This window comes from Callospermophilus lateralis, chromosome 5 (assembly GCF_048772815.1).
Source record: "Callospermophilus lateralis isolate mCalLat2 chromosome 5, mCalLat2.hap1, whole genome shotgun sequence".
NCBI classification, from domain to species: domain Eukaryota; kingdom Metazoa; phylum Chordata; class Mammalia; order Rodentia; family Sciuridae; genus Callospermophilus; species Callospermophilus lateralis.
The window spans coordinates 33,397,121-33,469,209 of record NC_135309.1 but is presented as its reverse complement, the minus strand read 5'-3'; the positions used below and the strand labels follow the sequence as shown (position 1 = coordinate 33,469,209).

Below are 72,089 nucleotides of genomic sequence, written 5' to 3'. Positions count from 1 at the left end.
CTCCTCTCAATGACTGGCTCTTTCTGAACTTTTGCAAACACTCACGTCTAGTTTCAGACATGACCCTCCCATCCACTCACACAAAGAAGGTAGCAGTTTTTTTCAAAATCCTCCCACAATGAAGTTTACTGCTGGGAATTAGGCTGTGCCCATAGTTCTTCTTGGCCTGGGTTCTTTGTTATCAATGTCAAGAACATGCTTCCCGCTAGGGACAATTTTCTTCCTCAAATTTAACTTGACCCACTTTTTTACCTGTACCTGCCAATAATGCCTTGTTCAAAGATATAAATCAAGCCAGGTGTGGTGGTGCACGCCTGTAACCCCAGCAGTTCCGGAGGCTGAGGCAGGAGGATCGTGAGTTCAAAGCCAGCCTCAGCAAAAGCAAGGCGCTAAGCTACTCAGTGAGACCTTGTCTCTAAGTAAAATATAAAATAGAGCTGGGGATATGTCTCAGTGGTTGAGTGCCCCTGAGTTCAATCCCAGGTAACCCCCACCCCCCCAAAAAGATGCAAATCAATAAGGAGGGGGAAAAAATGACTAAACTGATAACATTCATCAGACAGCTGATAACATTCATCCAAGCAGGGAGCTCCCACCAGCACAGGACTATGCAGTTCCCCCAAGCAATTAGCTTATCCAGAATCCTGTTGATAATGGACCTGGAAGGAAGAAGAATGGGGATTACAGTCCCTATGTTACAGATGAGGGTCTTGAAGTTACAGAGGTGGGATGATGTGTTCAAATGTGGTGGGGACAGCTGGAGAAATCAATGTACTTGGTGCGGTTCCCACTGAATCAGGAAGCTGCTGTGACACTTGAATGATCCTCTGGTGCTCACACAGCACCTCCAACCAGTTCGGGCGCCCAGCATTGCAGACAGATGCCAATGTTCCTGCTCAGTTTTTTTGGGGGTGGGAGTTCAGGTAAGAAGCAGCTCTGGGGACTGAAGGCTGGAGCAAAGTCACAACTGGACCCACCAACCAGGAGGAAGTTGGCCTCTTGCTAAGAAGCATCTGAGATGGGAAAAACAGAGATAGTTTGTAAAGTGTCCTCAAAGGTCATCTAGCCAATGCCCTCCTGTTAAGGTCTGTAAACAAGTCAGATTGGCACCTGTTATTTTGCCAGAGAAATGTTAAAGTCTGTAAACAAGTCTGGATGCCGCCTGGCAAAATGCCAGAGGGAGGGGTTTGTAAAGTAATAAAAGCGAGCAATTAAGTGTGGAGATTCCTGATTGGTTGACTGCTGTATCTAGTTTATGCTAATTAAGATAAGCTGTGCAAAATGTATAAATACCTCTGTTATCCTACAATAAAGGGCTCTCACTCCTGCTGCATCAACGTACACAAGTCATTCGTCACCCCCCCGGCACCCTCCCTTTACAGGTAGGGAAACAAAGCCCAAGAGAGGAGAAGTCACTTGTCTAAAATCAGTTAGCTGAGTTTATTGGTCATGAACGTGGGCTTCAGTACCTAGTAGGTCAGCATGTGAATCTGGCTCTGCCATTTACACATGGCTTAATACTGGTTCCCTAGCCTCTTGGACCTTCAGTGTCCTCCCTTATAAATAAAGAAGGTACTCTCTGCCTTACTGAGTTCTGAGGATGAGTTAGTGGCGGTGTGGGAGATGCACTGTCTGCCCCCTACAGTGAGCCTCCCCCAGAGGTGTCTGATCCTGGTAGCATACATAACCAGGTCTCCTGGATCACAGAGCAGTGTTTCCTCAGGTCCTGAGCCATGGGGACGAGAGGTGGTTCAGCCTTGCTTGGAGAAAGGGAGGTTGCCTTCATGCTTCTTCTGGTCCTCTTAAGAGAAAATAATGAAACAATAAGCAATACTAGTCACTGTCCCTGGGCTGGGGATGTGCTCCATGGTGCAGCTCTTGCCTAGCATGTGGAGGCCCTGGGTTCCATCCCTAGCACTGAGGGAAAAAAAACAATGATGACATTATAGAACACCTTATCTTTTAAAAATGTGTTCACTCACCTACACGTACCTCACATCCCCAGGTGGTGTGAGGTTACACATCTTGACTGCACCCAAGGGAAAGTGGCTCTGCTCAGATCAGGTGGGACAGAATAACAAGCCTCCTGAGAAGTAGGTAGTGACCTCCAGGAGGGGTCAGGTGTTGAAACCAGGGTGCTGCTGCTCGCAGAGCTCACCAGAGAGATGACCAGGTCCACGTGGGGGATGAGGATGTAACCTGCAGGTAAGGACGCACCTGGTTTCTGGCTTCCAGTTTCCCTGGAATGGGTACACACCCACAATCACAGAATCCCAGCATAGCACAGCATTGAAATAATTTCACAGGACCACTGGGGGAATCTCCTTGTCCTGTTCGTCGCTCTCTACGGAGACTGAATATATTGGCAGGGTAACTTCAGTGTGGCTGTATGTACTGAAGCAGGGATTTGATAAAACTGGAAGCAACATTTCATTGAACTTTGTCTTATTTTTCAAAATTTCCAAGTAAATGGGAAGCAGATGCCTCTACCTATTCTTGAGCTTTATCTCCCTCCAACCATGGGGGACTATGTAGGAGTGAGGGATCCTCAGGAAGGAGGAGAGGGACATGAATGTCTCTTTAATTATCACATGCAAAGAAAAGCATGGTGTTCATGTCCTCTGAGTCAAAGTGACAGTAAAACATTGGCTATTCGTGACTGTGGAACAAGTCACTCTGCATGTCTAAGTCTGCACAGGGATGAAGATGAAGACGACGAAGTAGGGAAGTCTGGGCTGGATTGGAAAATTCTAGGGTTTATGTTCAGTGGCCTAATATAATCTTTATAATGCTTTATTTTTGTTTACTCTTAATTGTCACTAGGTCACCCAATTTTCATCTTAATCAGCTCCTAAGTTCTTTATGCACCCTGTAAGGTAGTTTGGGAGGAAAAGACTTTTTTTAAGTTTTCAAAAATAAGTTTTTTTTTTCTTTTTCCCCCAAACCTGGGGATTAAAGACAGCTCTGAAAAGTTCCTTTCTCCTTTTTTTTTTTTTTTTTTATGGCCTCTAATAAACCTCTACTCTGTCTCTTTGGCTGAATCTCCTTCTTTGAAAGAGAGATGAGAATCATGAATGCCCCTAAAATGATGTAAAGTGGTGCCCAGAGGGAAAGAGATAAGAAGAGTCCTCAAGCCTAAAGATGAAGCCATTGCAGAGGAGAGACCTCTTCTCCAGGGGCTGATCAGAACAGGGTGGAACAGAACAGGGTCAGACCAGAAATGGACAGGGGTTGAGGGACTGAGCCTGGAGGGGGGCTGTGAGGGGTGGCTCCTGTGGGTGGAGCTTCCAGCCACCTGCTTTTTGACTCTGCACTCTCTTGTTTCCCCCACTCCACTCAAGCTCTTCTCCTTTCCAGTAGTTTCATCAGCTTCTAGAACCGCAATACTAGAAGGTCCTCAGCCATCAGGCCATCCAAACTGCTCAAGAAGCAAATACGTAGGAAAACACAGAGCCTAGCCCTTCGTGAGCATTTGCTGTGTAAACGAAGGAAGCATTTATGAAAAATCTTCTCCCAGCAGGCTTTGCCTCCTTCCCTCAAATGTCAGACACTGTCACAAGAGTAAAATGATAAGTAGAAGTAAAAGTCAGGTAAAGAAAAGGCAATACAAATAGCCAATAAATGTGTAAGGAAATGCTCGACTTTATAGAAACAATGACATGATTTTTGAATTTTTTTTTATATTTCATTTTTTGATACCAAGAATTGAACCCAGATGTGCTTAACACCACTGAGCATATCCCCAGGCTTAAAATTTTTTTTAATTTATTTTGAGACAGGGTCTTGCCAAATTGCTCACTAAGTTGCTGAGGCTGGTTTTGAACTAGCAATCCTCCTGCCTTAGCCTCCCAAGCCACTGCGATTACAGGCGTGCACCATTGTGCCCAGCTCAAAATGATTTTTTAAAACCAATCAGATTGGTAAAATTTTTAAAAAGTCAAAGATAGAAGAGGTTTAATAATATGAGGTGGGGCTGGGAATATGGCTCAAGCGGTAACGCACTCGCCTGGCATGCGCAGGGCACTGGGTTCGATCCTCAGCACCACATAAAAAATAAAATAAAATAAAATAAAGATGTTGTGCCCACCAAAAAATAAAAAATAAACATTAAAAAATTCTCTCTCTTTCTCTCTCTCTCTCTCTCTTAAAAAAAAAATAATATGAGGTGTCAGAAGGGTATGGGACAGCAGCCCTTTCATATGCAATAGGGAATATAAATTTGTATGACCACTTTGGAGAAAAATGTAGCAGTAACATTTTTCAATCATTCTTTCAGAAACTCAAGTTCCAAAGGTTGAGTTGATCATATTCTTGGAGACCCATCGTCCTGGGTCCGTGTATGGCTCCTGCCTCCTTATTTATTCCTCCCTGTGCCCTGATTTATTTGCACCAGTGGATCAACTGGGGGAATGTTTTTTCTCCAGGGGACACTTGGCACCATCTGGGGACTTTTATGTTTGTCACAACTTCTATTGGCATATAGTGGGTACAGGGAACAGATGCTGCTAAATATTCCACAACGCACAGGACATAGTTCCACAGTAAAAAAAAAAAAAAAAAAAAAAAAAAAAAAAAATATATATATATATATATATATATATATATATATATATATATATAAAACACAGCCTGAAATGTCAGCAGTGCTGAGATCAACAAATGGTGATTGACATCACTCCTTTCCCTGCTTTGCTGTATAACTTAATTGATGAAAATGGCATCATGTTAGAATCTCTGCATTCACAAAGGTTCATCACTTTTTACAGATCTCTTTGACAAGTTGGTGGGGACTGGCAATTCTTGCAGCAAAATAAGACGAAAAGCAAATCAATCAGACAACAAATGCCTTTACATATCACATTTGCCTGCAATTCTGGGACGTTCAGAAGTCATGGCTCAGGTTCCCAGAACAAGTTTATAAGAACACAAGGCCGGGTGTTGAACAGAGTTTCCTTCCAATCTAGAAATTTCTCTATCTTTACTAATTTAAGGAACTAACTCTATTTCTCTAAGAGGGCTGATGGCATATCGGATTCCTTCCTGTTTCTCATAGTCTCCCTTTCCTGGTCACTTCTGTCATCTGGATGGTGATGTCCGCTGTGTGGACACCTGTTGCTTTGAACATCCTCCCCATCTGTTCCACCTTCTTCTGGTTAGAACCCCATTTTTGCTTTCAGGTGACATTATTTTATCTGCAGGGGGATCTTGGTGGTACTGCCAGTCAGAGCCCTGACTTTCCTTACCCAGTGGATGAGTGCATGTGATTGGATTTCCTCTCCATAAAATTTGCAGTTGTGCATTGAGCCCCCAAACAGATAAAAGATGGTAGAAATTTATTCCAGAGGCAGAGTCACTTAACTCCTGACCTCAATCTCAGGCTCTGCCTGATTCTAACTTTTTCAAGGTCTGCATTTTTAGGTTTTTTTCATTTGACTCTGTGGCCCACCTTTAGATCCCTTTATTTTAGTTGAGAGTTATATTCAACTGCTTGCCATCAAATAACCTATCTGATGAGCTTCTCTTAGGTTTGGCTTAATTCCAGAAACATTTACATTTGTTAGTTAGCTTTTTGTTGCTAGGACCCAAATACCTGACATAAATGGTTTAAAGGAGGAAAGATTTGTTTTCGCTCATAGTTACAGAGGTTTCAGTCCCTGGTCAGTAGGCTCCCTTGCTCTGAGACCGAGGTAGGCAGAATATCATGGTGGAGGGGGTCATACCTCAGACCAGGTAGAGGAAAAGGAGAAAAGCAAGACGGCCTGCGTCACACAGACACAGCAGCATGGAGACACATCAGTCCAGTGCTTCGGCACCTGGGGACGTGTGAAGGTTTTGATGATATGAAGACAGACCTGTAGGATTGGGTGAGAAAGATATCACCCAAGTAGGGAAGCTTGACAGACTGGTACAGCCTGCAGAAGGAGAAGAGGATCAGGAAATGTCCATCCAGATACAACAGCCTCTGAGGTACCCACAAGAGATGGTAGGAAGAGCTCTCCTGATATAGCCTGAGGCAGAAATTTAAAAATCATCAAAACTCCTTTAAATGACCGCCTAATCACATACAGCAAGCATTAAGAGACTAGAGTAGAAAAAAATCTATACATCTCTAGTCAATGGGGCCTCACTCAAAGAGTCACTCTGTGGGGGGTATGACGGTACCAAGACCCACCGGGAAAAAGATGGTCTTGTGGTTTCCATCTCCACTCCTCCAGGGACATCTATTCAATAAGAGGTAGTGGGTAAAACTACCTATACTTAAAAACAGTTCTCTCATTCTTGTAAGTGAATTTGCATGAGGTCAGAGAGTGTGTGATGTACATGTTGGAAAAATTACTGGATTGAGTTTCAGGAAAATCCGAACACAGCCTCTACATTTAAATATGTAGGTCACTTTGCTTCCCTGGATTTCATCGGTCTCATCTGTAAAGTGGGAGTATGCTCTGTACCTGCTGGAAGGTAGGGGCTACATCTGATGGTCTCTGAAAGTCTGTGTGTGTGAAATATTAACCACATAGGACCAGCTTTTCCTCAAGAATAAAAAAATAATAATAATCCTGCCTTTTAGTGGAGATAAGGCAGAAGAAATATTAGTGATTGTGTGGCCCTAAAGGGTTAAAAGGCCTTTAATGGCATCTCATCGCCTATAGGAAAGGGCTCCCAGCTGGAGCCTGGGGGTCTAAGCCCATCATATTTCAGGTCCTGTAGCTCTAATTGTCTGGTTGTCGGATCTCTAATTGTCTGGTCTCAATTTTGAGCATATACATTGTCCTTTCCTCTGTTTCCACCTCCATTTTTTTCAATGTTGTAACAAACCAGACAATCAGAACCATTTTCTGAGCACGTAATACATCTTCACCGACAGCACCTCTGCACATACTCTTCCCTCGGGCAGCAGTGCCCTTTCCCTCCACTTATTATCTGCCATATTCCCGATCATGGTTGGGTCTCAGAGCCTTCTGTGATGCCTCCCGGTTCCCTCGGCCAGCCCTAGTGCTCACCCATGTTAACAGAACCTCTCAGGTGCAGAAGGAGTTGGTTGGGTGTGCATCAGCCCTTCGGTGAGCCTAGGAATGCAGCCAAATCCTAATAGGATTCCTGCACCAGCTATTGTCCTTACCTGATAGATGGATAGTGATAAGGAAGAAATGAGGTCATGCCTGCAAACCACTCAGTGCATGGGAAACACTCAGTGACTACTTGCTATTCTTCTTTCTTCTTACTAATGATGGGTGTGAATCACTCAGAAAATGAAATGAAAGTACATTGTATCTTTCTAAAATCTGTTATTGCTTATCCATTATATCATGAACATGGGTTTATAGTCTTTAGTCACTAATTTATAGTAGTAGCTAAAAAATCAACTATGGGTCTCATGCACAAGAAAAGGTATATCGATTTGGATTTTTTTTTTTTTTTAAGAAAGAAGGATGATTTGTATGGAATTGCATTTTCAGGGCAAGATAATTCATCAAAATTTAGTGAGCTATTTCTAGGGCATTGTGCTAGGTTCCTTGATTGGATTTATATCAGTCATTGGACTTCAACCCTGTTCAGTCAATATTATTCTAATACTGAGCTTTTGATAGGTTAAGAAAGATTCCCAAGGTCAAGCCAGGTGTGGTGGTGCATACCTGTAATCTCAGCCACTCTGGGGAATGAGCCTTGACAATCACAAGTTTGAGGCCAGCATAGACAACTTAGGCCCTGTCTCAAAAAAAAAAAAAAAAAAAAAAAAAAAAGGAAAAGAAATATTCCCAAGGTCAAAGATCATGCGCATACACTCTTACACATTTCATGAAGGATCAGCTAGACCGCCCCTCCATTCAGTGGAGCTCTCTGTTACCCACACCATCCCTGTCAATGACATGAATGATGTGAAAGAAGCGGGAGTATTTCTTGGACCCTAAGCACCTTGTAGAGCAGTGTGAGTCCACATGGACTTTCTTGTGGGCCAGGTGAAATGAGTTACCAGCCAATCACATTAATAGAAAGCATCTTCCTAACAGTTATCTGATTTGAATATGAGGTGTCCCCCCGAAAGCTCCTGTGTTAATACAGGAATGTTCAGAAATCAAATAACTCAATGATAAGGGCCACAGCCTTATCTGTGGATTAATCCATTTTCTAGGTTTGAAAGAACTACTCTTCTTTCCGGGTGCTAACTGTAGTCAGGTGGGGTGTGGCCAGAGGAGGTGGGTCACTAGGGACATGCCCTGGAGGGGCTTATCTTCTCTGTGGCCCCTTCCCCTGTCACTCTTGATTGCTAGCTGCCAAGAGCTGAGCCTCTTTCCTCTGCCACTCCTTCCACCATGCTGCTCTGCCTCCTGTCGGGCTCAGAGAAATGGAGACCGCTGACCATGGACTGAACCTCTGCCAACACAATCTCAAAATGAACTTTTCCTTCTCTAAATTGTTCTGGTCATGTATTTTGCTCACAGCCACACTAATCGGACTAACACACCTGTTCTTAGAGAAGAGGCCAGGATGTCTCTTAAATGATGCTCTGTGGTTCCCAAATTTGACTGTAATTATCACATGCTCAAATGGTTATTGGCTGAATTAACTCACCCAGAGATCATGCTCCCTCAGCTAACAGGAGCCACGGGGAACTCGCCTCAGTATATCAGGCTCAGGGAACCCCCTCATCTCATATGTTAGATTGAGGAACGAACACATGACCCTAGTTGGGGGATTTTAGCATTCATCCCAAGGGCTTTAACAAACTTTTTGGAAAAGGGAATTTCTCTACACTTGGTCGAATGAGAGAAAGGCCCATGAATTAGGAGGTGCTAGCAGTCACTCTACCACTATGTGAACTGGAAGAGCCTACATAAATAAAAACAGAGAAGATAAGAGATGGAGAAGGACTGAGGCCTGATGATGGCAGGGTACAGCCATGCTCAAAGCTACATATATCTCCCTTTTCTTTTTATTTTAAAACTTAGGCCAGTTTTAATTGGTTGAGTGACTTGTCCATGAAAGATACCCGATCAATATATCAGTCAAAATTGGGAACACATTTCAAAATCATTTATTCTGCCAGGCATAGTGGCGCATACCTGTCATCCCAGAGGCTTTGGGGGCTGAGGCAGGAGGATGGCAAGTTTAAAGCTAGACTCAGCAACTAGAGCGAGTCCCTGAGCAACTTAGTGAGATCCCATCTCAAAATTTAAAAAAAAAAAAAATTGAAAGGCTGGGGATAGGGTTCAGTGGTTGAGTACACCTGGGCTCAATTCCCAGTACCAAAAAAAAAAAAAAAAAATTCAGTCTAATCTCTCTCTCTCTCTCTCTTTTTTTTTTTTTTGATAGACAGGGAAACTGAGATATAGAGAGAAGAAATATCTTGCCCAGAATACAAGACAAATAATGGCCACATTGGGTATTATTATTATTATTATTATTATTATTATCTAGGCCTCTTGATTTATCTAATTCACTTCCTTCCTTGGTGTGGTCCTGGCCTACCCCTCCATGCTGAGGACTTGATCCTCATGGGTGGCCTTGCTACTCTCCTCGGATAAGGGATAAACCAGCCTTACCTGAATATCATCCTAGAGCCCAGTGACTGAAGAACTTTAGGCTCTGAGGCCCAGGCTCACTCAGCAGCTGTTACAGAGGCTGAGGATAATGCTCACCTGGGTGGTGGCCTCAAACTAGAGATAGTCCAGGGCCCCCAGGCTTATGCATAGGGTGATGATATGAATACAACCTCTGCAGGATGAGTGGAAACTGAGCCCAGGGCCATGTCTTGTTTTCCAAAATCAAAACCTGCAAAAAAAAGGGGGGGGGGGGACAAAATTTCAGTGTCTTCTCTTTAGTAACGAATCCATTTACCCAATGTTTGCTACTCTAAATTCATACGTCTCAGATATCAAAAATCTAGAGAGAAAAAGACGACCCTCCTCCCTATTCCCATACCCGCCAAAAAACCTACAAGACATTATTCTAACTTTAAATTCAGTAAGCATAAGGAACTATTGGATTATAACATCGGTTACTAATAGCCTAATCATCCCCACCTGAAAATCTTCTGGCACACTTAGGAAAGGTTTTACCTCTGAGCAACCTTTTAGCCTATGGTTAATGATAATTGTCTTTATTATTGTTATACAGAAAATTGTAATTGGAAGGCTGCCTTTGCAGGAGTTGTACTTCTGCGCTCTTTCCACCAGGGGGAGCGCCATTCTGATTTTAGGTGGAAGGTGACCTTCAATGCTCATGCTGGTGCGTGGGCTGCAGTGTAATTTTGGATTCCTTTCGCTTGTGGGTGGAGAGGAGAGTATGTTATATGCCAGAATATGCCACAGCTCCTGACTGAAGGATACAAAAGCAGTAGACATTGTTTTGGCACCAGGACTGAAGAAATCCCAGTTTCTTTATTTGTGACGTGAGTTAGTTGTCTAGAAAAATCTCTATATTTTCGTCCTTAATTCCAGTCTCAGCTGCCTGTAATCTGTGATTCCATGTTCCCCAGAACTAATTTTGGAGTATCAGCTCCAAACCACACACTACTGCCAAAGGAAAACTAAAAGGAAACTGTTTAAAAAGAGGAAGACCAGCAGGAGAATCAGAGACAGCAAATGCACTATCTGCCAGCCAGAGGGTGAGAGTTTAAGCCCTGGCTTTGGAATTCAACATCCTTATGGGCTTAGACTGGCCTTACCACCTCTAGCCCTTGCTTCAGTTATCTGTGCACCAATGGCAGTGCCACTCCAATCTGGGGATAAAATTGTAATCTTTCTCTTTATTTAGCTTTTTATTTTGAAATGTCTCAGACTCAAGAAAAGTTGCAAAAATAGTATATTCTTAGAACATGTTCACCTTATACTAATACATTTCCACATACCCTTTACATTTATTTTTAATGAATGTGCATGTATGTGTTGTATGTATATTATATATATATCCATATGTGTGTGTTTTTAAGCCATGTGTGTGTGAGAATAATTCTGATTTGTTTTAAAGACTGAGTTATTTTTGTAATTTTATGCAAAGGATTAAATGAATAAAAAATTTTGAAAACCATATGTAAACTCCCTTTTGATGCTGAATTTTTAGTAATTTTATCATGCTAGAATTAAAATGTAGCACCAAAACAGGCAGGTTAAGGGCATTCCAATTTTTAGAATTGATTTTTCATATGAAAACCATAGTGCTGATGTACACTGAGATTTCAGCAGGGATTGTCATATGAGCTTTTGGGCTCTCCCATTTTACTGATGGAAAAACTGAGGCCCACCCCAAAGATTTGCTCAACATTCTACAGTTTTCTATCAGATATCTTTCTCTAGTACATTGGAATTTTCTTCAATACACTTGGCGAGGGCTGGGGATGCAAAATAATAATGATAATAACTTATTTTGTATCCAGCCTTGTGCTGACCATGCAACCTACCTTATTGGGTCTGTATAGCATCCTTGCCTTAAAGTATTAGAATCTCCATTTTACAGATGAGGAAACCAAGGCTCAGAGATTTTTAGATAGATTGTCCAAGGTCATACAACTTGAAAGGATGGAAAAAATAGTTAGCCAAGCCACATCTGTTGGGTTACAGGGCCCTAAGCAGCCCCCTCACTCTGCCTGGGTGGGGGCGGATTCACTCATTCCTTCTCATTTTAGTATGTTTGGGGCAAAGACGGGGGTCCTGAAGAACAGAAGATAGATCTAATTTGCCACCCTGAGCAGTCAGCTGGGGTCTGGGGAAAGTGGTAATGGTTTCCATGAAACTGGATTTGAGAAAACAGACAGCAAACAGAAACAACCAACAGCCATCCCTGACAGGCTCAGCTTTCTACTGTCCTCACTGTTTGACAAACTTTTTTTCTTTTCTTTTCTTTTTTTTTTTTTTTTTAAAGAGAGGTGGCAGGAAACCCCCAGAGAAGAACTGAAAGTGAGTAGGGCTGAGTTCTAAGCTGATATTATCATTGCAAACATCTGGACCTTACTTTCTCCATGTGTAAAATATGATGAGGAGGCTGAGCGCAGGCCACATACCTGTAATCCCAGAGGTTCAGGAGGCTGAGGCAGGAAGATGGCGAGTTCAAAGCCAGCCTCAGCAAAAGTGAGGCACTAAGCAACTCAGTGAGACCCTGTCTCTAAATAAAATGCAAAATAGGGCTGGGGATGTGGCTCAGTGGTCGAGTGCCCCTGAGTTCAATCCCTGTTACCCATCCATCCCAATATATGAAGAGGAATTGAAGTGAGACCTTTTGCCCTCTGCCACTCTCGGAGCTGACACTTGGGATCACTGAGAGGAGGAGACTGCTGGATGACCCTCAATGCTCAGAAAAGCCGAGGAAGGATCCACAGAAACCCCATGATCAGATGCCTTCATCTTACCCATGGAGGGCCTGCAGCCCAGAGGGACTAACAGTGATCACAGCATAGTTTCCTCCCTCATCCAACATATTTAAGCACCTCACAGGTCTCAGGCCTTGCGATGGGCCAGGCACTGTGCTAAGTGCTTCAAATGCACCACTTTATCTAAGTGCTTCAAATGCACCACTTTATCTAATTCTCACCATTTCGAGGATAAGGAAATTGGGGCTCAGGTTTGCTCCTGCTTGGGGTCCTCCTGAAGCTTGGAGGATGAACTCAGGCAGGCTGACTGCAGCTTTCCTCACTGAGCGTGTATCTGTGTTCGGCCTACACTATTTTTCTCATGGTGTCAGTGTTTTAAAATTGATTTGAAAAAGAAACATTAATTATAATGCAATTCTAAGTTGCCATGGATGCAAGACAGCATATTGATACAAGTTTCTAATTAAGAAAATAAACATTACCCACCTGCCCCTAAATTCATTACATGCACCACCAGGGGCATGGAAACACTGAGTCATGCGGCTTCCTGTCCTGTCCTATTTCTGATTCTGTAAGATCTGAGAATCCTGGTGAGTCCTGACAGCTGGGAGCTGTGCTCCTAAAGAGACAGCAGCCATGGCACACGTGATCTCCACAATATTTAGAGCAAGTGGGTCCCAGGAGCCTCTGTATTTTCTCTGTTCTGTTGGACATAGGGAGATTCTTGTAATCAGGGTAGTGGTGAGCGGATGACCCAGTCTTTGGGGTAGGAGGTTGGGAATAACTTGTTGCTTAGAGAGGAAGGTAATCAGGAAGTAGAGAACATGTGAGGAATTTTTATCCACTTTTTTTTTTTCTTACCTTTTTTTTTTTTGCTATTGAAAAGAAACAGTGGCAGATATTAGGCTGAGCTCTCTGGAACTCCAGAGGCATTCTGGTTCACTAGCGCTGTGGAGGGCTTGGAAACCCAGCATTTCACACATGAAGTGCTTGGGAGCTTTGCGACGCAAAGTGTGGGCTTTGGACCAGCAGCATGACATCACCCAAAGCATGTTAGCCATGTGCATTTTTCTGTCCAAGATACTGGTTTCTTCCCTAAACCCAAACTGATAGGAGGAGGAGTGTACAGGACAAGACGGCCCCCAAGGATCATCCTACTGTCAGTGTCCATGGCCGTGTGATATTGTTCCATAGAAGAAAAAGCAGTATGCCCCCAAAGCAGCATTCCTTTATCAAGGGAGGTAAGGCCATCCTGGGGAAGTAGCTCCCATGCTCCCTCGGCTATGCCTCCAGGCCTGGCTGACCAAGCAGATGGGCATCACAATGGCTCTCTCAGATCTATGCCTCTTTCTTGCTCTGGTGGCACCAGTACTGTGAGTCTGACTGCATCCAGGGTTCCAGGACAGATGGCCTAACCCTAACTTGTGGGCATTCTAGGGACAAGCAGTACAAGGCATTGCCTTCCTCTGTATCTTGCAAGCTCTTGAGGAGAAAGCACCTTGAGAAATGGACAAGGTTGTGACCCCACTGGCACAGGAACAAAATCCCTAGAATGCCAGTACCAGACTCGACCCTGCCCCACACAGGACCCCAGGAAGAAGTCCCAGGTCTTTGTGCTACCTGCACGATGCTTATACCCTTGGCCCCATTTAATCTCTTAACTCTAAGCAGTGGACGTTTGCTATGGTTTGAACCAACCTACTTAGATCTGTGTTGAAATTTAGTCCCGATTGTGAGATATTGGGAGTTCAAAGCCAGCCTCAGCAACATTGAGGCACTAAGCAACTCAGTGAGACCTTGTTTGTAAATAAAATACAAAATCGGGCTGGGGATGTGGCTCACTGGTCGAGTGCCCCTGAGTTCAACCCCTGGCACTGCCACCCCCACCCCCAAAAAAAGAAACAGCACCAGGTAGAACCTCACAGAGATGATTGGGTCCTGAGGGCTCCACTCTCCATGAATGGATTAATCCATTTGTAGATGAATGACTTAATGTGTAGTCTTCAGGGAGAGGTCAGTATAAAAGCTCCGTCTCTTGCAGGTCCCCCTCTTGCCACCTGATGCTCTCTGATATCTCAGGACCTTATTATCATTCTGGCCACAGTGTGATCTGTCTTCTTCAATGGAAGCAGATAATGCTTCATGGATGACATCACTGGGAGTGCCGTGCCTTCAAGGACTAACTTGGACCTTGCCACTTTGTAGTCCCTGTTTTCACCATTCGGAAATAACCCTTTCCTTTTCTGAATCCTGGTGGAACCCTGATTTCACTTGGGATTTTCAGTTATGTGTATACATACCTTCCTCCCTCGGCTGTGAGATTCTTTAGCTTCAGGGACACAAATGGTGTGTTGCATTCATTGCCAAAGACCCACCATTCCCAGGCGTTCAGTGACGTGTAATGAATGAGTGAAGCTGTAAAGAGTGATGCTTAGGATTCAAAGCCTGGTGTTCAAGGGACATTATCTTTGCCACTAATACAACTTATCTACATTTCTCTTTGCTTGTCAGGATTGGAAAAAAGTCAAATTTATCTCTTTGGGTTACTGGAAAGAAGGAAGAGAAATAAACATAAAAGTTTCCGGGTTCGAGCTCTCAGGCCCAGAAACTCCTGTTGGGGAGGGAAGGACACTATTATATCCCAATGGCCTCCTGGAAGCAGTGACTGGGGTGGAGGAGTTGCTGGACCTCCCTGGAGCCTGGTAGGGTATTCTTTGGGCCCTTCTATCCAGGGATTGACAGTTGGTAGAGGTGCCCCCAGTCCCAGGCAGGTGGACACTGCCTTTTTCAGCTCTAAGCGCTGGGTGAGTGAGGGGCTTGGAGTCCCCATGGCTCTATCAGAGACAGAGCAAGAAGGGTTTTGGCCTACAGAAGCTGCAAAACTCAGCTCTCGAGCCTTGGTAAATTCAGGAACTTAAATACAGATTCACCCTCTTGCCTGAAGTGACATAGACCCTGTCTCTTAGGAAAAGTAAAGGGCCAAAAGCATGAATGACTGGACAATGAGGCTTCTCCTTTACCCACACCGAGACCACTGCTCTAACAGTTTAATTTTTTTCCCTTCTACCAATTGGGTACCTATGTGTTAGGTACTTGGCTTGGTGCTGGGAACCCAGTGGTTTCAAGTGGTGTAGTCCCTGCCCTCAATGAGCTCAGCTGGAAATCATGAAAATGAATCATAATTGCCCATAAATTAGTAAAAAAAAAAATAAAAGAACAATTCAACTATGGTAAGTGCTCCGAAGGAAAATGCAGAGGCTTAGATGGCGATGAAAGCAGTTACTCTTGTATAGCAAATCAGCAAAGGTTTCCTTGAAGAAGAGAAAATATCCCTTGCATTGCCATGTCGCCCACCTTCTTGCTCCCACGAAAGTGTGGCTCCCCATGAGGTCACTGCTATCTCTGCAGGCTTCGAATAGAGGTTCATTCCCACATCTCCTCATTCCACAGGGTCAGGACCCTTGTTCTGATTATTGCTTTTAAATCATTCACTATTCCTCCCTCTCTAAAAGAATGCTGGCTCCTTTGAAACATGTTCCAGTAGACCATGCATCTCCTCTCTGTACTGCAGGTGTGCAAGCCTCGGGGCCAGGTCCCCTCTTCCACTGGTATTTTAACTTCTTCTCTCTCCTGCCCCCGCTCCCTCTCTATTTTACTGTGGCCATTCTTGATGACTTCAACAACCACAAACAAGTCATCTGTACACCAACCTTTTATGTTCTTGACCACCTTAGGTGGTTCTCCTCCACCCCCATCTGAGATACCCAGTCCCGCCATTACACCCCAGTCCTTGTTACCCAAAACAGCACCACCTTCCACATTTGTATTTCAAGCATCTCTTTCTCTGGGAGACTTTACCAACTCTATTGTTCTAGCTCAAATCCATAGTCTGACCCCTCCACAATCCTATGAGCTCATCAGGGCCTCGGTCTATTGAGGCTACGCTACTATCTATCTGTCCCTTCTTTCTCTCTCCTCTCTTTACCCCCTTATCTGTCAATCACTGCAGTCATTTCTGCCGCACATTCTCATCCTCACCTTGCATTGTCTTCACCTGCAAATCTACCTAAGTAATTAAACCACCTTTCCATGTACCTTGTGCCTGTGCTCAAACAGTTAAATATGGTTGCAGAAAACATGATTTGTCAGCTGGTTGTATTTTAAATTTATGAAAAGGAATCGCAGGTGGGTATTAGCACTGTTGGTCAAAATCTACTACTTCTCTCATTTATATCCCTCTTTCATCCTTCAGGAGGGCTATTTTTCTACTTGGTTCAAAACTCCAGAGCTTGCCTCTTCTTATTCTCAGCTGATGACCTTGTTCTTAATTCATTGAGAAAGCAGAATCAACAAGAAGAGAATTTTCTTTTACAACAGCCACTAAATCTATCCATGGACCTGTGTCTGAATGCTTGAACTTGGCCTTTTCCTCTTGTTACAGTAGCTGAGCTGTCCTTGACCTTAGGTCCCTTTATCTCCAGCATTGGATTTCATACCCTTTCATCCACATGCTCAAGAAACCACCTCTTCTATACTTATTCTTTCCACTCTCATGCATCATCAAAATGTCCCTTTCTGCTGTATCATTTCCATGAACATATGAATGTACCCGTATCTTTAATCTCTCATCTCCCTTTTATAGAAAAACTCATTTAAAAAGTTGTCTCCATTCACTCTATCCAATTTCTCACTTTCCATTCAAATCTCTTGAATCCACTCCAGTGGACTTTGTCTTATTGAAGCTGCTTTTGCAGAGATCAGCAACAGCTCCTGCTGCCAAATGCAGTGGCTAATCCTAGTCCTCTTTTTGCTGCTTGTCCCACCAAGAGTAGAAATTTAGAAACTTCTTACACCTATGATTTTTACCACGATGGTGCACAGATGTGGTATCCATGTTTGTTCATTCTTCCTTTCTTCTTCGTCTTCGTGTGTGTGTGTGTGTGTGTGTGTGTGTGTATGCCAGGGATTGAACCCAGGGGCTCTTAGCCACTGGGTCACATTCCCACCCTTATCCCTCTTCTTTTGAGACACGTTTGCTAAGTTGCTTAGAGCCTCACTAAGTTGCTGAGGCTGGTTTTGAACTTGCAATCCTCCTGTTTCGGCCTCCTGAGCTGCTGGGATTACAGGTGTGCACCACCATGCCTGGTAGTATCCACATTCTTGGGTATATATACCCTCTGGAGTGTGGATGAAGCCTCTGATTTGCTTTTAACCAATTGAAGATGCCAAAGGTGATATGATTTCACTTTTGTGACTACACCATGTTATATAAAATTTCATCTCAGTAGCAGACTCTGTGTAGGGCCTTTAAAACTTAGCTGGATTTTATAGAAATAAGAGGTCATGTTGTGAGGCCCACGTGGCAAAAAGCTGAGGATGGCCTCAAGCTGACAGCAACAAGTCCTCAGTTCTACAACCGGAAATGAATTCAACCAACAGTTGAGCAAGCTTGGGGGACTCTTTATCAGTTGTGCCTCCAGATAACAGCTCAGTCAACATCCTGATTTTAGCCTTGAAAGACCCTGAGTAGAGAACCCGTGTAAACCATGCCAGGCTCCAGAACTGTGAGACAGTAAAATGTGAGTTGTTAAGCCATTACTTTTGTGGTAACTTATTACACAACAATGGATAACCAATACAACCACTCATCTTTTTTATGTGGTCATTCGTTTTTATGTCTGTTGCATAAGTGCCTTCTTAAGTTGTATTTTTTAAAAAACTCAGACATAATTTATGTGTCTTTTAAATAGGTAGAAATAATTTTCACTTCCATAAAAAAACCTGCTTGTCTCGTTTTTACATCTTCACTGTTCTATTCCCAGGACCTAAAGCACCTTTAATATATATTCAGAATTATGAGTAAATTTAAAACTTTTCTTGAAAGATGCAGCTGTCTTGCTCTGAGATTTTGTTGGCCTATTTTCTTTCTTTTTTTTTTTTATTGGTTATTCAAAACATTACAAAGCTCATGACATATCATCTTTCATACATTTGATTCAAGTGGGTTATGAACTCCCATTTTTACCCCAAATACAAATTGCAGAATCACATCGGTTACACATTCACATTTTTACATAATGCCATATTAGTGACTGTTGTATTCTGCTACCTTTCCTATCCCCTCTCCCCTCCCCGGCCATCTTCCTTCTCTACGTCATCTGCTGTTGTTCAATTCTCTCCCTTGTTCCCCCCACTTTTCCCTCACAACCTCTTATATGTAATTTTGTGTAACATTGAGGGTTTCCTTCCATTTCCATACAATTTCCCTTCTCTCTCCCTTTCCCTCCCACCACTCGTCTCTGTTTAATGTTAATCTTTTCCTCATGCTCTTCCTCCCTGCTCTGTTCTTAGTTGCTCTCCTTATATCAAAGAAGACATTTGGCATTTGTTTTTCAAGGATTGGCTAGCTTCACTTAGCATAATCTGCTCTAATGCCATCCATTTCCCTGGAAATTCCATGATTTTGTCATTTTTTAGTGCTTCGTAATACTCCATTGTGTATAAATGCCACATTTTTTTAATCCATTCATCTATTGAAGGGCATCTAGGTTGGTTCCATAGTCTAGCTATTGTGAATTGTGCTGCTATGATCATTGATGTGGCAGTATCCCTGTAGTCGCTCTTTTAAGGTCCTCAGGGAATAGTCCGAGAAGGGCGATAGCTGGGTCAAATGGTGGTTCCATTCCCAGATTTCCCAGGAATCTCCATACTGCTTTCCAAATTGGCCGCACCAATTTGCAGTCCCACCAGCAATGTACAAGTGTACCCTTTTCCCCACATCTTCACCAGCACTTATAGTTGTTTGACTTCATAATGGCTTCCAATCTTACTGGAGTGAGATGGGATCTTAGGGTGGTTTTGATTTGCATTTCTCTGACTGCTAGAGATGGTGAGCATTTTTTCATGTACTTGTTGATTGATTGTATGTCCTCCTCTGAGAAGTGTCTGTTCAGGTCCTTGGCCCATTTGTTGATTGGGTTATTTGTTATCTTATTGTTTAATTTTTTGAGTTCTTTGTATATTCTGGATATTAGGGCTCTATCTGAAGTGTGAGGAGTAAAAATTTGTTCCCAGGATGTAGGCTCCCTATTTACCTCTCTTGTTGTTTCTCTTGCTGAGAAAAAACTTTTTAGTTTAAGTAAGTCCCATTTGTTTATTCTTGTTATCAACTCTTGGGCTATGGGCGTCCTATTAAGGAATTTGGAGCCCGACCCCATAATATGTAGATCGGAGCGTTGGCCTATTTTCTAGAGCTGTAGGCAATTGAGATATTTTCCTTTCCTTTCACTATAAAGAAAATAACATTGCAAGCCCAGTGATCAATAGGAAATAATTCTTTTCTGTCTTTGAAATGAGTGTATAATAGGGAACAGAGGCAATTGTGACAAACTGAGGATCAGCTTCTTAGCTCTAGCTGGTGTTTGCTGTGGGGTGACTCTATGGTCTGAATATGGTGTGTCCCCTCCCAGACCCATGCTGCAATTCCCATGAGGGATTAGGAGGTATTAGGATGCAGGAACTTGAAGAGGTGACTAGAGTTCTATCCTCTTGAAAAAGTCAATCCATTCACCAAATATGACTCTTTGAACTTGAATCAGAATTATAAGCAGGTCCTATGGGCTTAGTTTGGCCAAATTCTCTGTATTTAAAAATAAGAAATATGAAACCACCTGTTTGATTAAATTAAATTTTGTTAAAACTACACAGTGAAAAAGGAAAAATGTGTAGCACAACTTGGTACCCAGTTCTCCAATTCTGACTTATTTGTGGAAATCTGTGACACTGACCTTATGGGACACAAGTATGGTGAGACAGCAGGTGATTCCAACAAGATAGCTCCCCACCTTCCCAGATGGGTTGGAACCTCTTCACACAGTGAATTAGGAATAAAACTAGATCTGTCCTCTCCTGACCCTTCATGCCTGCCCAGACTCTATCCAGGGCCTTTAAAGGAAAGTACTGCCTTGAACCTCACCAGATGGAGTAAATTGTGTCTGCAATGTAGACTGAGAATCTAATCATCACTCAGCTCTGCAGCCAAAATTCATCTATTTGGGTAGTCCCAAACACCTGGAAAGTGCAGAATTTAATTCACATTCTTAGATTGGTAGTCACCAACTGTTGGCATAGGCAAATACATATTATTTCAAGAGGAACACACATTTCATCTCAGACCTCCAAGAATTCACACAAGTTCCAAGGAACAGCAAAGCAAGGGAAAATTTAAATAGAAAAGGGGTTGTGAATGAGGCCCTGGGTTCAATTCCCCAGCACCATAAAAAATAAATAAGCAAATAGAACATAAAATAAAATTGAAAAATAGGAATTATGATACAGACTACAAAGTATTTTATTTTAAATGTTTAGCAACCATAAAAATGAGCTTGAAAATATGTACAGTGTGCAAGGTATTGTAAAGAATGATTAGGACCAGATCCTTGGTAATCCCAGAAGCTGAGGAGTTGTAGGCAGGAGGTTTGCAAGTTCAAAGCCAGCCTCAGCAACTTAATGAGGCCCTAATCAACTTAGCAAGACTCTGTCTCTGAAATATAAAGAAAGGGCTGGGGATGTGTCTCATTGGTTAAGCACTCTTGAGTTCAATACCCAGTCCAAAAAAGAAAGACTTGTTGTACAAAGAACATATCAACAGTAAAATAAAAAGTTGCATTTAGGCTATTAACTGCTTTCTTAACAGCAACCACGGAAATGGCGACATAATGATTGGAAATGATAATCTCAGTGTGCTGAGAAAAGATAAAATATATTTCAAGAAAAAAACTACAAAATAAAAATACTTTCAAATAAAATTGAAAAGAACCTTATTAAAGTAAGTTTTAAGGCACAGATTCAGATAGAAGGACTGAGATGCAATAGAAAGTGAAGAATGAGAAGGGATAAATACGTGGGCAATCTCGAGGCTAATAAAAAAATATATTTCCTAAGGAAAGGAGACCTAAAATATGACACCAGTAGTGTATAATTGAGTGTGTAGTGAAAGTACTCATCTTTTCTGGAGTTAGGGAAAGATACTGCTTAACTTTTCATTACCACTTTATTAATTTAAGCATACTTAAGAGAGAATAAAGTGTTTAACTTTATTCTCTCTTAAGTATGAGGTTAAAGCAAAATAGAATAAGGGGGAAAAATTCAACTGGTCCAAAAGAAGGCCAAAAAAAGGAGAGAAAAAATTAATGTAATAGGTAGAATATATTGAACAAAATAAGAAGGTAGATATGACTGCAACCATGTATGTAATTGTAATATGTATAAATAAAATAATTTTTAAAATATCACCAAAATAATGTCTATAAAAGACATCTAAAACATAAGAATGCAGAAAGGTTGAAAGTGAAAAGGATAGAAAAATATTTACCAGAAATCTACTCACAGAAATGTAATATGACACGTTAATAAAAAAAATTATTGCCATGGCCCTCGTTATTGTTTATTGAGCACCCGCTCTGTGTGAGGCAATATATCAATCTTAACAGTCTCCTTCTAAGATAGGCATTTGAAAATCTTTACTTTGGGTGCATATTTTACACATGGACAGTTGCATTACAGTTTGACTAATGAGTACACTTGTGTGAGCCACCCAGAACATGCCCTTAATGCTTCTTTCCAGTCAAATACCTCCCAACACACACAGCCAACATCCACCACTTAGATTCCTATCGCCTTAGTTTTGCCTGTTCATGAACGTTGTATGCATGAGATAGCACAGGACATATTCTACTCTTTCCAGCTTCTATAATATGAAAGACAGGTTTGGAGAGAGGTTGGAACAGGGTTGAGGGCCTCCCCACCATGTCTACCACTCTGTACTTTCATGCGGCAAATTGAAACCAAGGACTTCTACGACTAAGTGAGGGGTCCCAGCCTCTCCCCCAACCATCTGACAAATTGTGACCAAGGAACCCTACAGTTTCAGGGAGGGGTCATAGATGGACCCATAGATTCTCCATAGATTCACTACCAAGCAGGGCCATGAGTAAATGTCTGGGTCTCTCTGAGGCTGTTTCACTTACGTAAAATGAACGAGAAGCTCTCGAGTGTGATACGGAGTGATTCTGGGGCTGACCTGGGGCCCAGCCTACCCTCTTAGGCAGGAGGAATGCTGCTGAAGTTGGAAAAGGAAGACCGACAGGGTTGGAGGTTGAGAGATGAATTCTGCTCATCTCATCAGTGAGGGGCTGAAGCCCAGTCAGGAAGGCTCTTGCTGGTGGGTGGCAGAGCTGGACTCAGCCTTGTCCTTTTGGCTCCTGTCAGTGATTTCGCACTGGCAGCCGGAGGCCTGCTCTCCCCTGAGCACACAGGCCTTTGTTACCATTGTGAGGTAAATGCCAGCCTGCCCTCCCTATACCTGGGGCTTGGGGCTTGGCCCTGATCTCTTAAACTGCCTGGCCCCCATCCTGAGCATATTCTTCCTCCACGGGTGCCTTCCTCTGCCTTCTCTCAGGAGGACCTCTCAGTTGGCTTGGGCCAAGACTGAGATTAAAGAAGCTGTTGGCTGAGTCAGAGGTGAGGGGAGGGTCCTGGGAGGGCAGAAGCTGGAATCAGGCTTGAGGATTAGTGGGGCTAGAACTTGAGAGACCCTGAGCTCATGAGCTCTTGGGAGTGTCTCCCAACACCATCTGACTTTAAAATTCATGTTCCCACTTAAACATGCATGCCCATGGTTAAAGTAGGAATTGGCTTTAACTAAAGGATTTATAATAAGAAGCACTTCTCTACCCAAAATTCCTCTTTCTGGGGCTATTCATCTTTTTTTTTTTTTTAACCAGTGGTTCATTTTAGCTATTCAGTTCTTCATCTCTCTGCACAATAACCTTATAGTTACGCCTTATTAATTTATCAACATTACGCAAGATGAAAACGTACACCTACTCCACCTCTCAATATAAATATTTCATTGCTTTAGTGCTTTGTTGATTGCTTCTGTAACTTTAAAAATTATATAAACATAAGGCCAAATTTCATAGAGATTATTAGTATTTGTGTTAGTTTCCTGTTCCCATTATAACAAATGACCCCAAATGTAGTGGAATAAAACAACATGAATTTATTTCCTTACAGTTCTGGAGGTCAGAGGTCCTAGAATCAAGGTGTTGGCCAGGCCTCGCTCTTTCCGGAGGCTCCAGGGGAGAATCTGTTTCCTTGCTCCCCTGGCCTCCAGAGGCATCCTGCTTTCTTTTGACTCATGGCTCCTTCCTCTGTGTTTAAAGCCATGGGATAGCATCTTCTCTCCTTTCTGAACTTCCTGCCCCGCTTATATAAAAAACCTGTGAACATAATAAGCTCACCCATGCAATCCAGGATGACCTCCTCACCTCAGGTTCCTTAATTGAATCACATCTGCTAAGTCCCTTTTCCCACTGGAGATAGAGTAGTCAAAGGTTCTGGGATTAGGCCATCAGGGGATTAGTGAACATCTTTGGGGGCCATTAGTCTTCTTTCTACACCTTACAACCCAGTTTACCTGGGACACTTCCATTATATTCTTGTGGTTCTGTAAAAATCATAATACGACCCCTTTCATTCTCAAAAGCGTCTCCAATTGAATAAAAAATTGTACAAGTACACTACCTATCCCCTGTTTCCCAACCTTTTCCACATCATAATGTGTAGAAAATGATAACAGTTTTAAGATCCTTGGGAAAAAAGGCCACTTAAGGCACTCATGACAAGCAATAAGAGTCTCAGGGGCCCCAGCCACCTTAGGATTCTCTTGGCTACCCCAAGGGGCCAGGGTATCCATATCAGTGACCTCCTGACCCATCCTGGCACCCCATTGGCTATCACGCATCACTGGAGAAATCATCTTTATGTTAACACAATAAGATGTGTTTAAATTCTGATCTTTATCATGGGTGAGCGGTACATGGTTCCAAGGAGAGGCTTGAACCTGGCTGTCACATTTGTACCTTGATGCTGTTGTCCTTGTGACCCTGCCTGCGGGTTGTCAAATGAGTGTTCTCTTTGGCATCATCTTTACATTATCCCTCCAGGTCTGTGTCCCCGGGGTATCTGCCATTCTTCTGCCCTCTCTCAGACATCAGTGCATTGGCATTAGTGGTAGAGAAGTCCCATTTAACCACTGGATGGACGGAATCTTAAGTAGCCTGCAACATTTTCTCCTGGGATCTCAAGAGTACCTATGTCTATGGCCTTTGTAACATTTTTTTTTCTTTATATCTTGTTTGCCACAAATATACTATTGGTAAAATATTTTTATCATCTTACCTCATTTAAAATCATCAAAAAAAGTCACCATAAGAGTCAAAATAATGTTTTGGAGGCAGAGGCACCACTCAGCCATGCTGAACCGGCTCCAGCTGTTTTGATGTTGGTTGCCTTGGTGGCTTCTTGCTTGCAGAGCTGCTTTTCAGTCTTCCTTTGCTCATTTGCTTTACAAGATACCCTCTCCTACGTCACTAGTATGTAATTTCCTGGTGGTGTCTCGTCTTCTCTATAACATAGCAATTTAATCTTTTCTTATTTCCACTAAGATTTTTTTTCAAATTCACTTTTCATCATGTGGACCACTTAATGATTTCTTAAATTATGTCTCTATAGCTTATCAACTCTTTTAAATTATAACAATGATGAATGTTTACACTATAGCAAATAATTACCCAAACCACCCACAGAAATTCCATGAGTATGAACAATAGCATTTGCTCTCCAGATACTGACAAAAGGGTATGGGTCTTTCTGTGTGTCCCAAAGTGGCTGCTTTATGTCACTAGCAGAGCAGCACAGTTTACAATACAGCAGGCAATATTCATTCGTGGCCTCCAGTCTGGGAGGACCCTGCTTTGGTAAAGGGAGTGCAGGAAGGGCCACCAACCATATCTGCTACATAGTAGCTCATAGGGGCTGGCATGACAGATCAGTTAATAACCAAGAAGACTTGGTGTGGTCCTAGAACCTTGTGAGACACAAAACCTTAGAACTTCAGAGCAGGAAGCAGCTTTAGAGGGCAGTGCTCCCGGCAGGGTGGGATGGAACAGGGGTGCCATCAGTCACAGAATGTACTGGAAGATGGGGTAAGGACCCAAGGGGTCTTTAAAAGAGAGGCAAAGAGGGAGAAGGGGCACTGAGCAGGGTTCATATGACATCTGAGGACCCACTACCCTTGAGGGTTGGATGGGTGGGGTGGTGAGAACAGAGACTAAATCCCTCACTGTCAGGGACAAAAGGGTTAATCATCTGTATATCTCTCTAGCATATCCTTGGGGATATGCATTTAACATTTAGGTGCCAAATGTTAAATTTGTCAACAAATCAGAGAGGGAAGCAGGATCAAGTAGGGTTTTCACCCTCACTTTCCAGGAGAGGAAACTGAAAAGAAATCAAAAGGCTTGTCCAGGCCACCCAGCCAGGAAGTAATGGAGAAAGGCCTTCTAGTTACCCTCTACCACACACCCTCAGGTACTGGACTAATACATAGCCTGTGGGTCCATGGCTGAAGCAGGAGCCCTTAGAGCAGGGGCTATCAGAATCCAGAGCAATCAGAATCTCCTGGTTATTGCAGATTGCAAGCTGCACTCCTGGGGGTTCTGATGTGGTAGGTATGGAATGTGGCTCTGGAATTTGTATTTCTAAAATGCCTAGGTGATGCTGATTCTGTTGATCTGGAGCCCAACTCTGAGATGACTCTTTACCACAGCAGGTGTACCGTAAGGCAGCTTCCAACAGTATAGCTATAGCAGGAGATTGTTTTTCACATGCATCAAGGCCTCTAAGAGTAGTTATTAAAGTCTCCAGATAGTCATCTTGTTGATGAAATGAAGGAGATACAGGTGAGAAGTAGCATTGGGTGAGACCAGATAACCGATTCTGCATTTTTTTCTTGTGTATTTTTCCAGAGTTTATGTCTATACAAACAATAAAATATATCCCCTCAGTTTTATACAAAAAGTTGTATCACTGTTCTTTTCACTTGGTCTGAAGCACTAGTCCAGTATTTTCTTATTAATTTTCTGTTTGATGGTTCTATTCATTGATAAAATTTGGGTATCGGAGTCCTCTACGATAATTATATTGCAGATAATTTATCCCTTTGTGTCCATGGATGTTTGCTGTATGTATTTAGGTGCTGCCATATTAGGTACAATTACATATGTGTGTGTGGGGGTCTCTCTCTCTCTCTCTCTCTCTCTATATATATATATATATAGACACACACATATAATTGTTATACATGTATTATGTATGTGTATAATATATAATTGTAATGACTTCTTGATGAATTGTTCACTTTATAATGAAATAATAATTTTGTGTCTTGTGAATTAAAAACTGTTGGTGACATAGTTTAAAAAAAAGGTTTTTTAGTTGTAGATGGACCAATACCTTTATTCTATTTCTTTATTTTTATGTGGTGCTGAGGATCCAACCCAGTGTCTCATACATACTAGGCAAGCGCTCTACCACTGAACCACAACTACAGCCTATTGTGACAAAAATTTTAAAGGAAAAATGTGCAAAGAGGAAAGAGGAGAAGCCTATATAATCCATATATCTTAAGCATACTGAAATGTTGCATTTTATTTATTTATTCATACATACATACATACATACATACATAAGAGGGATTGAATTCAGGGGCACTTGACGACCGAGCCACATTCCCAGTTCTAATGTGGGAATTTATTTAGAGAAAGGCTCTCACTAAGTTGCTTGGCACCTTGCTAAATTGCTGAGGCTGGCTTGGAACTCATGATCCTCTTGCCTCAGCCCCTAGAGCTGTGTGCCATCGCGCCAGGCCAACCGATTTTTAAATTAAACATTTTAAAATATATTGAAAGATAGTGTTGGCCTACCCCACAGTCTCATTTCAGTAGCAATCACAGATGAGGGTTTGTTTCTTGTAACAGGATGAGAAGGTTTTTTTTTTAAAGATGTGTATTCCTTACTATAAAAGCAATACATGCTCATTGAGATGTGTTACCGACAAGATAGAAAGTCTAAAATTGGAACTATTGCACAAGTCCACAACAGTGTTCTTCCGCTCCCCTCTAGATCAAGGTCCCTCTTAGGTCCACTCCTAGTCCCACCCCTCCAAGCTCAAGGAAGGCGGTCCTTCTTGCAGTTGCAGAAATAGGTCGTCAGGTGGTGCTGCTGAGCAGACTCTGGAGCACCGAACGGGGGCCTCGCCCGGTGTCACGTGACCTGAGCCCGGGGATCTGGCACCTACATCACGTGACAGGGCCCGGAAGCAGCTGCCGGGGCTGCCGAAAAGGATGGCTAGGGCTCCATGCTGAGGCAAAGAAGGGTGGACTGTGCCGAAGCTGGAGCCCGAGCTGGAGCTGGAGCTGGGGCCGGAGCCGGATTCCAAGCGGTGAGTGCCTGCGCTGACCTGCTCTTGCTGGCTGCTGTCACTGCTTTCCGCACGGCCCATCTTGCCTTCCTGCGGTCCGGCTTAGCAGATGCTCTAGGTCAGGGGCTGGAACCGCCCGGGCTGTGGGTCCGAGGCTCCTGGACCCCGCGGCGGTGTGATGCGGGTAGCCCTCCCGCATGAGGCGGAGTGGCCACCCCTTGTTCCTCGTGCTCTCTCCCTGGACCTCGCGGGGCTGGGGTCTCCGCCCTATATGACAGGTGGAACCGAAGTCCGGAGATGGGAAAGGTTACTCAGACGACCATCTCGGGTTTCGGGCTGCTGGCTTTGTCCACGCTTCCCAAAGCGGTGTGCTATCTGGGGCGAGTCTCCCTCGCTGTGTCCCGGACTTGCTGATAATGGGGCTTTGGGTCACACAGTACCAGAACTGCAAGACCCAGGGAAATCATCTAGTGCATCCCCCTCCTCGGACAGTAGGAAAACCGAGCCCCAGGAAGGAGTAGGGGCTTGCTTAAGGTCACCCAGTGAGTTAGTCCCAGACCGGCCACTAGACTCCAAGTGTCCCTGAGCTCCAGCAGCTGTGGACTTGGACTACACCGCCTCCTGCGGGAAACGGTGTGTGAAAAGACACCCTTTCCACTTTCTTTCTCCTTTAGTCCTCTGCTTGTCTAGCTCTGCATTCTCCATCGCTAGGGTTGGATTGGCTCTGGGCGTGGTTCCGTTTGTTCACGGTTTTTCTGCAAACTCATCACTGTGTAGGCTTGGTTTCCAACCGTCCTGCAAATTTCATGTAAGTCATATCACAATAAGAATCGGAGTATGCCTCCTGGGAGAATACGTGGCTCAGGTGAGGCAGAGGAGATTCCTGGGATTAATTTGAAGAATAGAATGACTTGTGCTTTATTTTTCTGTAACTTGTCAGATTTGGGGAAGACGCTATCTGAATGGATGTTTGCTGTTATTTGGGGCTTGTTGAAATATGATAGCAGAATCATGTAACTGAAAAGAACTGAGATAGCAGAATCAGGAAATTTTGTTTTAGCTCTGCTACTTAAACTCTGCCACCTTAGGTGACAATCATCTCTCCCGGGTTTAGGTTTCTCAGTCTGTGTGATGATCGGGTTTAATCCCTAAGGATCTCTTCTGCTCTAACATTCTTGCATCTAGGTTTGTTTGTTTTTTACTCAGAGATATTTTTTCCTCCCTCTATGCTTCAAGCATCACCTTTCAACAAGACTTAATCCAGTTGTCCAGGCAACAGTTTCCTGTACCTATTTCTACTTTACCATGAATTTCTTGTCTATTTTCCTGTCTCTGTATTGTCTAGACTAAATGATGATGGCTGAAAAATGATTTTAACTGTCTTGCTCCTGATCAGAGCCCTCTCTTTACTCTTGTCTAGAGCCTTATTTACAGTAATTAACTTGTATGTACAAGAACAGTTTTCTTTATGGGTTTTCTGGAGGTCAACAAGAGGCTCCTTCCTGCATTGGGGGTTTGAGGTTGTTTGTCTAGGGGTGGAGGCTGTAGGCAGCAGAGACTGCTCTGGTGACAGTAGTCAGTTGCTGCCCTCCCCACTCCCCTTTTTTGTTCTTTATAATTGGCTGCTCTTGAGTCCTTATTTTCTCTTTAAGCCAGGTAGCCTCATCTCCATGGCAGCTTCAGATACTCTGAGCTGACTGTGTCTGTTCCCAAGGTTGTGTAAGGAAGAGGCATTCGATTTGTTTTGTGATATTCCAGAATCTACAGTTAGGACCAGTTGATGGAAGTGCCCAAAGAAGTAGTTTTGGGGTAAGCATGAAAACTTTCAAAGAATTAGTTCCTTCATTGGAACACAGAGTATGGAGTTCCTTGTCATTGAAGGTAATTCCCACTGGCAATTACCCAGGGGTTTGTTGTATATGAAATTACTGTGTTGGGTGGAGGATTGACCTGAATGTACTTTGAAGTTTTCTCAAAACCAACTCCAATGAAGGTTCCAATTCTTTAAATGCTTCACATCTCCTTAAGGGTCAGAAGCTAAGGAATTATTGCTGGTTACTATACATTTCTTCTTTCCCCCAATCTTGCTGAATGAATGGTCTTCTGTTTTTGCTTTTGCTGGGTTGGTGCTAATAACCCATTCCAGAAGGTTATTACTGATTAATACCACTAATATCTGGAGCAGCTCTTCTTTTTCTCACAGAGGAGAACCATTGAGTCCATTTACCTCAACACAGGCCTGGAGTGGTCCTGCACCTCCCTCCTTTGGCCAGAGCTTGCTGGCTTAAGCACACACACACAAAAGTGATCCACTGTTCAATAGGTGTGGATGTCAGTAGATGGGGCATTCAGAGTTTGCCAGAATAGATACCACACAAGGCTGTGTTTAATGCTGTCCCCTCTTCTAGCCCCAATACATCTCTCTTGGAAGCCTGGACACCCAGGGCCAGTGCATCAAAGACTTCTCTGTGTTTCCCATTTCTTTGAAGTCAGAAATCTAAGGTCCACATGACACTTGGTTCTCTATTACCAAGAGAGGGACCTGGCTCAGCTCTCTAGGGCATTAAATGAAGAAAATACCAGAGAGTTTCTATAGTGAATTTTCTTATTTCACATCCATGACTCTATATTATGACTCTCAATATATGACTCTATATTTATCTAATGTCTCTATATTAATAATCACAAATGCCATCATTATAAGGGTCTCTTATGTGCCAGATAACTTACCTAACATCTATGTATCTTCATAACAAATTCATGATGTAGATGATATTAGCAATATCTTTCATATGAGGGAGTCAGGGCAATAGATGATTTGAGTAATTTGGCTTGGAGTCTCTCAGACTCCAAACAGTACTTTTTTTAAACATGTAGAATGGCTCTGGCAGACTTAACCCTGCCCCAGCTTCCAGGGGCAGTTTTGTTCTGGAGATTTTAGAAAGGGTAGATAATGTGTGCTATGATGGAAAGAACATTGGCCTGGGACTCTGGTTTGCTGGATTTTAATCCCATATTTTTGGCCAGCTGGGGCCTCAGTGGAATAACCTCTCTGAGCCTTGGTTTTCTCACCTCTTAACTGGAAAGCTGGACTAGAGTCTTTTTTGAAGTCACACATAGTTCTAATACTTAGTGATCTTTGTAATTATAGATAAAAAGTAGGCATGTTTGCCTGCTCAGCAGTGCATTGTGAGGTCAGCAACTGCCCTGTGGCTGCCCTAGCGTGAGACTTGTCCTCAATTCAAAATAATGGAAAGCACTTTTTAGTTTGCAGATATCATCAATGTGTGAACTCTAGTAGGAGGTGAGGTGTACCCATCATAAGAAGATCATAATTTTTCTTAGTGCTTTATTTAAATCTTCCTGTAACCAGGATCACCTGGAAAGTTGGTTAAAAATAAAATGCTCAGGTGGATTCAGGTGTGGCCCAGAAATCTATGGCTTTTTTTTTCTTTTGCATTTTTTTCCTTCTTTTTTTTTTAACATGTTTAACTCCTTCTATCCCAACGTATTAGTATGTCATATAATCAGTATAAAATTATGAATTCATGAAATATATGATAATTTTTGTACCAAATTTTTAAAATCCCTTGTCTGTGCATTTCAATTTTGACCAACTATATTTCAAGTGCTTGGTAGCCACTTGTGACTAGTGCCTACTAAACTGGATAGTACAGGACACTTTGCTGGTCAGGTTATAGTCTCCTGAACCCTGACACAGTTTTTGAATTAAAGAAAAAAAAAGAGACTTTTGTTTTTACATTAAAAATCACTACAAGCTGGGTATGGTGCTATATGCCTATAATCCCAGCAGCTTGGGAGGCCAAGTCAGGAGGATCACAAGTTCAAAGCCAGCTTCAGCATCTTAGTGAGGCCCTCAGCAACTTCCTTATTGAGGCAACTCAGAGAGACTCTGTCTCTAAGTAAAATATTTTCAAAAAGGCTTAAAGATGTGCTCAGTGGTTTAGTGTGACTGGGTTCAATTCCTGGTACCAAAATAAGGAAAAAAAATATCACTACAAAATTCTTCTTAAAAATCACCCTCTTCTAGAAATTCGGTGCTTTTTTTTTTTTTTAACAAAAAATCTATTTGCAAACACATTCTCCTTACTTCATCCATTGTACAAAGTGATTCCAACTTCTCATATTTATGTGTGGTATGACATTAAAGACAGCATATTTTGTAGACTAAAGGGTAAGTCTAATTTACCGAATCAATTTAAAAAGTATAGGGAAAAAGAAGGAAATCTATTAAGGTTATACAAATAGTTGCTATTTCAATGCAATTTGGGTTGAATGTGATTTTCTGAAAAGTTTTCTTCTTGGGGTCTAGATATCTTATGGAGATTTTGATTTCGTGTTGATGGACCACACATAATATATACACTGTTCATTTTACTCAAGAACCTGAAAGACAGGCTCTTCTTCAACTTTCACATATTATAAGCCTCATTTGGACAGGTAACAAGGTCCTATTAAAGTCTTCCAGAGGGCAGAAACTGGCAATTACTGCAATAGATTTGTATACCAGCCATCATCAAGGGGAGCCCAGAGGCAGGGTGACCATGGAGATGGTGCTCAGTGGGCACAGCAAAGAGGGGAGGAGGAGGAGGCCTTGGTTGCCAGAAGGAGCGGATACCACCACTCTCTCTGATGCTTGGCTCCTATGTAACAGCTCTGAGAAATGTCTTCTCTACTTATTCCAGAAATGGGAAATTGCTTTCCCTCCAGCTGTTCATTTGGACCACTATCTTTAACAGAAGGTTTTTCCTTACGTCTAGCCAAAGATCTGCCATCCTTAATTTTCCACCTGTTGAATCTAGCTCTGATCTTTGAGGCTTCAAAGAATCAATCAAGGGGCTGAGGATGTGGCTCAAGCGGTAGCGCGCTCGCCTGGCATGCGTGTGGCCCGGGTTCGATCCTCAGCACCACATACAAAACAAAGATGTTGTGTCCGCCGATAACTAAAAAATAAATATTAAAATTCTCTCTCTCTCTCTCTCTCTCTCTCTCTCTCTCTCTCTCTCTCTCTCTCTCTCTCTCTCCCCCCCTCTCCCTCTCCCTCTCCCTCTCCCTCTCTCCCTCTCTCCTTAAAAAAAAAAAAAAAAAAAAGAATCAAGCCAGGCATGGTAGCATAGGCCTATAATCCCAGCAGCTTGGGAGGCTGAGACAGGAAGATCATAAGTTCAAAGCCAGCTTCAGCAACTTAGTGAGGCCCTGAACAACTTAGCAAGACCCTGTCTCAAAATAATAAAAATAAAATAAAATAAAAAGGGCCAGGGATGTGGCTCAGTTAAACAACCATTGAGCATGAGCACCTCTGGGTTCAATACCTGGTACCAAAAAAAAAAAAAATATCAAATCTGTTTAACAGTCTTTAAAGACTAACTTGCCAGGCTGAATCTTCTTGGTGCTTCTAACTTTTCCTTTACCAGTTGGTTTCCAGCCCCCTCTTGACCTAGGCCCTGACCCTTGGATGAACCATAGTTTGTCATTATCCCCTTCATAGTCTGTAGCCTGCATCAGGATGTGGTGCATGCAAAGCTAACTGGTTCATCTACTTGGTTCTCTCCCTTCCTAATGTAACCTAGAATTGTATTTGCTTATTTGACATCTGTTATTATATTATTTGACCTCTTTTGAGCTTATCATTAACCAAAGTCTATAAATAGCATTTTTTCTTTTCTCAGTGTGTATGAAGAAACTAAGCCACATTTCCCACATCCTGCAATTGTTTATTGGACTTTAGTTCTTTAGGTTTCAGCTTCTTCTTGAGCTTTCTAAGCAACATTCTGATATAGGTAGCTTCAGAGTTTTGTTTTGTTTTCCTTTTTTGGTACCAGTGATTGAACTCAGGGGCACTTAACTATTGAGCCTTATCCCAACCCTTTTTAATTTTTTTTTTTTAGACAGGGTCTTGTTTTGCTTAGGGCCTTGCTAAGTTTTCTGAGGCTAGCTTAGAACCCGTCATCCTCCTGCCTTAGCCTCCCAAGCTGCTGGAATTATAGGCATGCACCATCATGCCCAGCTAGCTTCTGTTTTTGTATAAGACATAAAGAAGACTCTTTACAATGTTTGAAATAATTCAAGCATCTGTACTAAGTAAGTATGCAACAGAGTGGTTTCTTGGTTGGTTAGAAGGGATTGGGGAATTTAGCACTCCCTGAGGTCTGTCCCTTTGCCCTCAGTATTGTACAGGATTTACTTGAAAGGTTCTGTTCCTCAGATGCTTTTGGTGTGTTGGAAGAGACTAGAAATTAGCTGTTGTTTTCATAAATGCAATCATTGGTATCTGGAATATTAGAAATGGGGAGGAGCTAAGAGATATTTCAGCTTACATTTCCACCCTGCTTTTGCATTTGGAAACTAAGATTCTAGAGAAAGAAAATTGTTAAAAATTGCAGAGCAAACAGGTGAAGAGAGGCAGGCTTAGAACCCAGGTCTCTTGACATATGAGCTAACTTACTAGCTTTTGCCTGCATAACCAGAGGTTTTCAATTACTTGTGTTAAAGATTCTTTATAGATTCATCCCCTTCCTTAGTTGAGACTCTGACAATGGAACTGGACAGGGTCTTCCCTGAGATTAACAGGCCCTGCTGTGACTTAAGTATGGTTTTCCCCACCAAAACTCATGTTGGGGAATGGTTGAGAGATGGTGTCTTTAAAAGGTACTTAGGTCATGGGGCTTCACCTTCATGGAAGGAGTAATGTAGTTTTCACAGGAGTGGGTTAGTTACTGTGATGATGGGTTGTTAAGAAGTAAGCTTGGCACCTCTCCTTGGTCTTTCTCTTGTGACCTCTCTACCTCATGCACACACTGGTGGTTCATTTTTCACCATGCATAAAGCAACCAGAGGTCCTCACCTGAAGCTCAGCAGATGCTCTTGGACTTTAAGAACTGCAAACTCTTTTATCTATAAATTACCCAGACTCAGATATTTTCGTTATAGCAGTAGAAAATGTACTACAACAGCCCCTTTCCAGTTTTCTGTTAAGCATTTTCCTGGTAAGATTACATGGGGTCTTTTCCACATTAGGGTTTGTGGGAGAAAATGAGATCTCCCCTAGATCACTCTTATGCTCAGGGCCAGTTTTCAAGAGTCCTGTTGAGAGGGATAGAGTGTTGTGATAGCCACTGGAGATTCTGCCTCGTAACCAGGTTTCTGAGATAACATGTCAGGCTCAGCATGGTATGTAGCCATGGTATGTAGTCTGCCAACTGGTAAAGGATTTTTACTTGTAATTTTCATGATAGTGTACCTTTTTTCCATATTTGATTGCAGATTCTTTTATTTATTTATTTGGTACTGGGGATTGAACTCAGGGGCACTCGACCACTGAGCCACATCCCCAGCCCTATTTTGTATTTGATTTAGAGACAGGGTCTCACTGAGTTGCTTAGCGCTTCACTTTTGCTGAGGCTGGCTTTGAACTCGCAATACTCCTGCCTCAGCCTCTGGAACCATTGGGATTATAGGTGTGCACCACTTGCAGATTCTTGAAGGGCAGGAAGTTGGCTCTTTTTCTTTGTATACTCCCTCACAGCAGTGGGCACCGTATTCAGTAGACATTTCCAGATTCAGGCAGGGTATCAGGAGATGTTTTCTGCTTTGCTATTTCCTAGCTGTAGCCCCCCTCATCTTCAAGGTGCTGATTCTTTTCTGTCAGATGATGGTTTGGGCTGACCTGTCTAGACTTTTTTTTAGTGACAGTTGCTAGGATTCTGGGGACTTCCTCAACTCCCAGATGGCCTCCCTGTTGTGAATCACAGAGAAGCTCTTGCTCTTCTCCTTTCTGGAATCGCGTTGTGGAGAGTCCTCCCTGCCCCCAGCAGAGTCCACCCTCACTGTCCTTCATCAGCACACACAGGAAATATTTCTTCTTCACAGTCTTTTAAACATGAGCAATTCGAAAATGAAGAAGGTGTAGGAGTGGAGAAGGTGTGATACTTTCCCTCCCCATCATAAAAGTCATGGCCAACACTCCTGTAATAAGACAGTTTAACAAGAAAATCATAACATTTATTTAATCCAAGTTTTATGTAACACACAAGTCTTCAGAAAGGAAGGCTCGAGGACCTAGGGGAATCCGCCCATTTTGATGCTTAAGTTTGATGAGCACAGACAACTGTGGAGAAATGGGATTACCCACAAGGGGTGGAGGTCATGGAAACGGATGAGGGGAAACCCAGCAAGGCCAGTCTGCTCAGATTCTTCTTGACCTCTCTGCGTAGAATTCCTTCCATCCGCGGATGGATCCTCTGGATTGAAAATCTTCAAGGGAGAAGGGACAGAGTGGCCTTTCTGGATTTTGTCATCACTTTGCAGGAGAAGGGTTCAGGAATTTAGGACTCCCCTTGGGGAAGGGGAATTCTGCTTCTGTGCCTTGCTTCAGGGGAGCAGGCAGGGTGGGATACAGGAAGGTAGGAGTAAGTCAGAGACTTTCTGACTGGGGACTTCCAGTCTGCCTTCAGGTGCTCAGACGCAAAAGCACCAGGCTTTGGGGTATTATCTTCTGAGCCCCAGTAAAGGATTGCAGAGGGGAGATGTTGAAACCAAGATCAAGGTCTCCTGCTCCCTCACACTCTTGGTCTTCCTCTGAGCTGCCTTCAGCTGCCATTGCTCAGTCCTCACACTGAAGGGATGAGACTTACTGAGTAGCCTCCAGTGTACAGAATAGGCCTGAGGTCATGATGGAAAGAAGGAGATGAACTTTGGTGGCTCTTGACCTGTTGGGGAGTTTGAGCAGAACTGGATGATCCTGAGGGGATTTCTTGAATGCACCAGGATTCTCTAATGCAGGAGAAGGAAAAAGAGGATACAATGAGAGCTCTTCATATGCCCGTCCTCTGAGGGCTTGCTCTTGGGAAAGACGCATAAATCTAAGCATGTTTGAAGTCCTCAGAGGAAGGAGCAGTTAATCCAGAGCAAAGGAACAGGGCAGGCTTCCCGGAGGGGCTTGCCAGCGTCGTCATCTCCCACTCCTCCCAAGCATTGCCTCACCTCTGCTGGGTGCAAGTGCACCGGGATGAATTTAGAAGTTCACGAGCACAGCACCTGCTGGGGAGGTGCACAGCGGTAGCCGAGTGACCTCAGCCTGGCCCCATGCACTTTGTACCTTTGCATTTTCCTTGGTACTGGGCACTCTCCTTGTACTTGATCTATAGTGCAGCTGGCCCTGTGAGCAGCTGTGACCATGACTACTTCTGCCCCAGAGCCTGCCCCAGACCTGCAGCTTTCGTCCCCAACTGCTGGAGGTCCTAATGCTGACCCTGTCCCTGCAGCTACCATGTCCACCCAGAGGCTTCGGAACGAAGACTACCACGACTACAGCTCCACGGACGTGAGCCCTGAGGAGAGCCCATCAGAAGGCCTGAGCAACTTCTCCCCTGGCTCCTACCAGCGTTTTGGGGAAAGCAGCAGCACAACGTAAGTCCCTGTTACCCTCTTCCCTCCTGGGTGGGAGTCATATTCCTAAGTCTCCTTGGGAGTCATTTCTTCTCGCCCTTTTAGCCAATTCCCCACTGAAACTCAGGGCTCATCTGGGCTGAGTTTGGCCGTCTTTGGGCCTTAGTTTCCCTAGATGTAAGAAAACATGGAGGAAGTCACTCTGAAGCTAAACTGGCTGGGTGGCACCACCACCTCAGTTGGAAAATTCAGAGGAGACTTTTAGGCTCCTGAAGGTTTCCCAGCTACCCCCAGCCTCAGTGGACCTGTGACCTTTCTCAGGGTCCCTGCACCTCATGCTCTGCACCTTCCATTTATCTTCAGGCTGAGCTGTCAGCTTTCTGTTGTTCCCCTGTGGGTTGAGTGAGACTGTGCGGGATCCTCTGTGTCCTGCAGTTGGTCATGATGTCCCCCATGACTGCCCAAGGGGACTGTGGAAGCATGTCTTGGAGCCCCTCACTAGGGTGGCTCCCTCTGCCTGCACCCTGTCCTGGGCAGGGCATATTCTCTTGTGAACTGGCCAGGATCTAGGGGATATGGTCTGTCCACGTGACCTGCCCCTCACCACCACTGGCTGGTTTCTGCTCACAAGGATTTGTGCTCGGTTCGGTAGCTTATTTCTCAGCCAACATGCTTGTGTACATTCTCATGTGCTTGTGGTTTTAGCTGATTGAAAGATTGCTTAAAGCACAGGCGGCAGCAGCAAGGACCACCCTTCCTCTTTTCCTTTAACCTTGTCCCCCACTGGTGTTGCCCGGCAGAAGGAACTCCACATGCAGCCAGTGGGTCACGCTCGCTATTGTGAAATACCTCTTCCAAGCTTCTCTTCTGTACCTTCCCTCCCAGTTTTTGCTCCTCCTTGTTCTCAAGCTTCAACTTGTCTATGCAGTACTTGCCCTGTAGGGTCTTGTTTTTCACTTTTATAGAGAAGGCTCTGAAACTCAAAACTAACCAGCCAGCAACCTTAGAATTGGAGCTCATATGTCTTAGATACACAGAGGTTGATGCATGCCTGCTAGAGATGCTGAATCTCTCTTTTATTTCACATTGGGTTATAATTAGTAGTGAAAGCAAAATTACTTTCCCTTGTTTTTTGGAAATTGAAAAAATCAGAAGATACCTTCCTTGGGCTTGTATCCAGACATTTTCCAGGATATACTTTATTCTGCAGTTCCCATCCTGCCCTGATATTGTGATACGAGGTAGGTGATCAGGAAGGCCCATCTGTAGGTAATGGCAGGTTTCACTGTCCCATTGCAGTCGGTCCAGGGAAAGGTGTACCCCTGGGACTTGAAAGATTGATTTATCTCCAGTCTGGGGCATAGGATCCACACAAACATTTATGTAGGAAACATGGCAGATATATTTTCTAGGTTGATTTGGGGAATCTTGTTAACGCAACCGAATGTCCAGTACTTAGGAAGTGTTAGGGACAAGTTTTTGAGCTAGATTCCACTTCTGTTTGTGCCTTGCCCTACCTTGTTATCTGATTTGCTAAGGAACAAAGTACATGGATGTACTTCTTAGCCTACAGGTACATTCATGCACACACCTGACTCTTCTACAAGTTAATAGCTCATTAAAACTCCCTAATTGGTAGGTGTAAGTGAAAACCCCAGACATTTTCATGATGAAGTGTTTGGTGAGACTGTTCCTATCATTTGATATTTTCAAGCTGTTGACTTTTTGACAGAAGCCTCAATTGACATTCTTGGGCACATTTTTCTTCTTGTTGCCCTATTGAGCAGTGTTAACAGCTATTGATCACACCTCTCTGCTTCTTCCCTAGTCTAGCAGACTGAGAACCCAGCTCACTCAAACTGGCTTTTTTCTAGATGTCTGGAGCAGCCATTTGACAGTTGTGGTCTGCAGACCTTTTGGGATTTTCAAGACCATTTCAAGAAGTCTAAAGGGACAGAACCCTCTTCAAATTAAGCCTGAGGTGCAGTTTGCCTCTTCTTCACTGTGTTGACCTTTTGAACATGATTTAACATGACCATTGACTAATATCACCGCTGATCTCATCAGGGGAGATTACCATTAGTCAATGGTGGGTGAAACCACAGGTGCTTCAGCACAGGTTGACACAGTGGCTCCAATCCTTACTAATTGTTATTGTAGTTTAACTTACTTAAGAATGTCATTGATGAAACAATCAAATCACCAATTTCATTAAATTATAACCCTTCAGCACGGATCTCTATATGACAAAATGGAAAGCTCACAGGGGGACTACTTCTTCATTCTAAGTATGACACTTGCCTTAGGGCAAAGCCTTTGAGTAAGGGTTGGAGTTGTCAACTGAACTATCTGTTCTCCCCGTCTCCCCACCATAGAACATCATTTTTATTAGAAAGAACAACTAACTATAGGTTATTTGGATTTGAGTATTTGGCATTTTCTTGACAATGAAAGAAATGAATTCATCAACTCCCCCAAAACAATCAACAATATTTTTTGCTTACAATAAAATTTGAGCTTTCAAGCAAAATTAGGGAAACAAACCCTTGTGTCCAACACTATGAACTTGACAATTTACCTGTAATCTCCCCTAATGAGATCAGCAGTGATATTAGTCAATGGTCATGTTAAATCTATTAATGTGATTTCTCAATGTTATATAAAGAAATGTGCTAATGTTTGGAAGATCTGCATAACTCAGGAAACCAGTAACTTCCAAATAGCTGAAAATATGATGTTAGCAAATTGTACATGGGTATAAGATCCATCAAGAGCAAGATCAATAGATTTGAATGCAAAAGATCATGAAAAGTTCACATTCTACATTGAAGTTAATGTCTTAGAAACTATCAGGTGTTTCATTTTGGAGTAGGGTGAAAAGAAAGATTAATTAAAGGGCCTATGAAAATACTCTTTTCCTACTACATATCTAGACAGAACAAATCTTCTTTATATACATCAACCAAAATAATGTATCATAATAGATTGAATGTAGAAATAGGTAAATCCAGCTATCTTCAGTTAAGTGACATTAATGAAATTTTTTAAAAGAAAAAAAATATTATTCTTCACACATTTTTCTTCTTTTTCATTTGGAGCTAATTTTTCATTTAAAAATGTATTATTCTCATTTGATGAACTTATTTTAATTAAAATTTTTAACATTTTTGTTTCAACTTTAATATGTATTTTTAAAAATATTTATTAGTTATTGATGGACCTTTATTTATTTATTTGTTTATTTTTATGTGGTGCTGAGAATTGAACCCAGTGCCTCACACATGCTAGGCAAGCGCTCTACCACTGAGCCACAACCCTAGCCCCCATATGATATGTCTTAACAGATATAATGCAAAAGCTATTTAAGGTCCTTAATATAGAAGAGAATAAAGAAGTCCTGAGACCAGAAAGTGTTAAGAACTACCGATGGGGCATAAATGGAGATTTATCAAGAGATTTGCTAGCCTTCTTCCTTCTCCCACATAATCCACCCTGTAGCTAAGACCTGCCGCCCCTGGTGATGATCTTGTGCTATTCCTATGGCACTAGGTAATCTCTGCTTGGGGTCACCTATTGAATGAAGCAGTTTTGACCACTGGCCTGAAATCCCAGCTGAGGGAACCATTGAGACCATCTTTCCTGGTTCAGTTTCCTCAAACAGCAGCCCAGGGAAAGGAAGCGAATTGCCAGGTGGAGGTGACAGCAGAGCTGGGGCCAGAGGGCCTTGGTCTCCCAGCTCAAAGGCATTTTGGGGAGGCCTGTGGTAGGCAGATAGGTTTGGTACAAGATTTACCTTTGCACTTTAGTGGATTAAACATTGCCAAGAAAGAAATTTAATAGGCCCATTATCTCCTGGTGACTGGCTGCTGACAATGCAGCTGGACCCTTGAGGCCCTTAGGTTGCTGCTTCAGTGAGGCCAGGAGAGCACTTCACCTCTTCTCAGGCAGTTTCCTTGATTCTTCCCAAAAATATTAAGGAGAGTTGGAAAATCAAGACGTTTCTTCCCGGATGGCAAAGGAGAAAAGTTAAAGTAGAATTGCTTTCCAAAGGGTGTATTTGGGTCTTATAAATAGCCTTTATGAGTAACAAGTGCTATTTGCTTTCAGAATTGAAGATTTGAAACATTGCATGTTAGGCGTCAGTTTTGAGTGATTTAGTTATTTGTGCAGAAGAATTTCCCAGCGGTTCCAGGGGTCAAATCCTAGTGATTTAGAGCAAAGAAATATACTTCATTTGAACTGTTTTCTATCCTATTTCCTAAAGGTAGCAAAGGATTAAAATACCAAGACCAGACAGCTCTTCTGTCTGTCCCTGATGGGTCCCCCGTTCCCTGTAGAAAAAGGGGGAACTCCATGCCCACTCCTGCCCACACCTGGACCCGAGCGACTCCTAAGATGAACTGTTCCATGTGCATGGTCCACATTTCTCTCTAGGGTCTTGTTTCCAGGCCCTTCACCCATAGCATCTTCTTCTGCAGTGACCCACGAACACCTCCTGCCTGTCTGCCGGGTTTGGTTCAGGGCATTCCACCCCACTAAGCCTTGCCTGCCTTCTCTGTGGATTCTCTCTCTGGCCTTTCCTTAAGAATCTTTCCACCTCCCGTGGTTACGAATGTGTCCCCTGTTTCCTTTGAGACATTACTAATTTATGGAGCCTAAGATCCATATCGGATTGACACCTATTTCCACCACTTGAGTTAATACAGTGTTTTATACATGGTAGATGGTATTTGTTGAGTGAAAAATGAGTGAGGAAATACAGGAGGCTTTTCAGTCACAGTCTGGAGAGGGAGACACAGTCTGTACACACGGGAGGGGAAATCTGCCATTAAGGCAGAAAAGTGCTAGGTGGCTCTCAGAAGAGGGCTCCTCCAATCCTAGGACACTATGGCAATTGATCTTTTTTTCTTTTTTAACTTTTTTATACAAAGTACACTGGGGATTTCCAGCCTGCTATGGTATATATAACTTTAACTCTGTTCATGTCTCACAAAGCTTTCTGTTACAAGGTTTGGGTTTCAATTTTTATTTCCTCTATTCTTTTGTACCCGAGTCTGTCTGTCATCATTATGTTTTGTCATGCTCTGTTGCCCTATTGGGAGTCCTCACAGTGGTCAGTTCAGTGGTTAGGACAAGACCCCATACCCATGCCTAGAGAGAGCCCATCATCCCTCTGGCCTGAGAGAGAAGAGGTTCTGAAGGGCCAGGATCAGGGGGCTTATAGCAACTGTAAGAGATGTACTCGGAGGTCAGAGTGCCTGGGCTGAAATTCCGGCTCGATCTTTACTAGGTCCATGACCTTGAGCAAGTTGCTTCCTCATCCATAAAATAAAACTTCAGAATTGTTGTGGAAGTCAGAGATCACGCGTGCAGGCAGGTAGTGCAGTGCTCAGTATCTGTTCTGCATCAGCTGTCGTCACGGTTAACATTCCCTTGTCTACCTTCTTCCCTCTTCAGATGGTTCCAGACCTTGATCCACCTGTTAAAAGGCAACATTGGCACAGGACTCCTGGGGCTGCCTTTGGCAGTGAAAAATGCAGGCCTCTTGGTAAGGGTCTGCTCCCGTGCAAGGAAGTGTTGTAACAAACTTAGGAAATAGGTTTTGTTGTTGTTGTTGTTGTTTTAAATTCAGCTGAGAAAAATCAGTATTCAGACATTCATTCATCTATTGAGGGCCTTCTGTGTGCCAGGCTCTGTTCTTGGCTCTTAGACTGTTATCAGTGAATTAATCCAGGCTTGCTTTGTGGTGGAGAAGATGTACTTAAAAATGATTCAGATTGTTTCTATCAATAATATGCACTAATGAGCTAGTGACAGATATCTGTCCATTTTCTGTACAGTCCCCCAGCCTACACCATCCACTAAGTGGCTTTTGCAGAGAATCGTACATCTTCTTTTTATGATTCACCTCCTTTAGACTGTCCACCCAAAGCCATCCTGGTTTCAGAGATGTTCAGCTAAGTGCTGTCTGTTTGGAGGTGGCGTTGTGCTAATGATAGCTTCCCCTCCCTCACATCCCTTTGCCCAGCTCTTCTTCCCACAGAGTCACAGGAACCTTTGTTCTGCTGGTTTGCAACAGTCTTGGAACAGGCTTATCTTGAGTCATTCTTGTCCAGGAGGTTAGCTCTCTGGGAGACGTACTAAGGTTTGCCCATCTCCCAGAGCTGGTCTCCATGATCACATTTCTTACATGTGGGCCAGAAGTTCTATGCCTGGCAGGTGCCGTAGCTGTGGTTTTCATCATTGGCAAATCCTAATTCTCACTGCTTTTCTCTCTTCTTTTGCCTGCAACACCTGTCCCCAGATGGGTCCCCTCAGCCTGCTGGTGATAGGCATTGTGGCCGTCCACTGCATGGGTATCCTGGTGAAATGTGCTCATCACTTCTGCCGCAGGTGAGAGCCCTCTGAGCCATAAATCAGTTTTGGTTCTTGTATCCTGAAAGTAGGCCCTTGTGCAGACAACACTCGCATCTTCACACTGGCCAAGTGTGAAGGTTATTATCCCAGCAGGATCACCTTTCCTGGTTATTTTTGTAATTATTTTTCTGCTCTGTCATCTGTTAGGTTTACCTATGGACAGAGGCCATATCCTAACGATATCTGCTTTGTAATGCATTGAAATGGTCCTGCCAGTGGCTGTGAATTAATCTAAAGTAACTGTCCCCGAGACTTCACATTTCTGATCGTTAGAAGCGTTAAACGCAGGACTCGTAGTGGTGCCTTTCGGGTGGTTGGTGGGGAGCAGGCTCAGGTCTCAGTGGCTCCAGTTGTGCCATCACTGTCATTGAATAACCTCTGCCCTTCCTTTGCCTCTCCCCTCTCCCAGGCTGAACAAACCCTTTGTGGACTATGGGGACACTGTGATGTATGGTCTAGAATCCAGCCCCAGCTCCTGGCTCCGGAACCACGCTCACTGGGGAAGGTAACTGGTTTCCTGTTCCCTTTCAGCTGTGCACCCCCCCCCCCCCGCCCCAGTGTGGAGGCCTTCAGATAGGGAAGTACCGTGTGGGGAAAGCGTCAGGAGTGGAAAGTGTTGCTTGGGTTGGCTCTGCAGTTGGTGTGCTCTGTGTCCTGGGACAGCAGGAGCCCTCCCTCACTTCTTCAGGCCTCCACTTCCTCATCTGTGATACGTGAGGCCTGGCCTGAAAGATCTCTGGAGGCCATTCTGGCTTTGACAGTGTGGAATGTCCTGATGTCCATCTGGTGATGATACTCCATCCACTCACTTTTCAGTGAATACATTTGAAGAACTCTCAGTGGCACAAAACAGTTCTTGATTGGGAGGGGAGATTCCCTGGGGTAAATTATATGGTCTCCACCCTCCAGGGGCTTGTGGTCTGTGCAGGGAGAAAGAGCCCAAGAGCAAGACAAGAGACCAGTAATGGTGTAAACTGAGAGGAAGAGAACATAATGAGGTGAGAGACAGCCTGGTGCTCAGGTGGAAGGTTCCCTTGCCTGGCTGGGCCAGAAGAGAGACACCCACAATTAGTGAGAGAAGGAACAAGGTGGGAGACAGGTTTGTGAGGAGGTGGGGAGTCTCTGGAAATCTCCCCTTGGGTGACTGTTCAGGTGCCTGCAGGGTAATATTCTACTTTTTCTTTCCTGGATCTATGGGAATTATTGATACCATCAAGAACTGAATCTTATTTTGTTGTTGTTGTTGTTGTTTATTTGTTTTTCCTACTTGAACCACATTAAACCTATGTTCTCTAGAAAAGTTCCTTTGGGGGGTCATAGAGGGAACTTTGATTCACAGCCTGTGATACAGACTGTGTGGTTCTTTTGGCAAAATCATTTTCTGTTGCCTGGCAGAAGCCGGTTGTTAAGTGAGCACACCGTGCATGGGTGCTTGGCTGGTTATCAGTTCTTCCTGCCTTCCTCCTTCCCTCCCTTTCTCCCATCTTCCCTCCCTCATTCCTCACACCCTCCTTTCTTCTAATAAAATGTGTGCTCATAGGAAAAGCATTTTTAAAACAAGGCAGGAAGACATAAAGTGAAAAGCAGAAATAAACCCAGGTCAGAGGTGCATTGGGTATCCTTTTAGATTTTTCTGGGTATAAACAAACATTTTTAAAACTTTTTTTTTGTACAAATGGACCAAACAGTATATACTGTTTGGAAACTTGATTTCTCCCCCTTAAATCACCTAGATATTTTTCACTTTTTCAGTGTCAGCACATATAGATTTTAACACATTCTAGCTGCAAAGCAGTGTCCCATTTAAGAATAGTCAATAACACCATCAGTTTCCTTTTTGATAGCCCTTTAGATGGTGACCACCGTTGGACAACGGTGCTTCAACCAGCAATCTGTTTGGGTCCATTTATTTCTGCTTGTTTATATGAAATTAGGTCGGCTCTTGGGTCCAAATTATAGGGAGACACTGTAAAGGGGTCCACTTCCTGGCCTTCTCTGTCAAGGGCTCACCATGTGAAGTAGGCTGGGGGTGGGTACAAAGAGGAGCTAAGCAGGGGTCATGGTGCCTGTGTGGTAGAACAGAATGGGAACTTCAGTAGTTTAAGAGCCGACAGGCTGTGGTTTTGCACACTGACCCACAGCAGGTCAGCTTACTGACATTTAACCATAGAAGCCTGCAGCTGCTAACAGGTACCTAGTAGCAGAAGCAGGAAACAATGTAGCAGGTACAGAACAATCCGCCTTTAGGCTTAGTGCAGTAAAAGTCCCTAAACTGTATGAGCTAAGAGTCCCTAAGCTATTGACAAGCTTGTACCCAAATAAGTACATAGAATGCACCCATTCTCTTGCCTTGGTGCATCCAAAACTTGGTGGTGTATAAAAGTAAAAGCCCTGCTATGCTCCAGGCTCAGACTTTAGGAATTATCCCTCTGGGGTGTGGCACCACTAATAAAACGTTGTGTCCAGATCTTAATGTTCTGACCTTCATTTCCTGCTGTGCTCTGGTGATTCCCTACCTCATGCAGCATCCTAGAGAAGCCAGGAAGGGGACCTCAGAAACCACACAGAGTCTTCTCCAAAGCTCTAGACTGACATGCTTGTCCTGTCACCTGCTGGGAAGGGTCTGTGATGACTTAGGAAAAAAGCACTATTGAAAGCATCTGTCTGAGAGTCTTCCATTTGTATTTTAATGATCTTTGTATTTTGTATTCCCTCCTTCCCATCCCCAGGCACATCGTGGACTTCTTCCTGATTGTCACTCAGCTGGGATTCTGCTGTGTCTATTTTGTGTTTCTTGCTGAGAACTTTAAACAGGTAGGATTCTGGTAAAAAAAAAAAAAAAAAAGAAAGAAAGCATATGAAAAGGGATGAGTGGAATTTCTGTTTAGGATTGTTTCCAAGCCGGCTTTGGTCAACAAAAGAGTTGAGGTTTTAACACTTTATGTACAGTGCCTTTTTTTTTTTTTTTTTTTTTTTTTTTGATGCTCATGTGAAGACCTGGGATGTAGAGAAACCTCAAGATGTCTTGTTAACCCTTCTGTCTTAGGTAAGATGTGATCACACCCAGTTCAGACAACTGGGTTGCTAGCAACAGTAACATGAAGACTCCATGGAGAGCTTACAGGCCACAGGTGCCTCTCAGGCCTGGTTCACACTCTGAGCTCTTAGTGAGAAGCCTCTTCCAGCAGGGCAGTCGTCAGCTTTGTGATTGGAGGCCTTTGCCTTTCTCCTTCTTCCCTCTTCTAGGTGATAGAAGCAGCCAACGGGACCACCACCAACTGCCATGACAATGAGACAGTGATTCTGACGCCCACCATGGACTCCAGACTCTACATGCTCTCCTTCCTGCCCTTCCTGGTGCTGCTGGTCTTCATCAGGAACCTCCGCGTCCTGTCCATCTTCTCCCTGTTGGCCAACATCAGCATGCTGGTCAGCCTGATCATGATCTACCAGTTCATTGTTCAGGTGTGAGCCCAGGCCTCCCCCATCCTCTTAGAGGGGTGAACAAAACCAGTCAGCAGAACCTACATAGTTCCATGTGACTTATGTGAGGTATGTTTAGAAGTTTTTAAATTCAGCGCTATGGACATTTGGGGTCAGGTAAATTTTGTTATTGTCCTGTGTTGTTGGATATTTAGCAGTATCCCTGGTCTCTACCCTGAAAACACTAGTGGCTACTACTCCCCCAGTTTGACAACCAAAAGTGTTTCTACATATTGCCAAACACCCCGAGGGGCAAAAAATCACCCCCATTGAAATCTCTGGTTTAGGCTTTTTTCAATTGGATTGTTAATGATCATTATGCACAATTGGAAAATAGTAAAAACATATTAAGATCAAAATAAAAATCAATTTTTCTAATCTGTACTTAGGTATAAGTAATTCCCTACCATTTATTTGTCAAAATTATAAAGCCACTAGTGTTCATGCCACTTGCTTTCCCATGTGGGTGGATCTGTGGGGTGGTTTGGAGAACACTGGAACACAGATGGGGAGAGGGTCACATGTAGAAAAACATGTCTTTAAACACCATGGCAGTTTGTGGAAAAGAAAATGCCAAGATTCGATTAAAGGAAAAGAGTAAAAGTAGGCGAATGAAGCATAACTTAAGATATTTAAATTTAATTTCCCAATAAACTCACATCACTTTTTTTGATTGGAATGTGGACAGCACAAACAACCGTCTGAGTACCACCTCTCACCTGAGTCTCCTCTCAGGGATGCCGTCTGTGCCAGTGGTCTGTCTTGTTCTGGATCCTGTGAATGCTTTACACACTATATAAGCATGTAGGAAATATAACCAACAAAAATTAGGTTTTGTTTTCATTTTTTAAAACAAAGTTTTAAAAATTATTGGTAGTGTTCATCTACCAGCCCTCTCAGGCTGGAGCAGCTGGCTCTGCTTCACTGTTTCTCTCTGCTGGCCAGAATCACAGAGAACAGATGGGCCACGGTTTACTTTACCAGTCCCCTATGGGTGGACCATTGGGTCATTTATCACTTATAGTCTTTTTTGGGGTGGGGGGAGGGGAGTGTCAGGGATTGAATTCAGGGGCACTCAAACACTGAGCCATACCCCCCCCCCAGCCCTATTTTGTATTTTGTTTAGAGACAGGGTCTCACTGAGTTGCTTAGCACCTCACCATTGCTGAGGCTGGCTTTGAACTTGTGATCCTCCTGCCTCAGCCTCCTGAGCCACTGGGATTACAGGCCTGCACTACCATGCCCAGCAGCTTCATTTCAGTATTAAGATAGTGAATATTCATTTTTTTATGGACATGATGAATGATTCTATAAACTACTTACCTAGGGGTGCAATTACTGAGGAACATGTACTTTTTTTTTTCCTGTGGTACTAGGGATTAAACTCAGGTACCATACCACTGAGCTACATCCCAGCACTTTTTATTTTGAAATAAGGCTTTGCTAAATTACCCAGGCTGGCCTTGAATTTGCTATTCAAGTTTACATCCCCACAAGTCACTGGGATTACAAGTGTACACTACTATGCCCAGGAAGTGTACACTTTTGAATTTTTATATTGCCAAGTTGCTTCTTCCAGAAGTTGTTGACTGATTTCACATAGAGTCCCCTGCATGCTTCCACGGCATACAAGTGCCTGCTTTGCCCCGCTAGGTGACTCTGGATATGTCCATCTTATTAGTTTTGGTCATTCTGACAGGTGATCATTGCCTCACTTTTCACACAGTGACCCAGTCACCTACTGATGTGGTTTCTAGGAAACCACTAGACCTTGAACAGCAGGGGCTGCCTGTACTGAGGGAATGACAGGATGAATTAGATTGACCTTCTGGTCAGTGAGCGTGTACTAGTTTTCTCTTATTGTAGATCAGATGGGTAGTAGATATTGTCTCCTCTGCAGAACAGTTTTTTTTTTTTAAACATAAAAAGCTATAATCCTATTTTTATGTTGAATGTGTGATTGACCATCTCCATGATCAAGATGTAAATAAACACATAATTTCCCTTAGTAATTGGCTCTCTCTCCATTGTCCGTAAGATACTCCAGTGAGGGCTAAAGGCACAGTGAGGCCACCTCCACAGACAGGCACATGCTGCACTGAACCATTGCAGGTGGTTACACACTGGTGGCTGCCACAGTCAGAGGACTGGGTGAGAATTTGTGTCCCTGTAACATCTTAGTTCCTTTTTACTGCTGGCGTCCACCCTGAGCTGTGTGGACATTTAGAGCAATCTGCATGTTGAGGTGAGGCAGCTCTGCCAGTTTCTTGAGATCAGTTCTCTGTCTGCTAAGCCCACAGGGTCTCTGATCAAGCAGTGTTCTCTGCCCTAGTTCCCAGGGACAGCTGCTGTTCACAGTGTGGTAACAGCACCATTTCCAGGTGGCTCACAGCTACTGGTGCTCCCTGTGCATCATTTTTGATGTTGCTGCTGCTGTTTGTAACTGCTGTTTGGCATTTTGCCCCGTTTACCACGTGGATTCCCCTACTCTCTGATGTTTCTGAACTTTCCCCCTAATGCCAAATATGGGTGTGGGGGGTGCTACTTTTGCTCTTTGTGCACGTGCACCATAGGAAGCCAGCCAAGGTCCTCCACCTGAGCAGGCTTCCCTTCCTTCTCATGGGGAAGGATGAGTGGCACAGTTTTGAGTCCAGGCCTTTCCCAGAGGGGCTCCCAGTGAGTGTGTTATCACTGCATAGCCTTCATTCTGTGATATATTCTTGCATGATTATAATGATTCCAAAATTGGAGTACATCTTTGAGTCTGTACGTTTTATAGCACTTTCTTGAAAAAACTTTCATAATTATAATTGATAAGTATTATTGAATTGAGACATGTTAATAATGATCTGATTTTAATTTGCATGTTTCTTGGTAAATGAAACTTGTTCAATGTAGTTGAGTGGGATGTAAGTCAATAACAATCATGAAGTATGTAGAGTTGGACGTTCCTTTTGATGGGCACATGTGAACCGTATCCCCAGACATGATCTGTGAAATTCCCTTTCTGATACCTCAATCTGATCTGACGTATGAACCTGGGCAGTACTTATCCACTAACCAACAGATAGCACCTGTTTCAAGGAACTTAAGTTTCATTTGTGCCTCAGGAGTAATTACAGGGAAATCTCACTCTCCTGCCTCATTATAGAGCAAAAATACCTATTAGTCTGTCTTCATACTAGGTACCAAAACACTTCTTAATAGAAGTCTGACTGACGTCTTAGCAGGAAATAGTCTTTCTTTCTTTCTTTCTTTCTTTCTTTCTTTCTTTCTTTCTTTCTTTCTTTCTTTCTTCTCTTTCTTTCTTTCTTTCTTTCTTTCTTTCTTTCAGACCTTCCTTGGTTCACTTGCTGCTCTTCTGTTGCACTGTTAGAGCATGCCCTGTATTTATCTAAATACCTATATAGTTGAGAAGGTTTGGACAATTGTCCTGCAAAGGCCCATAGGTTAAAGGCTTGGTCACCGGTCTGTGGCACTATTGGAAGGTGATGGAACCTTAAAGAGATGGGGCCTGGTGGGAAAGTTAGGTCATATGAAGCCTGGTCTTAAAGGAAGGGGTATTAGGACCTTGGCTCCCCCTCTGCCCCCTCCTTCTGAGCCTCTGTGACATGAGCAGCTTTGCTTTACCATGCACTCCCTGCTATGATGTTTTGCCTTACCACAGGCCCAAAAGCAAAGGAGTGAACTGACCATGGAATGAATTCTCTGAAAGTATGAGCCAAAAGAAACCTTTCCTCCTTAAAAGTTGATTACCTCAGGTATTTTGTCGCAGAGACAGAAAACTGACTAACCCAACAGTTAAATTGATTGAAAAATATCATTGGCTGAGGTTGTGGCTCACACTAGAGCGCTCGCCTCGCCTAGCACGTGCAAGGCCCTGGGTTCAATCCTCAGCACCATATAAAAATAAATAAATAAAGATATTGAGTCCAACTACAACTAAAAAATAAATATTTTTTTAAAATCATTGCTATCGTTTTTTTGTTGCTATCCCAGAATACTAACTAGATAATCTACAAAGAATAAATGTTTATTTAGCTCATGGTTCTAAAGTCTGGGAAGTCCAAGGGAATGATGCCTTGGACTGTTTGAATAATGGGGGGGGGGGGGCCTTGTGCCACTTCCTAGTATGGCAGAAAGGCAGAAGGTCAAATCTCCACGTATGGAAGAGACAGAAAATAGGAGGCAGCCTCACTTTAGAGCAACCTGCTTTCATTGTAACTGATTCAGTCCTTTGACAGCAAGAGTTTATTTATTCCTTCCATTATGAACAGTTTCACAAGAAAGGCATTGATCCTTCTTAACAACCTTTTAAAGGCCCTACTTTCAATACTGCCACAATGGCAGTCACATTTCAGCTGAGCTTCAGAGGGGACAAGCCATGTTCAAACCGTAGCATATTTCAAGAGGCAATTTTTAACCTAAGTAGTGTATGCACTTGGTTGAAAAGCCCAATTCTAAAAGGGCACAACTTCTGAGTCCCCACCCATCCCCCATTTCTTTGACACAGTCCATTACCAGTAGTTGGTCAGGGGTAAACCAAATAGGACTCTGGGACCATCCTTCCCTGCTAGGAACATTATGCCTATACTTGATAATTGCTTTTTTAAAAAAACTTGCCTGTTTATTTTTAATATTCTTTTTGCTGTTCCCCTGTGTTTTTCAACACTCTTGTCTTATACTTACTCATATGTTCAAAATGCTCAATTTCATTGACAATTTTTTAAAAAGAGAAAAAAGGAAAGGGGCCAATCTAAAAATTGACCCCCTTCCCTTCATATTTATCTATATGGGGTGCTTATATAGGCCCATCATAGTGATTATACAAATATTAAAAAAATGTTTCTATTGCATAAAGAGTTTTTATTTACTACTCATCATCTCAATTTTTACTTTTTAAGTAGTATATAATCTGTGATACAGTTAATATATGGGTCATTATTTAACTGAGCAATTGGGATTCTTTAAAGTGGTTTTTGGCAGTTACTTTGCTAAATAGCTATGCTCAACTGTTTTCATCTTTTGATTTTCTTTTCTTCATGCATTAAATTTCTGGGGATAGGATTGCCCAGTGAAAGAATGTGACTCTTTTTATGCAAGCCCCAGCATTTCAATGTCTTATGGTAGGTACAATGAACTAGTCATCCCCCAAAGCAATTTAGGGTTTTCCCAGCTTGAAGAGAAAAAAATACAGCTGGGCTAAATGTCCCCAAATCGTCTGTCAGATATCAGGCTTTCTCCCTTTGGAGAATCTTGAATTTCAGAAAAGGCCTGACTTCTCTGATTTGTAGTTCAAATCTTCAATCTCTGTCGTATAGCCTTTTGCTTTGTTTATCTCTTTCAGAAAATCCCTGACCCCAGAAACCTCCCCTTGGTGGCATCCTGGAAAACCTACCCTCTCTTCTTTGGCACGGCCATCTTTGCATTTGAAGGCATCGGAATGGTAAGAGTTGTGCTGTGTTTGGGCCTGAGGGTTCCCTAGTTGAGCTTGGTGACCTCACTGTCTGCTGTAAAGCTGAGGAAATGCTGTCAGAAATTATCTTCTGAGACTTACTGGCCAGTTAGTGAATAGTGTTTCAAGGATTCCCTGGAACTTGCAAGCTCCAACTTTTGAAGATAAATTGTTATGTGAGTTTTAAATGTCTATATTGAAAACTCCTCATTGCATGTTCATCACAGTAAGCAAGAGGCAATCAGGTCTCTGGACCTGGAGTCAGCCTGACTTGGGTATAGGTTCCAGCTTCACCAGAGTAATTATGTATGAAAATGTCGCACAGAAATCCATTATTTTGTGCCATTAGCAGTAATAATTATCATAAAAAAATAGGGGGTGGGGAAGAATAATTTTGGAACTTTGTGCAGAGACTCAACTTCTCCGAGCCTCCATCGTTAGCCACTGAAAAGTGAGCATAATGATTAATAGTTATTGGGATTAAATGAGGTATGGGTTCACACTTCTCTCACCACTAGTTAGGTCATCCAGACATAAACTCAGTAAAAATTCCTTAGACCTATAAAATATTATAAATCAAATGGACTTTATACACATCTATAGAATATTTCCTCCAACAACACCTAAATATACTTTCTTCTCAGCAGCTCATGGAACCGTCTCCAAAATTGATCATATTTTACTTTACAAGGCAACTCTTAGCAAGTACAAAAATATTGATGTAATTCTTTGTATCTTATTGGGTCATAATAGTATGGAATTAGAAATTAACACCTAAATAAATAAATAAACCTATAGAAACTATATAAACATGTGGAGACTATAATACACTTTTGAATGATGAATGGCTAATAGAAGAAGTCAGAGAGAAATTTTAAAAATCCTTAGATGCAATTAAGAATAATGATACTATGTAGCAGAACCTCTGGGACAATATGAAAGCAGTTCCAAGAAGAAAGTTTTTAGCTATGAATGTCTACATAAGAAAATCAGAACCTAATGATACATCTCAAGGCTCTTGAAAAAGAAAAACAAACCAATTCCAAAAACAGTAGAAGAAAAGAATTAATTAAGATCAGAGCCTAAATCAATGAACTTGAGAATTTTTTAAAAAATACAGTATCATGAATCTAACATAATTTCCTATGTACATACATGAAAATACCTAAGTGAATCTCACCATCATGTATACCCACAAGACTAGGATCCTAATTAGAATGAGATATATTCCATGCTTGTATGATTATATCATAATAGATTCTACTGTAAATGTATAACTAAAAAGAGCCAATAAAAAATTACAAAGGATCAATGAATCAAACACTTGGTTCTTTGAAAAGAAAAAAAAAGATTAATAAACCCTTAGCCAAACTAAATGAAAGAAAAACAAAGAAAAGTAATAAAATTAGAGGTGAAAAATGATAAATCACCACAGACATCACAGAAATCCAGAGGATAATTAGGGATGATTTTGCAAACTTAAACTCCAGTAAATTGGAAGCCTTAGAAGAAATTGATACATTTCTAATCACATACCATAATGAATCAAGAAAATATAGGCAACCTAAACAGACCAATAGCTTGTAATGAGACAGAAGCAGTAATAAAAAGCCTTCCAACAAAGAAAAGCCCAGGACCACATGAATTCTCAGCTGAATTATACAAGACTTTTAAAGAAGAACTCATACCAATACTGTTAAAATTATTTCATGAAATAAATATGGATGTAATACTTTCAAATTCATTCTATGACACCAATATTATACTCATACCAAAACCAGATAGGAACACATCAAGGAAAGAAAACCAATATCCTTGGTGAACTTAGATGCAAAAATACTTAAAATACTAGAAAATCATTTTCAACAACATATTAAGCAGATTGAACATCACAACCAAGTTAATTTTATCCTAGAGATGCAAGAATGGCTTTACATATGCATATCAATAAGTGTTATTCATCACATAAGTAGAATTAAGGACAAAAATCATTTATACATCCCAATAGATGCAGAGACAACCCTGGACAAAATTCAGCACTCATTCATGATAAAAACACTGATGAAACTAGGGATAAACGAACCTATCTCAACATCATAAAGGCTATATATGAAAAACCCAAAGCCAACCTCATAGCAAATCAGGAAAAACTGAAAGCATTTCCTTTAAAATCTGGAACAAGACAAAGATATTCACTCTCACCACTCCTATTTAATATAATGCCAGAAATTCTAGCCAGAACAATTAGGCAAGAGAAGGAAATAAAAGGGATTAAAATAGAAAGGGAAGAAGTCAAATTATCATTGTTTGTAGATTATATAATTCTATACGTAGAAGATCCAAAACCTCCACCAAAAGACTTTTAGAACTAATGAATTTTGCAAAGTAGAAGGTTACAAAATCAACATATAAAAAATTAATAGCTTTCCTATATATCACAAATGAATCTGCTGAGAAAGAAATCAAGAAAACAATAGATCTGACTAAAGAGTTGAAAGACCTCTGCAATGAAAATCATAGAACATTCAAGAGGGAAATTGAAGACCTCAGAAGATGGAAAGATCTCCCATGTTCATGGAAGGTATAATTAATATTGTTGAAATGTCCATACTACCAAAAGCAATATACAGATTCCATGCAATCCTCATAAAAATACCAGTGACATTCTTCACAGAACTAGAAAAAAACAGTCCTAAAATATATTTGGAAGAAAAAAAAGAACTGTAAGAATTCTAAACCAAAACAGCAATGCTGAGGCATCATAATACCTGACTTCAAATCCTAATACAGAACTGTGGTAACAAAAACTGCATGGTACTGACTGAAAAACAGACATAGACCAGTGGTACAGAATAGAAGACACAGAGACAAACACACACCAATATATCCTTGGCAAAGATGCCAAAAACATACTTTGGAGAAAAGACAGCTTCTTTAACAAATGGAGTTAGGAATACTGGTTATCCACATATAGGAGAATGAATACACCCTTATCTCTCATCCTGCATAAAAATCAACTCAAAATGGTTCAAGGACATAGGAATTAGAACAGGAACTATGCAACTCCTAGAAGAAAACATAGGGTAAACAGTACAGCATTATAGGCACAGACAATGACTTTTTCAGTTGGACCCCCAAAGCTCAGGAAACAAGGTCAAGAGTTAATAAATGGGATGGCATTGAATTAAAAAGCTTCTGCACATCAAAGGAAACAATTAGCAAAGTGAAAAGAGAACCTATAGGATGAGAGAAAAATTTTGCTACCTACTCTTCTGACAGAGGATTATTATCTAGAAAATATAAAGAATTCAATAGACTTAACACCAAAAAAAAACCAAAAAAACCCTCAATTCATGGACAAATTAACTAAACACACTTCTCAAAGAAGAAATGCAAATGGTTAACTAATATATTTTTAAAAATGTTCAACTTTGTTAGCAGTTAGAGAAATGTGAATCAAAACTATATATTGAGATTTGATCTCACACCAATCAGAATGGCAGTCATCAAGAATACAAATAATAATAAATGCTGGAGAGGATGTCAAGAAAAAGGAACACTTTTACTGTGTTGGTGAGATTGTAAGTTAGTACAACCACTATGGAAATCAGTATGGAGGTTCCTCAAAAGACTAGGCTTGGAATCACCATATGACCCAGCTATACCACTCCTTGGTGTTTATACTGAAGAATTAAAGTCATCACACTACCGTGATCCATGCATGCCCATCTGTATAGTAGCACAATTCATAGTAATTTAACCATGGAATCAGGCAAGGTGTACATCAACAGATGAATGGATAAAGAAAGTGTGGTGTATGTACACAATTCAGCCATAAAGAAAGATGAAATTATGTCATTTGCAGGAAAATGGATGGAAGCAGAGACCATATGTTAAGTGAATTAAGCCAAAATCAGAAGGTCACATGCCAAATGCTTTTTTTCACGTGTAGAAGCCAGGGAAGGAAAAGGAAAAGAAAAATGGTGGTAGTGGTGGGTGATGATCTCATGAAAATCAAAGGGAGATCAGTAGAAGGGACTGGGGGCGGGGGAGTGATATTGGCCCAAGTGTATTGTTATATTGTGTGCATATACAAATATTTAACAACAAATCTCATCATTATGTACAACTATAATGCACTGATAAAAAACGTGGAAAAAAAAACTGCACTGTGATTCTGTTTTGCTCCAGTAAGAATGGCAACAATCAAAAACACAAATAACAATGCTGACAGGGAAGCAGGGAGAAGGGAACACTTACACCCTGTCCATGTGGATGTAAATCAATGTGGCCACTGTGGAAATCAGTATCAGGGTTTTTCAAAAAACTAAAGAACTTTATGATTCAGCTCTACCAATCCTCAGTATCTATCCGAAAGATAAAGACAGTACTTTAGAGTTCACATGGCATCTCATGTTTATAGCAGCACAATTCACAATAGCCAAGTTGTGGAACCATCCAGGGTTTTCATCATCAGAGGGATAAAGAAGTTGTATTCATCCATAAAGGATGAAATCATATCATTTTCAGGAAGATCAATGGAACTTGATAGCATTATTTAAAGTGGAATAATCCAGATTCAAAAATATAAGTGTTGTGTGTCTTCTGTCATGGGGAAGCTAGAGAGAAAAAAAGGGACAAAGGGTCTCATGAAGATAAGAGGGGAAACTCTTAGGAAGTGAAAGGGGATCATGAAGAAGGAGGGGTGGACCAGGGGAGGTACTGGGGAGTGGAATTGGTCAAATTATGTCATATGCTTGTCCAAATATGCCACAGTTGAGACCAATTAAAAAATTTTATTGAGATATGTTTTCAGTGCTTTGTATAGTCCCTGACATATGATGATAACCATTCAATAAATTTTTATTTTACCAACAATATTATTGAATCAATAAATCTATGAATAAGTCATCTGCCCTGGCACATTGGTGCAGTGTATTTTCTATGTGCAAATGAGTAAGTAGTCTTCACTCATGGCCCAGGCTCCTCCTGTCATTGCTATGGTTTTACCAGATTTCTTTATCTAAAGTGGATCTGCCACTCAGCTGTACCTAATTTATTTGTATTTTTCATAATAAAGGCCCAAGATTCCTCTCTGAAGTAACTTATGAGCTCTACTGACCAAAGCATTGAAAATGAGAAGACACTTCCCCTTTCCTAGCATTCCTTTCCCTCCAATTTGATATCCCTTCCACTTATTCACTTTAAAAAAATATATAGAAGCCATTTTTTTTTTTTTTTTTTTTTTTTTTTTTTAAGTCAAAATACTGAGGACTCGCCTCAGCGGTTTTGATGGAATGTATTTAAGGATCTGACCTCAGGGGGAGACTGTGAGTAACACGATTGTCCTAAAGTTTTAAACCTTCCCCTGGGCTCTTTCCTGGGGCCCGGGAGGACCTTCTCACCTTGATCCAGGAACATGAATGCTTTCCAGCTGCTGCTCAGAGCCCCGAGTGGGCCCATATTTTAACCGTGTAAAAGTGGCCCCAAGAACTCAGGGCTTGAAAGGAGAGGTTGAGAGCATATGGATGGATGCCCAGGGTCAGTGGGTTCTTAAGGAATGTGGTACCCAATTTTTAATCAGTTTTCCCTAGCAGCACAGTACAGAGACTGTTCTTTGCTTCATATCATTAGCCACAGCTTGGATACAGAGTCACTCTGGAGACATCATTATCCCACACTTCAAGATTACTTTGTATTTTCCATTGTTGGAGAGCTAACACTGCTATTTGGGCTCTTTGTCCTGGATTGAAGGGTGGCTCAGGGTGGCAGGTAAAGCACCTGTGTGTTCAGTGTGCTTTCATGACTGTCCCAGGCCTGATGGTTCCCTGCCCAGCGGCTCTTGGTACTCTGGCATGAAGGAAAACAACACACAAGTTGGGAAGCTGTTTCAAATTGGATGTGGGTTAGCTGGGGCTTGAGATGCTGCAGCTGGCCATGGGATGCCAAGGCCCAGAAGGGTGCAGAGCTGTAGCATGGGGCCTGAGCATTGGTGTCAGTTGTAGACAGCACAGACCTATTATGTCTCATGGCGACGGGCACTGCAGGAAAATGAGCATCATGACAAGGTCAGAGGTAGTTTATGGGGCAGTTGGCCATTGCCCACACTGATTTTCCCCATCCTGGCGCCAGACCTAGTTGGTAGCAGGTTGTGTGAAGATGTCACATCATACCTGCTACCCTCCATCCCCTCAGTTCCTAAATGAGGTCTCCCTCCTAAGGAGCCTTTGCTTCCCCAGTGTTAAAGAACATACCCTGATGGGACCAAGGAGGCAGCGAGCGTCAGTGGTTTGAAACAGGAACCTGGAAACTGGGCCCAGTTAAGTACCCGAGTCTCAAGATCCTCTGTTGGTCAAGCTGTGTCCTGCATCTCAGCTCCTTTAACTTGGAGGCTTCAGTTGTCACCACTGTCCCTGCCCCTGTTGAGGTAGGGAATTTGTTGCTGAGAACTACCCTGGCCATTTTCTTTGACCTGTGATTCACCTTTTGAGACAGGTTAGCAAGAAGCTGTGATGTCAGGTAAGGGGGGCTGCTGGGGATCACACCTGCACTTAGGTGAATGGTCCTCCCTGCCTGAGGGGTCCTGCTGCAGGCCGACAGAGCTGGCCTGATTCTTTTCCTACCCACCCTTACCTCTCAGGACTTCTGTGGAGATGATGGAAACTCTTGTAGTCCCAAGAGTATAACTTACAAAGAAATCACTTTGGTTGAGTTGTCTGTCTAGTAAAAGATAGTTGGGCTTTTAGGGAATTCTGGGGATAAAGAACTTCCTTTTTTCTAATGATAATATTTTTGTTGGTTGTTAATTTTACTTTTTCCTGTGCTTTCTCTCTTCTCTTACTATTATCTCATAGGTGCTGCCCCTTGAAAACAAAATGAAGGATCCTCAGAAATTCCCACTCATCCTATACTTGGGGATGGGCATCGTCACCGGCCTCTACATCACCCTGGGATGCCTCGGGTACCTGCAATTTGGAGCTGATATCCAAGGCAGCATCACCCTCAACCTGCCCAACTGCTGGTATGTGGCGGGGGATGGAAACCTGGAAGCACAAGATGTTTTATAAAATTAGTGGATCAGAAGGTGTGTTTTTCCTCTATCTCTTAAATCAGTCTTGGTTGGATACATCGCTCCTTGGCTGAGCTGAATGCATGATTATTTGGGTGAGTCATTCCTATGGAGACTTAAACAAATCCATGTGTTGATCAGCTGATTGACAAGTCATTTCTCCTAGGAAATCCTGAACCTAGAAGGACCAAGCGTCCATCCTGTTCACCTTAAGCAAAAGAGGAGGGCCAGTCTGTTTCACTACTGGCTTCTGCCATGCCTCTCCCTTGGCTCTCAGGCTAGGTGTACATGTGGGAGCATCTTGCTATGGATCCCGGTTTCCTGGAGACTTTTCATCTTTCATTAGTGGATGTACTGTAGAAAAACACTGAGACATATTGAAATGCTTAGATGTCACAGCATGTGTGCTGAGCAGTAATTCTGTTTGAAAGATGAAAATCTCGTTATGGAGAACAGCTGCTTGTAGACTCTGAGAAGCTTGTTAGGGCCCCAAGGAATAAAACTAACCTTTCAGTCTAGCCTGCCTGATCTGCCTGCCTGTGTGTACATATTGAAACTCAGATTGGTGAGACTTTGGACAAGAACAGATGGAGAAAATTGAGGAAAATATTTGCTCAGTAGCATTAGCATGTAGCACAGGATGCCCCTATCAGTAGAAGTCTGAGGATTAAGTATGTTACACAGCCAGCCGAATAGTAGCTGGGCAATGGGCCATTGTTTTCAGAAAGTCTTTCTTTTTCTATTCCTCTTTTAAATTTCCAATGTGCCTGTGCTTTCAATAGAGAAGAGTCAGGTGGTAGCTTGGCGTAACCTTGTCACCTTTCCCTGGGAGACAAGAAGATCAGGATCAGCAGAAGCATCCAGATCATGTGAAACCTCGGGGAACATCTGTCAGTGTTCATTTTCCCTTTGACACCCAAACCCAGCTGCTGTCATCTCTCCACCCACCCTGGGTTGATGCATGTAGCTTTCCCTGCATGGGACTCTCCCGACTCCAGACTTTGCATCTCTGGGGGCTTTGGTGCTGCTTTGAGTTTAGCTATAGAGCCACCAGATGGTTTTTCCAAGAAATTGTATTACCCTGGAGCAAGTGAGACTTTTTCTAAATTCAGTCTCTCCCCAGGGGTTCTCCCACTCATAGCGTAGAATGTCATCTAGGTGTTCAGTCCAACACATAATTTATGAGCACATTTAGCTAGATCCCCAACAGGGGAGGCCAAATGCCTGTCCCTGCTTAACACCTGACAGTATTGTTGAAAGTGGAGCTTTGCTCAGGGCAGAGTGCCCTTCCCTTGAATGATTGAATCAGAGCCATAAGCACTTTCTTCGACCCTGCATGAGAGGACCCTGGGGTGGTAAGTTGGGGGATATCCTAGGGTGAGTTAATGGTCTCTGCAGGCAGCTACTTGTAAAGACATGGTAGAAAGGTAGCCAGGGTGGGGTGGAAACGATTCTGCGCCTCCCTGTAGATCCCTGTATGGCCACTATCTGATTCTAGGGAGCACTGAACTGGGTGGGAAGGATATAAATCGGCTTATTATATTTTAAGTCATTTTTATTTTTGGAAGGATATATATATCTGTCTGTGCATGGTGAAGGTTACAAATGTGCAAAATGTATATAAAGAATATTAAGTTTTACCACCACCATCCCTAGAAGCCAGTGCTATAATTTCAGCAGCAGCCATACTCCACCCTCTTGTGTTTTCTTCCAGGTGTTTAGTGTCCCTGAGAATGTCCCAGGGTTTGGCTGTCGGTGGGGTTCTCCTTTTCTTTTTCTGGAACAAATTATAGCGCTTGGTAGACACCGGACTGCATCCAACTGTAGCACACAGTGGAGATAGTTCCGCATCAGCTTCTGGAGCACTGCCTTATACTTTTTAAGAGCTTCATGGGGCCGAGTTATTTAACCAGTTCTTCAATGATTAACATTCAATCGTTTTCAGTTTTTTCATTCTTAAATAACATTGCTGTGCCATATTTTGAGTGCACCTTTTGTGCACACGTTACCAGTGCCTTTGTGAGATAAATTCCTAGGTGTGAAATTGCTGGGCCTAAAGGACATGTGTGTGTGACCTGAACAGGTGTCCCCAGGTTGCCGTGGGACTCTTTTGCCTTCCCTCTGATGATGTCTAGGCGTGCTGAGCAGGCTTCTGAAGGTACCCCGCTCCCTCTGCAGGTTGTACCAGTCTGTTAAGCTGCTCTACTCCATTGGCATCTTCTTCACCTACGCGCTCCAGTTCTACGTCCCGGCTGAGATCATCATCCCCTTCTTTGTGTCCCGAGCGCCTGAGCACTGCGAGTTGGTGGTGGACCTGTTCGTGCGCACGGTGATGGTCTGCCTGACGTGTGAGTAGAAGGAAAGATGACTGCTTGTTTTTCCCAGAGGGCTTACATGGGGGAAGAGGGTGTGTGTATTGTCATGAGGCCACCTGGACCGTGGGCAGAATACCTGGCACACACCTCACTCGGAGTCGGGGCACATCCACATGGTGAAGGGGTTGGGCTTAGTGTGTGCTCTCAAGGACTCTGGAGTGAGGACAGTTGTTTACAGATGTGGAATGAAATGCTGCAGGGACGGTAGTAACTCAGTAAAGACATGTCGTCACTCCTCCACATAAACTAGGGTAAACACCCAAGAGAGAGCCACTTGGCCCACATCCATGATGAGGTCAGGTCACCTACACAGAAGGTGCATGCTTATTTTTTCTCATAGTTGTTCATTCTGAGCTGGGATTATACAATTCTGGGCATTTTTGAATGTCAGTCTTATAAGTTTCTTAGACAGTGTGTATCCATTAATCTAGTTGTTTTATTCCCTTTCCCCTGTGACAAGGGGTATGATTTAAGATGATATTCCCTTATTTGCTGTTAGTTGAAAACTGAGTAGATTTAAAACAATAATTTTTTTTTTTGTAAATTCTGTGAATTGATAGGCTATGGAACCCCTGAACAAATTGGTCCATAATATCTAACTTAAATTTCTAGGAGATTTGCCATTGTTTTCTAAATTAAAATGCTTAAAGCATTAATTTATCTTTTTTGGCTATATATGGCTTTTTTTTTTTTCTTGTTTTATTGGGACGAGAACATTTTTGAATGTTACATTGGGGCTTTCCTGGGGATTTTCTTAAATTATTCAGTCTGGTTCTTTGTCTTTGAAATAAGGATAGGTCTGTATGATGTTTTAGGTGACCCATAGTTGAATGTTTTAGAGATGAAAGATGTGAATATTGTCTAGCATTTGACTTGATTGGTGGCCTATTACCAAGGGAAAGCCAAGCAAGGGACTATCCAGTCCATTTATCTACTCACACAGATGTGAAGACTGGACTTATATGTATCCCATAATGAATTCTTCGGGCCACCTGCAGACCCTGCCATTGTTGTTCTTCAAAGACAGAGGGTGGAAGCCTAGCATCCTAAATCTCTGTGTGGAAAGAACTCTCTAGGACTAAGAAGGCGAAGGCCTTTGCCTGACCTGATTTAATCATGGGCAGCTCTCCTTAGGATTTCTTGCAGAGTAGGTCTAGGTAGGAGCAGGGCAGAAGCTGGACAGCTTGGACTCACCAGTCCTACAGAGCATCCAGGAACCTGGCTTCTGCTCTGCCTCTTATCTGGCAGACTCCAGGACATCTCCCAGAGCAGTGTCTGGGAAGAGCTACTCCAGGGCACAGAGCCACTGACGTGTCTTGCTTTTCCAGCTGTTGCCCGAACGGGTGATGGTAAGATAGTCATCTTGCATGTAGATTTCAATCCTGGCTTCTGCCAGCAGCTCTTGTGCTTTGATTTAGAGGTATAGGGTTTTTTTCCATGGATGGATGTGAGCTTCAGGTGTTGAGGAGACAGATTCTGTGTATGCAGTAACTTCTAATATCAGCTCTGAAGGTCTGATTCTTAAATATAAAGGGCGTTGGAAAAAAAGATGGGAATAGTTTAAATCACTTGCCTTTTTTCAAAGTGGTTCCTGTAGAAGAAGTAGCTCTGTCTATGTAAAATGTGCTATAACTGACCACGCAGCTCCTTCCCCCTGCCCTGGAGGGCCAGGTGGTGATACTGGCCCAGATTCCCGTCCCCCCACCCCCACCACCACCACCACTGTCCCACTTTCTTCTCAAGCCTGGCTTGGCCTCCCCGAAGCCTGTGTCTGGCTCCCCACCAGGTTTGTTTCCACCATACCCTGCAGGAGGCAGGAGTCCTGATTCATAGGCCTCCTGCAGTCCTTAGGTGACTCCTGGTTTTTTGCTCTACTTGTCCCTGCTCTGTGTGGCTCCCCTCCCCTTTACAGAACAATGCTCAAAGGCCACAGGCTGCATTTGATCTTGGAGTGCCTGCCCTCTTTGCCCTTCTCCTGTGATCTGCTGTGATTAGCAGGCCACTGTCATCCTTTTAAAGCAGGCAGCCCAGCAGAGCCCACAACACTACCTTCCCTGGAAACTTTGAAGTAATTGTGGGAATTGGTAGAGGCCTTTTGCGTTGATGAGAGCTCCTTTTGTTCTTGCTTCTCAGTTCTTTCAGATCTTCTGGTACAAGCTGACTGGTAGAGGATTTTAGGTCTTTGATGTAACTGATTGTTTTCAATTAAAACCAGACCTTTATTTAAGTGGCAGCTTATTTTCTTGCCCTCTGTGGTGTTTCCCAGAATTTTCCCAACTTTTCCTCCTTTACCTCATCCTCCTTTTCCCAGGGGTCCTGGTGAAGGAGAAATTAGTGTTAAAAGTAGTCATGACTGTTCATCCTTGTGGGGGTGGGGGATGTGATGAAAAAGTTGGACTCCAAGGTCAGAAATGCAGACTCAGCGGGTCACCTTATGTCCGGAGCTCCTAGAGAAGGAGGGCGCTTCACCTGGGAGTCTGGAGGTGAAGGAGAAATTCTTCCTTTGGATCCCTCAGGCACTAACCCGTCCTTCTATGCTTGGTCTGAAATCTCGGTGGCGTTTGCCATGTGAAAGATCTTACTTCAGTTAGGGATGAGAATTTCAGAAACCTACCATAGAAGATGTAATAACATAAAACCATATCAGTTATGAGGCCTGCTCAGCCTGAGATCCACAGCCACAAAACATCCCGGGCAGGGAGACCTTCCAGAGCACATAGTGTCTAGGTGCCGAGTGGCTTCTCGAGGTCTTTGGCCTTTCACACTTCACAGTCTTGCAGCTACAGTGAAGAAGGGCATCCTGAATGAGTTGTGCAGCTGTGGGGAAGCTCCCAGGGCCCCTCGTGGGGGCCTCAGATTCCTCAGCTGTGAGATAGGAAGAGGTCTGATCTCTGAGGCCTCTCTCACCTCCAGGTTCTGTGGTTCTCTGTAGTAGTTTATGCTTGACTTAATTAAATTTCCACAAAAAACATGGCTCTAAAAAACGAAAGTTAATATAAAGCCATTTGAAGGGAAAAAAGTTCTCAATATGCCACTGGCTTAACAAAAATGATTTTTATTTTGCACTTTTATCTGGTTTGTCTTAACCCTCACCGGTACATGGTAAAAACAGTTGTAATCATAGTGCGCACATAACGGTTTTTCCCATTTTGTTTAATATTATATCATGAATATGCATGCTCTTTATATTTTCATGACTTTACTATATATTCCATTCTTTTTTTTTCAACTTTTTTTGGTTGCTGAAAACATGACAATGCTCTTGACACATCATATTTCATACATTTGAATCAAGTGAGTTATGAACTCCCATTTTTACCACGTGTACAGATTGCAGGATCACATTGGTTATCATCCACATTTATACATACTTCCATACTAGGGTCTGTTGTATTCTGCTGCCTTTCCTATCCCCTTCCTATCTCCCCTCCCCTCCTCTCCCCTCCCATCACCTCTCTCTACCCCATCTACTGTAATTCATTTCTCTCTCTTGTTTTTTTTTCCCCTTTCCCCTCACTTCCTCTTATGTGTAATTTTGTATAACAATGAGGGTCTCCTTCCATTTCCATGCAATTTCCCTTTTCCCCCTCATTTCCTCCCACCTCTTGTCCCTGTTTAATGGTAATCTTCTTCTCATGCTCTTCCTCCCTGCTCTGTTTTGAGTTGCTCTCATTATATCAAAGAAGACATTCGGCATTTGTTTTTTAGGGATTGGCTAGCTTCACTTAGCATAATCTGCTCTAATGCCATCCATTTCCCTGCAAATGCCATGATTTTTTTTAGTGCTGAGTAATATTCCATTGTGTATAAATGCCACATTTTTTTTTATCCATTCATCTATTGAAGGGCATCTAGGTTGGTTCCACAGTCTAACTATTGTGAATTGTGCTGCTATGAACATTGATGTAGCTGTATCCCTATAGTATGCTCTTTTTAGATCTTTGGGGAATAGTCCAAGAAGGGGAATAGCTGGGTCTAATGGTGGTTCCATTCCCAGCTTTCCAAGGAATCTCCATACTGCTTTCCAGATTGGCCGCACCAATTTGCAGTCCCACCAGCAATGTACAAGTGTACCCTTTTCCCCACATCCTCGCCAGCCCTTGTTGTTTGACTTCATAAAGGCTGCCATTCTTACTGGAGTGAGATGGTATCTTAGAGAGGTTTTAATTTGCATTTCTCTGACTGCTAGAGATGGTGAGCATTTTTTCGTGTATTTGTTGATTAATTGTATATCCTTCTCTGAGAAGTGTCTGTTCAGGTCCTTAGCCCATTTGTTGACTGGGTTATTTGTTATCTTATTGTTTAATTTTTTGAGTTCTTTGTATACTCTGGATATTAGGGCTCTATCTGAAGTGTGAGGAGTAAAAATTTGTTCCCAGGATGTAGGCTCCCTATTTACCTCTCTTATTGTTTCTCTTGCTGAGAAAAAACTTTTTAGTTTGAGTAAGTCCCATTTGTTGATTCTTGATTTTAACTCTTATGCTATAGGTGTCCTATTAAGGAATTTGGAGCCCGACCCCATGAGATGGAGATTAGAGCCAACTTTTTCTTCTATCAGATGCAGAGTTTCTGGTTTAATACCTAGCTCCTTGATCCATTTTGAGTTAACTTTTGTGCATGGCGAGAGAAAGGGATTCAGTTTTCCATTCTTTTGGTAAATTCTATTTAAACTATTACTTTAGTATTAGACATAGAGGTAGTTTCTCTTGCCTTTTTTTTGGGGGGGAGGAGTGTACCAGGGATTGAATTCAGCGCCACTTGGCCACTGAGTCACATCCCCCGCCTTATTTTGTATTTTTATGCATAGACAGGGTTTCACTGAGTTGCTTAGTGCCTCACTTTTGCTGAGGCTAGCTTTGAACTCACACTCCTCCTGCCTCAGCCTCCCAAGTCACTGGGATTATAGGCGTGCACCACCGCACCCAGCTGTTTCTCTTGCTTTTATGGTACTAAATGAAATTATATATCTGCTCACGATTATTGCTATTTTGAAGGCATATTTCTAGACATTTAAAAGAACAATGGTTAACAATACTGACCAAATTATATTGGGATGCCATGTGCATGTACAAATGTATAACAACAAATCCCACTTTATATATAATTATAATGTACCAATAAAAAATATGGGGGGAAATCAGTATATCCATGATTATAGAATGATGACAAATCCCTTGACCTTAATAAAATAATGACTTAATTGATTTTTAAAAAGTAGTAAAAATTAATCTGGTGGATTTCACCAAACATTAATTTCTTTTTCATTTTATTTAATTTTTGTACACAAATGGAGCACGACTTTTTATTTCTCTGGTTGTGCTTGATGTACAGTCACACCCTTCGTGCAATCATACCCAAACATTGATCTTAAGAGCAGCAGCAAGAGCTTCCTGCCACGGGAGCCGGGAGAGTCCCAGTCGTTCTGTAGTTCCGAGTTTGTCCTTCGAAGTGCTTTGCTCTTCTCTTGGGTATGAGTCAGCCCTTTCTAATGTGGTCCAAAGCCACAGGCTCCAGTCAGCTCCTTTTCTGAGCCTGGCCGTTTGCCTCATGGAGCTTCGGCGGTTGCAGGATCACATTGTTAGCGTCTGAAGCCACAGTTGTGTAATAGCGCAGTCTCTTGACTCACCACATGGTCTAGTTTTAGGTTCTCCTCAGTGCCTCTTTCTGTGGAGGCCACAGCTAGGCTGCTGCCAAGAGCCATGTAGCCTGGGTAGGGAAAACACTTTCTCCCTCTTTGTTTGGGGGGAGGTGTGGGGGAATATAGGGAAGGGCAGGGAGGCGGGGTGTTCCCAGGCCGCTGCTTCCTGAGATCTCTCCTGATTTCCTCTTTCTAGGAAGGTTTAACTCACAGAACAAAGATATTTAGTGCCTGGAGGGGTCTCAGTTGCCCCATATCTTCCCTGAGTGGTTGGTTGCTATCCTGGGATGAAAGCCATTTTGCTTGGTAGCAAGACATATGCCTGCTCTGGAACCCAGGGCTGAGTATTGCTTCTCTTCCTTTTTCCTGTTATTGAGAAGCTCACTCTTCAACCTCCCTACTTCCTTATTTTCTCCAGTGTTGGGCTTTATTGAGGGTCTGGAGGAGGCAGGTGGTCCAGCTAAGACAGGAAGTAGGGCTTCCCCTCTGCAGCCCTAACTTTAGGAGAAATGTGTGCCCTCTTTAAAATCTCTATTGATAATATCATGAATGCTTGTCTTGCGTAGACTTTGTAGGGAAGGCAGGAACCAGTTCTGAGATTGCTTATGACGTATGATGAAGTGGAAGGAAGATAGAGCTCTGTTCAACTGAGAACTGATTGTGACCCTACAAGCTTCCGTTCCTGTTTCCTCTGTTTCCACCAAGTGCAGCCTATGTCTGGCTGCACTTACCTCCTCCACCATAAGTTCAGACGTCCACCCAGGTTACAGGGTGAGACTGTCGGTTCCCCAGATTTGGGGGCAGGTCTCCACTTGTCTCCTGCCAGGATCTCTTTCTCCTGATGCCAGCTCTCAGGGGCTTGTGTGTCAGTGGAAACTCTCACGTGGCTGGCACTTGAGCAATCACTCACACACTTTCCGTTGGGATAAAACCAGGGGGCTAGGAGCTGCCCTTTGTGGCACAGCCATGGGAAGGGAATGCTGCCGCTGCGCTGTGCCCTCTTGGGCTGCACACGGGGCTTCCCGGCTGTCAGAGTGCTGGGGAAGCATCCCAGAATACTCCAAGGAGCCCAAACTAGAATGTATGGCCTCTTAAAACTTCTGAGTCAGGTGAGACTTTCGCTGTCATCCAGGATGAGTAGTCATCTTATTTCATCTGTAAACAAATTGAGGCTCAAACCATATGGCTTATTATAAGCAGGGCCTGGTGGTGAAGTTAGCAAACACATAAGCATTGATTCTGCACTTTTAGTGCTCTTGAGGTTTTTTTCTTTTCTTTTTTTTTTTTTTTTTACACCAGGGATCACATTCTACCGTCCCTATTTAGCTGTTGGGAAAAGAGGAAGTAAAGAGCTGTCTAGTGCGGGGGCTGGGCTGGGAGCATTCTGAGTCCAGAGCCTGCGCTCCAAACCACGTTCTCCTACCACCCACTCCCTGGGCTCAGTTCCCCTGACTGCTGCCCTGGTGCTGTTTCTATCCCACTGGGTCAAGTGGAGCCATCACCATGATGTTGTCACTACACACACGGAGAACCAGACTCCAGAGAAGGCAAGTATGCTGGGCCAGGAGACGCTGGGGGTTCCACACCTGTGGGCTTTTGCTTGCTTATCTCTGGAACGAGAGATTTGGATCGGGTGGTGTCTAAGCTTTCTTAGTGCTCTCCATTCCACAACATGGACAGATGCTGGCGACATGGTTGATCAGTGAGAGCCTCCCTCCCAGCCCTGAGCAGTTGTGAACAGGCATGTGCTCTCTCCCTACAGGCATCTTGGCCATCCTCGTCCCCCGCCTGGACCTGGTCATCTCCCTGGTGGGCTCCGTGAGCAGCAGCGCCCTGGCCCTCATCATCCCCCCGTTGCTGGAGATCACCACCTACTACTCAGAGGGCATGAACCCCCTCACCATCGCCAAGGACGCCCTCATCAGCATCCTGGGCTTTGTGGGCTTTGTGGCGGGGACTTACCAGGCCCTTGATGAGCTGATCCAGCCAAGCAGTGCCCCCATCTCCATCAACTCCACCAGTGCCTCTGTATAGTGATCTGGGTGCCTTCTCTGCACCTGCCTACCCCCCACCCCTGTGTGTGCCCCCCAGTACCTGTCCCCAGAGCCTTGATGTGGTCAGCCTCTGGGAAATCCAGGCTCTGTCTGGGGACCCTTCTATGTGGCATCTGGGTGCCCTGGCCTGGGTAAGACTGGGAGTGGGGGCAGGGCAGGGAGACACCTGGGAGGTGCACTAGTGACAGCTCTATGACAGCTCATTTGTACCTATTTTAACCCGGAACTTTCAGTTCTCCCCCTCCTCATGCCCTCGCTCTTAGAACCTCACCCAGATTCTCCCCGATGCACAGCTCACTTTAACAATTTTAGTATCCCGTACCTGCTGTTTCCTCCTGTCCCAGGCCAGACCCAGATTCAGTAAGTGGGAGCCTCCCCTCTTTATAAAGCCAGGCCTCTTTCTAATCTCTTTACCTCGAGTATTCTACCTATTCAAGTCTCCAGGGGGTGTCTGGATCTACCTAGTGCTTCTAGGCCAGACCCCACACTGGGGAGTTTTTCATCTTTTCCCTCTCTGGCTTGCTGGGACCCTCGTGCCACACCTTCTCTGAGTTCTTCCACACAGGTCACAACACTATATTCTTCATTGCTTTCACTCTTAAAAGATACGCAGTGCTGTGGAAATGGACAGTATCTATATTTTATTTAAGATGAGGGTTTTTAAGATCTGACTCCGGATCTAGGAGTCCATTAGGAGGAATTGTTTCTTCTTCAATTGTTTCTTGAGTCAGCCCCTCCTGCTGAGAAGAAACTTTCTCTGGGAAATGTCTGTTGAGGTGCTCAGCACACCCTTGGCGGAGCACCCCGAGGGGTTTAAAGCAGGATCACCTGCATGTGTGCCTCCGTGGGGAGGCACGGGTTTTCCTCCCATTGGTCAGCTTGGTCTCGTGCTGAACACAAGAGTGTTAGGGAAATACTCGGGCGTGCTCTGGGCCCAAGGCATGCGTGGCCAAGTGGAGGAGGGTTTGGTCAAGGGAGGCTTATCCTGTGGTTGCTTAGTGCATCTTGGCCCCCCTTTTAATCTCATCCCCTGACAAGGGAAAGAGCTGGCAGTGCTCACTTGCCATCCTCTGGGGAAGACACCCACTCTGTCGCCATGGGTGGGAGGCTGCGGTCAGTGTGCACCAAGTCAGCTGTGAAGTTCGTAGAATTTAGGCAGATGATCTGACACTATGCATGGTGCTTGGTTTTTTTATAATCACGGGGGGAGGGCAGAAGCAGTGCCTCACTCCAGCAGCCTCTGTGCCCTGGACCTTGAAAGGAACCAATGAACACTAACTGTTGCCCTTGTCCTTTCCCAGGCATCCTGAGCAGCCTCAAGGTCAGCCTGCAGATTAGGGAGCAACTTGGGAGGGCAGAGAGAGATGGGTTACCCCGCTGAGCTGCCACTTCCTTCCTATTGGTGTGTGAAGCATTTCAGATGGGCATTTGTTAACTACCCAGCTCTTCCACTGTGTGTGTGTGTGTGTGTGTGTGTGTGTGTACAGTAGCTTCTGTGTCTCCTGCATTCTGTTGCCAGGCCCTCACTTATCTAGAGATGATTTAGCTTGAAAGTTGGTTAAGGGAAAACAGCAAGAATTTATCAGGGATTTGCTTTTGTGTTTCACCAAAGCCCGTCAGAGCTGCGACCCCCCGCCCCCCAGCCCAGCTTTTTCTTTCTCTTCTGTTCCAAAGCCAACCGAGCTGCTAAGGCCTGACCTTCTTGGTAAGGCGTTGGGAAGAGTGGACCCTTTCATGTCCCCAACCTACCTTCTGATGACTTAGGAAGATGTCACCTTTGTTTACTTATTCTCCCTTAGGAGAATGACACTTGTTACCCACCCTTGCTGCTCTTTGGTCGTCTCTAACAGGTGCTTATGTGACCAAGGTCCCAGACGGGATTAGCAGAGGCACTGCCCTCTGATGTCTCAGGTCTCTAGAAGTTACCAAAGTGGGCTCAGAAACTGTCACTTCCTGTTCCCGAACTTGGGCTCTGGCAGCCCAACTGTCAGTCTCCCCCACCGCCCCCATCTTCCTATAGCTGTCCTGAGCGTTGCTTTCAGTGGACAGGTACATGCCAGTGAAGGGGCCAGACTTTGTGTCCTGCCCATAGCTTCCTCATTGGAGGCCTCTGTATGCTCAGAGCTGCCAGAAGCAACCCTGCCCAGGCCATTGCTGCAGTTGGGAATGTGATGCTGGGACCTGAGAGCAGGACAGAAGGATACTGAGGTCCTCCAGCTCCAGCTCGTAGCAACATGTGAGCGGTTGATTCGAGGCCCCTGGCCCAGAGAACGTGGCGAGCAGGAGAGCTGGCCTTAGTGTGTAGGGATATGGGAGCTCATCTGGCATGGCCTGTGCCTGCTTCATCTCTTTCTTGTGCTCCTGTTGCTTTGACAACCTGATTGCATGGCTATTTCAGAAAACCCAGGCAAGGTGACCCAGTCAGGGCCTTCCTAGCTGTGCGATTGCTCAGCTTATGGGCAAGGAGGAAAGCCAGGTGGTGGGTTGGGGGAAGCCCTTCCTCCTGTGCTGCAAGGAGCCCTGGACCAGCTGGGAAGCTCCTCTTCTGCCCACAGTGCTCG

At 43.3% G+C, this 72,089-nt stretch overlaps 1 protein-coding gene across 1 annotated transcript; it reads left to right on the top strand.

Moving 5' to 3' along the window:
* Positions 1-27,536: 27,536 nt before the first annotated feature.
* On the top strand, positions 27,537-69,937 carry Slc36a1 (solute carrier family 36 member 1). Its single transcript, XM_076856418.2, has 11 exons — positions 27,537-27,650; positions 36,914-37,058; positions 42,495-42,585; positions 43,342-43,430; positions 43,864-43,959; positions 46,184-46,268; positions 46,701-46,919; positions 52,285-52,383; positions 59,247-59,413; positions 61,640-61,809; positions 69,237-69,937. The coding sequence occupies exons 2-11, from the start codon at positions 36,919-36,921 to the stop codon at positions 69,506-69,508; spliced, it is 1,428 nt and encodes a 475-aa protein (XP_076712533.1). The 5' UTR covers positions 27,537-27,650; positions 36,914-36,918; the 3' UTR covers positions 69,509-69,937.
* Positions 69,938-72,089: the final 2,152 nt, after the last annotated feature.

Bases quoted from the DNA above. Each gene is read 5' to 3' on its own strand.
- Slc36a1 (XM_076856418.2), top strand. From the start codon at position 36,919: ATGTCCACCCAGAGGCTTCGGAACGAAGACTACCACGACTACAGCTCC. The intron at 46,269-46,700 runs GTAGGATTCTGG...TCCCTCTTCTAG, and splicing joins TTGCTGAGAACTTTAAACAG to GTGATAGAAGCAGCCAACGG. The intron at 59,414-61,639 runs GTATGTGGCGGG...CTCCCTCTGCAG, and splicing joins CTCAACCTGCCCAACTGCTG to GTTGTACCAGTCTGTTAAGC.